Source organism: Zophobas morio, unplaced genomic scaffold, assembly GCF_036711695.1.
Source record: "Zophobas morio isolate AGI-343-1 ecotype UQ-CSIRO unplaced genomic scaffold, CSIRO_AGI_Zmor_V1 ptg000030l, whole genome shotgun sequence".
Classification (NCBI taxonomy): domain Eukaryota; kingdom Metazoa; phylum Arthropoda; class Insecta; order Coleoptera; family Tenebrionidae; genus Zophobas; species Zophobas morio.
This window is the reverse complement of record NW_026972135.1, coordinates 12,852,996-12,925,084: the sequence shown is the minus strand read 5'-3', so window position 1 is coordinate 12,925,084 and position 72,089 is coordinate 12,852,996. Positions and strand designations below refer to the sequence as shown.

The 72,089-nt window shown below is 34.0% G+C and overlaps 4 protein-coding genes and 1 pseudogene across 4 annotated transcripts in view; 4 read left to right on the top strand and 1 right to left on the bottom strand.

Moving 5' to 3' along the window:
• The window catches only part of LOC135138596 (odorant receptor 67a-like), a 1,667-nt gene extending 1,095 nt beyond the window's left edge, over positions 1-572 (top strand). Inside the window, exons 7-8 of the mRNA XM_064068572.1 lie at positions 49-207; positions 558-572. Coding sequence (XP_063924642.1) covers positions 49-207; positions 558-572 — 174 coding nt within the window. The remainder of the gene's footprint in view (positions 1-48; positions 208-557) is intronic.
• A 15,600-nt stretch (positions 573-16,172) lies between these two features.
• On the top strand, positions 16,173-19,578 carry LOC135138595 (acyl-CoA Delta-9 desaturase-like; annotated as a pseudogene).
• Positions 19,579-30,789: 11,211 nt separating this feature from the next.
• Positions 30,790-31,831, top strand: LOC135138593 (acyl-CoA Delta-9 desaturase-like). The gene is made up of 3 exons (XM_064068571.1): positions 30,790-30,886; positions 30,935-31,457; positions 31,510-31,831. Exons 1-3 carry the CDS (start codon positions 30,805-30,807, stop codon positions 31,829-31,831), a joined length of 927 nt encoding a protein of 308 aa, XP_063924641.1. The 5' UTR covers positions 30,790-30,804.
• Positions 31,832-32,592: 761 nt separating this feature from the next.
• On the bottom strand, positions 32,593-52,760 carry LOC135139009 (brain-specific homeobox protein). Its single transcript, XM_064069070.1, has 4 exons — positions 52,261-52,760; positions 45,720-45,836; positions 45,311-45,520; positions 32,593-32,755 (listed from the first exon to the last, which is right to left on the bottom strand). Exons 1-4 carry the CDS (start codon positions 52,598-52,600, stop codon positions 32,607-32,609), a joined length of 816 nt encoding a protein of 271 aa, XP_063925140.1. The 5' UTR covers positions 52,601-52,760; the 3' UTR covers positions 32,593-32,606.
• A 4,947-nt stretch (positions 52,761-57,707) lies between these two features.
• LOC135138592 (uncharacterized) lies at positions 57,708-62,708 on the top strand. The gene has a single exon (XM_064068570.1). The coding sequence runs from the start codon at positions 57,708-57,710 to the stop codon at positions 62,706-62,708; it is 5,001 nt and encodes a 1,666-aa protein (XP_063924640.1).
• The last annotated feature ends 9,381 nt before the right edge of the window (positions 62,709-72,089 follow it).

Genomic DNA, 72,089 nt, shown 5'->3' with positions numbered 1-72,089 from the left:
AAGAGATTTGAATAATATTTACACGTGCTCTATCATTGTTTTTTTTAGTCTGAAAATGTTGGCAACGCTGCTTACAATTCAAAATGGTACGACACAAACGTTTCTGAACTACGAAAATCCATCGTTCTAGTTATTTCACGTTCTCAAAAAAGAATAGTTTTTAGCGGCTTCGGGTTAGTGTTAATAAACTTGAAAACTTTTACACAGGTTAGAGATCTTTCATGTTATTTTTTTTTATATCATTCTATGATTTTAGATTTTTAAGACGGCATTGTCGTTTTATAGCTATTTGAATACTATGGTGTCATTTGAAGGCAATTGACTTATGGAAATACATGAATAGTAAGTGCTGCATCTAATTTGTATACCTTCATGTGACTACAAATGTTGTTGAATAAATTGGTGTACTTGTCACAACAGTGTTGGCGCCAAGTTCGTTGCTAAAAGGTGCTCTAATCTGGAATTTTTTAAATTAGATAGTATATGTATTAATTGACTATAAATAAAATTTGCCGAATCGTTTTAATTCCTTTTCAAATACGTTCTTTTTTCCTTAGGATCTCACCCACTAGTTCGTCTCACGTTTATGTTTAAGGGGCGTGTCTGGATGCCAATTTTAACAGTAGTCTGCACTCTCAGTGCAAAGCGGCACACCATAGAATACCCTCACTTGTAGGGCTTTCTATGCGGCGCACTAATAAAGAACGTACAAAAACACGATAAGGATTAGTCATGGGTCAGTAGGTTTCCGCGTGTGTTCGTTTCACGTCTTTGACAATGGTGAATTTTTCCAATTCAGAGCGCCTCGACATGGTAATGCTTTATGGTGTGCGTGAACATTTATATCAATCGTACAGCATCGCTGAGATCATGGTACCTTCAAGCCTCATTTTCACGATCGTGGTCGTGATAGGACCGAAAAAATACTGCAAGCTGAAGAACAAATTTTGGAACGCGTCGAAGAAAGGCCCGACATCAGCACCCCCCGACTTGCAGCTGAAGTTGGAGTTTCACAGTTTGTAGTACATCGTACATTAAAAAAAAAGACCTATATCCATACCACGTTCAAAAAGTGCAAGTTTTGGAGCCCGTCACAATTAGGCAAAAATTTTTCGCCAAACAGCTTATACACAAAAATTTCCACGTTAAAGACTTGCTTGAAATTACATGAAGAAATCGACATTTCTGGGTTAGTATTTGTCATTTTGAGTTACGTCTTATTGCTCAAAAGTTACGTTTGTTACAGATATGGAAAACGTTTTATGTTCCTGATACGCAAATCTGAATTTTATAAACCAAAAAAGGCAAAAATCGTAACAAATGAGCAAATCATCAGATTTCTTCTCGAAGCACCAGATGACTACTTTTTGCTGGAAAAGGTTATTTTAGTATTGTACTAATTTGTAATTTATTGAAAAACGCGTCAAGGTTCACTTTAAGGCAGGTAGCATGGGACAGAAGTTATTCTGCTGCCATCCTAGCTAAATTGTGTTTATAGTAGCCTGCATAGATATTGTAGCCGTCCATAGAGTCGAAATTTGCGAATAAAAATAAAATAAAACCGGTTCAAACGGAGCCGACGGTGGCTTGCAAATTCTGATGTCACTCTGGCACACGTTGCACAGAGACGTATTTAATATTAAATGTCATCTTTTCCGTTATGATATAATCTGTTTAATTTCTTAGCTCAATCTCGTCAATAAAAACGAAACTCTGTTCACTGTACACAAGTTGTGGTATGGTATATTCAACGTTGCGGAGGTAGGTGGAGCGAAAAACCTGGTCATCTTAGCAGCAAACACGGCTATAAACTAGTCCACGTGGACTGTTTGTTTCCTGTCATATTTTACTTTGCTTGAACCAATTGCGTTGCACCAAACGGCTATTACACTTGTTGAAATACATTTTCAAACTTCCATCTTTCTCTAGATGGTCGGTTTCGTAGCTGTGTGACAAATCGTTTGTCGTAGACAGAAAATAGTAAGATTACAGTGACCCTAAGATTTTGTGCAAACTGCCTTAAATACACCCCTGTATGATGCGACGTGTGCCGTAGTGACAGACCTTGCAAGCCGTCGTCGGCTCCGTTTGAGCCGGTTTTATTTTATTTTTATTCGCAAATTTCGACTCTATAGACGGCTACAATATCTATGCAGGCTACTATAACTAGGCTGTGCAAGGCATAAGAGAGCCTGTTTCATTTCATCGTAGAAAAATAAAACATTTATTAGGATTTAACATAGTGCGTGTACTGTAGATAATAATAATATTAATAATAATAATAATAAGACTCTATTGCCCAACAGATTATTATCCAATGACAGGACAATATATTATAATTAAATTAAGATACAATTCACAGAAAAGAAAAAAAATTGTACATAATTAAAGAAATAATTACACAAATTACAAAATACAGTGCAGTGCTCTCTAAATCTGAACCCCCAATATAAAATAAAAATTAAGTAATATAATATCATATTGCTTTAAACAGTATAGTTCACATCACTAAAGTTGCGTAAAATTGCACTAATACTTGAAACAAATATGTCATAACGGTCTGCTACTTGATTCATAGATTTGCACATCCTGTATACTGGTGAATTTAACCCTAAATTAGTCCTACAATGGGGTAATTTGAACGGATTTGGATTTCTACTTTCAGGCCTAGGAATGTTAAACGATAATTGACACAATAAGTCACTGCAGTCAATGGTGCCCGCTAAAAGTTTTTTCAAAAAAATTACACCAGCAGTATTACGTCTGGAGCGAAGGGACCCAATATGATATTCCGAGAGCAACAGTTGTTGTGAATATCCATTTGGGGGATACACAGCGTGAGTTCGAAAATACAAATACTTTAAAAAGCGTCGCTGTACAGATTCTAAATTGAGTGACTGATAATTGTAAAATGGCGACCATATAATCGATGCGTATTCAAATTTGGAGCGAACCAATGAATAAAATAATGACATAAGAGCTTTACGATCAGTGAATGATTTTGTATTTCGAATTAAGAAACCTAATACTTTAAGAGACGATGTAACAACATGATTCATATGGTGATTAAAACTTAGTTTCATGTCAAATATTACTCCAAGATCCCTTGCAAAGTCAGACCTATTGAGGTTTGTGTCACATATTAAGTAATCAAAATGTAGTACGTTGAGATTGCGAGAATACGAAACATTTATCTGTGTTTAATAGAAAATCATTATTATCACCCCATCTACTAACTCTGTTAAGATCTTCCTGCAATAGTCGACAATTTTCTTCACAATTAATAACTCTGTAAAGCTTTAAATCATCTGCGTATAAAAGACAGTGAGAGTTAGAGATATTAGCAGTAATATCATCTACGTAAAGAAGGAAGAGAAGTGGACCCAAGTTTGAACCCTGATTGTAAATAATTAGCAGATTTACAGTTATTATAGACAACACTCAAATTTCTGTCATGTAAGTACGAAGTAAACAAAGATAAGAGAGGAGTAGAAAAACCAAATTGATGTAGTTTATACAGAAGATTAATGTGATTTATGCGGTCAAATGCTTTTGATATATCGGTGTAAATTACATCAACCTGTAAATTATTATCTAAACAATTTGATAAATACTCTGTGATGCAAGTGAGGTTACTGATTGTTGAACGGCCACGGATAAAGCCATGCTGTTTGACTGAAAATAAGTTTTTTACGCAAGGATATATGGAACTGTAAATTACACTTTCAAAAATGTTTGCAAAATTTGAGAATATTGAGAAGGGCCTGTAATTACGTATATTCGATGATTCACCCGATTTAAGAACTGGACAAATTCTTGCAAGTTTCCAAACATCAGGAAATGTGTTAGTTTGAATACACTTGTTGAAAATAAGGTTTAGAGGCGCAAGTAGCGCATTGGAGCAGTCACTAATAAGAAATGCACAGTCCAAGCAAGCACTCATGTTGGGTTTTAATTTTTTTATAGCTGAGTAAACTTCTTCATCAGATATAGTAGTAAGATTTATAGATGACCAATTAGTTGATGTTGCAAAAGGATCAGCAGTAGAAATAGACGATGAAATGAAAACGCTGGAGAAGAAGCTTTTGAATGCTTCGACAATTTGTTTGGGGGTCGACAGATCTGTTTCATCAAACTGCATTCTACAGAGAATTCGTGTTCGCCCTTTTTTGTCATGAAAGAATTTCCAAAATTTCTTAGGATTATGTGTTAAAGAAGACTGCACCTAATTTAGATAAGATTTATAGTCTCTATTAACCAAAACTTTAACATTTCTACGAATATCGATGTACTATGTTTTAGCGAACATTTTCTTAGAGAAAAATTTCTGATAAAATTGAATATGCAGAGGCATATTTTTGTCGCAAAAATCACTTTTTGACGAAATAACACCACTATCAAAAGAACTATACTGCGAAGTGGCCGGGGTAAGGATAAAAAAACATAAAAACTGTAATCATAGCACTATACCGTTCACCAAACGGAGATCTGAACATGTCTTGTCAATTTTGGAAAAAATTCTAATACTTATAAAGACCCATAGAAACAACGTAGTCCTATTTGGTCACTACACTAAAAAAATTAATTCTGATGACATTATAACTTTTGAATTTGTAGATTTTGTGTCAACGTTTAACCTTAACGTTCTCAATTGTAAACCTACTCGTCTCAAAAATTGTCTCGACAATATCGTAAGTACATTCAACGTAAATGGAGTAAACACAATGGTCCCAGAAACTCACTTATATAACCGAACCTTATCACACTCAGACCTGCAACACAAAATGGTCTTTTCAACTTTTTCAGTGACTTTATAGACGTAGATCTCAAGTTTATTGATGATCAAAAAATGCAGACATAAATGCGAAAATGGAACAACGATAACAAAGAGGACGATAAATAATAAATCCAAAATTACCTGGTCTAACATAGACCTATGTAAAATGCGAGAACGGCTACACACGCTAGATAACCATATTTACAATGTGCCAATGAGAAATAGCAGTCTTATCGTAAAATCTATGAAGAAAAAATTCTATACTCTGAAAGACTCAGGCATGACAACTAAGCATATAAAACGATCTGATAATTTATCAAAAAGTGCCTGGAAAATAATAAATAGCCTAAATAAAATGAATGATATGCCAAAATCACGGACTACACTTAATTCTGACAACCTTTATGAATATTTTGTACAAATAGTGGAAGGTATATGTAAAAATATTAACTCAGACGCTGTGTCAACTCCCAAGAAAGCTAAAATACCAAGAAATTTGTCATTTGAGTTCCGGGAAACTACTTTCATTGAGCTGAGAGACACAATTAGATCCATAGAAAACACTGTAACACCTGAGCACTATGGCATAAACATCATACTGATCGAAAATATACAGAACCAAATAGTAATCCCTTTCACGAAACTTTTTAACCAAAGCTTGACTACGTGGACTTTGAGAAATTTTGTGGATTAAGCAACAGTGCAGTTGTGTTCCTACGATCGAATCTTCAGGATCGTCAGCAAATAACATACCTGAATGAGAATACACCTAAACCATTTTATCTGAAATATGGGGTCCCACAGGTGTCGGTTTTAGGACACCTACTCTTCAAATCTACATAAATGACTTCTCAAATTGCATACCTGATGACTTGGCATCCATTTTGCTGACGACATTACAATTGTAAATAATCATTTGTGCTTAGCTGAACTCACACGTAAAATGGACGATTCTATGAATCAGGCTAAAAATTGATTCAGGGAAAACAAACTATCTTTGAACGACACAAAAATTCTTAATATGATATTTACCCTAAGACCGTTAAATATAGTAAACCACAACGAAGACAAATTTCTGAGTATTGTCCTAGATCAAGGCCTCATGTGGGATCAACATGTGGACTATGTTTCTATTTCAGGGAATGTCAGGATTAAAATATAGGGAAAACATTAAGCCTAAATTTAAGAAATGGGGAATCCGGATTGTTCCATCAGTCTATGTAGTTATATATGATTCTAGTATATAGGGAGTTATAAATGCAATAGAGATACACCCGACCCCAAGTCATGACATTGCTCTGGAGTTCCGAACGAGAAGCGCCATAAACCATTACGGACCGAAGTTCTTCAATCAATTACCCAAAGATATAGCAACATTAGCCATCAACAAATTCAAAACAAAGATAAAAAGTATATTAACAGATGCCTCATTCTACTCATTTTATGAATTCCAAAGGTTCAATTTTCAACACTAATGTTTGGAAATTTAATTTTAAACGTATATGTTTTGTACTTGTGTATAAAGCCTTCAGGCATATTCAGTAAACTTTTTTCGAAGATTACGTGCTTAATAAAATTGGATACAGACAAACAGCCAGACGGAAACGGGGGACTACTTCTTTTGCACTGTAGGGATCATGAAAGTTCGAGAAAATATAAAAGTGGTCATTCGTCCGGTGGACTCGATTACCATACTTCCTCAGCTTACGCTCGAGAAGTAAAAACACATGAAAATACTCCTAATTGAATTGTTTTATGTTCTTGTTAAATATTGGCTAGCAAATTTTCGTGAAGAAGGCCAAACGATCAAAGTTTAACCTAGGATTGTTTAATGTGAGAAAGCTAATCAAATGCATTGTTGCCGGAAGAGCAACAATGCATTTGATTAGCTAGATTAGACAATATGAGAACATCAACGCGATTTGAGGAGTTGCATTTTACGAAATACAGGGTGATTTCGAAATATATACAATAATTTTAACCACAGCAGCACGCACCGTAGTAATGTGGAAATGTAGAAAAACAAATTAAAATTCAAATGAGGCAAAACCCCTGTGCACCACCCTCGGTGAATTGCCATTGATACACCTTTTAACAATAGGTGGAAAAACGTTGGAATAAAAACTATGTAAACACTTTCAATTTCAATTAAAAGTAAAACCGACTTCTTGTTGGTCATCATTCGTTCATTCATGCATGCATGCATTCATTCATTTATCGTTAAAGGTCAATGTGAAAAATTATTAGTTGTAGAAACAAATGGTGGTCCTGAGAAGGACCGATTTTTGGTCTGTGACTGTTGTGGTAGCTGAAAACAGCATTGCATTTACGATATTGCCGTAACAACCATTCGTAGTATATTACACGACGTGGAAAATCAGCGGGTTCCAAAGCTTGCACTTTTTTAACGTGGTATGGATGTCGGCCTAATTGTTTTAATGTACGATGCACTACATACTAGGAAACTCCAACTGCAGCTGCAAGTTGGCGGGTTCTGATGTCGGGCTCTTCTTCGACGCGTTCCAAAATTTGTTCAGCTTGTAGTATCTTTTCGGTCCCATTACGGCCACGATCGTGACGAGGAGGCTTAAAGATACCATGAACTCGGAGATGCTGTACAACGGATGTAAATGTTCACGCACACCATAAAGCATTTTCATGTCGACACGCTCTGAATTGGTAAAATTCACCACTGTCAAAGAGGGTAACCGAACACACGACGGCAACCAACTGATACATGACTGGTCCTTATCGTGTTTTTGTACGTGCAGACTTCTACTGCAATTAGCATCCAGACACGCCCCTTAAACATAAACGTGAGACGAACTAGTGGGTGAGATCCTAAGGTAAAAAGAAACGTATTTGAAAAGGATTTAAAAAGATTCGGCAAATTTTATTTATAGTCAATTAATACATATACTACCTAAATTAAAAAATACCAGATTAGAACATCTTTTAGGAGCGAACTTGGCGTCAGCACTGTTGTTACACTACAAGTATGCCAATTTATTCAAGAACATTTGCAGTCACATAAAGGTATACAAATTAATTGCAGCATTTACTATTCACGTATTTCCATAAGTCAATTGCCTTCAAATGACACCATAGTATTCAAATAGCTATAAAACGACAACGCCGTCTTAAAAATCTAAAATCATTGAATGATATAAAAAAAACAAGCAAAATCTCCAACCTGCGTAAAAGTTTTCAAGTTAATCAACACCAAGCCGAATCCACTAAAAACGATTCTTTTTTGAGAACGTGAAATGACTAGAACGATGGATTTTCGTAGTTCAGAAACGTTTGTGTCGTACCACTTTGAACTGTAAGCAGCGTTGCCAACATTTTCAGACTATAAAAACAATACTAGAGCACGTGTTATTATTATTCAAATCTCGTACAGCTTCTGACAGCAATTCTGCGTTGAAACAATAAATAACTGTTTCGACAATCTCCATCAGACAGTGGCCTAAACACTTGAGCTTATTTGGGAGCAAGAATTCTCTAAAATAAAATTAAGAACAAAGATTTTTCTATATAGTACCACAACCTACTTCTGTGACACTATAAACAACTGCATGCAAATGATGGCCGTCGAAACTATAAATTGGTTAAGAAAAATTGCATTCGTATAATGGTTAATTTCTTGGCAGTACCTAAAATACGATATTTTAAAACGTTGTCATCTTCCTACTAACTTACTCCATCAGAAAATTTTGGTGATCTACAATCTTTTTAACCTCTTTCTCAAACCCTGCCTTGTTCTCAATTGTCAGATTTTCAAACTTGTGCGCTAGTAGCTTGAACTGTACCACTATTGGGATACAAACGGAACAGAAGATGAGATCAGAACCATAAGTGCTGCCTATAATAATCGGAATGAGGTACCAATATGTCAAATTAATGTAGTGAAACCATCCTTTCGGAACATATACTCTGACCGGCAGATCACCAGTTAAAATCGGTTGCAGGAAAAAATTCATTACAACCAAAAATGTGATGACAATAAAATAGCGAACAAATTTTGTCGTCGTGGTGAGAATTTCATCGCATTCTTTACGTATATCACCACTGAATTTTTCCACTGACCAAAATTTTGTCCGCTGTTGAAGAAGTTTATGTTTCTTGAAAAATATGTTTGGGTATTTACCCAAAAGCTAAAATTTGGGGTTAGTTTAAATTTTTAAGAAAAACCTACTTACGTGAATGTACAGGAACACAGTCTGCAAATTTTCGATTGCTTCAAAAATGTTCGTGTCATAAGTTGTCGCCACACCGGTAATTGCAAGGATTAAGATAACCATGAAACATAAATAATTTATACAAAAGTACACATAGAGGAGTTTAGAGCGAGAATCTGGATGTAAACCACACACTCTTAATAACTTCAAGGAGTAGTGCGTAGGGTCCTTATTTGGACAAGTCCTGTAATTTTTTTCCCATTGTGAATTCAAATTTTAAGTTGCAAAATGACTTACATCGTACACAAAACTTGATGAAACTGGAGGAAGATATTAGAAATGTTGTCTTATATGAGGGTGTACTATTAATTAATCATAAATAAAGGTAGTTTTAAATGAGAAATGTGAAGAGAAATTATAAAGGAAGAATAATATTAAAGTAGCGTTCATTTAACATAAGAGATAATTACAAAGTTGGAAACTTAATAATTTGTGAAGGCGGTGCTAAAATGGAATTGAAAACAATTCAGGTACGTCGTAGGGAAAGGCCGATAATTCTGAAATCGATTAAAGCTAATGCTTTCGTGTTTTACTTATGGGAAAGTCTATATGTTGAGGGTTGTGGCTAATGAAATATTATTAGCAAAAATTATAGAAAAGCTAAGGGCGTTGACCTGAACAAGGAAAATATAGACTGAAAGAAAATATATGGACAATAGTGATTCCAGTTAATTAATTTTTATATTGACGCCAAGAACCGAATCCTTATTATAACTTTTATTATTGTCATTACTGTTGCTAATTACGTAATGAGCTTTGTAACTTCCAAAAGATTAAAATTTTTTTACTAGTGTTTTTCACTTTTTTTTACTCTAGTGAAAAAATGAATCACTTCGCACCCTGTCATTAGTGCGCAAATATCATGTTTTTTGACGGTTGTAGAAAAATATTTTATCTGCTAGCATGTTATATTGACAATATTGTTAATGTCAATTTGTATACCAAAACAACGTAGAGAAACCAAAGTTAAACCTTGTCAGAAGAGGAATTGTATTTCTTGTTTGAGGGCAATTCCACCGGATACAACCTCTTCGGGAGTGTGGGAAATAACATTTCATCTAGACTGTGTGGGAATCTCTTGAGCCTTTGTTATCTATTACCGGATTATCTTGGAGTTGTAGTGTCTGCAGTCATTGTCATTGGTTAATGAAACAAAGGCCACATACTCAGATGTTATGATGAATAAGGCAAATTCTGTCATAATAATTATCAAACCTAAAAGCAAGGAACAGAATGTTCAAGAAACTAAATCTGTAATTTCAAATAGCATCAACTCTGTAGAAGTGGAACTACAGATTTCTAAAGTTCAAAATAACCGAGAATGGAGGTGTTCTATTAGGATATTTCTCATGTGATGAAACGGTGGGTTTCAAAAAAGTCGCTGAGGAAAACTGACTGAAAATTACTTATGGGATCAAGGAAGTTAAGAGTAATTTACCGCTAGTTTTTACTAGGGGGTCTTACAGGAAATATTTCGCTCAATGATTTAACTGAACTTTTTTGAAGCCACTGCTGTTATCAGTTTGAAAAAATTTGAAAGAATCTCGGAGTTTTTTTTTAATTATTAAAATAATGTAATGTTTAAAAATAAAATTGGAAGAAATCTCGGGCTTCCGAGTGTTTTTTTAAGATTTGAAAAGAATCTTAACAGTTCGCTAATGTTTTGTTGTAGAACAAATTTAAAAGAAATTAGGAGGCTCCTGGTGTTGAGGTTCAAAACGGATTTGCAAGAATGTTAATAGCCTCTTTGGAAGATATTAAAAGAACCTTGATAACTCTTTTTTAAAGAATCTTGAATGTCCCTGCTGTTTTCATTTTCAGAATAGTTATTTCACAGAATCTCTTCGTTCTGAGTTTCTTTTTTAAAGAATTGAAAAGAATCTTCAGAACCCGTTGGTGTTTTGTTTTAGAATCAATTAAAATAACCTGGAAGGCTACGGGTGTTTAGACTCAAAACGAATTTGAAAATATCTTATGAAAGTCTGGTGTTTAAAAGAACCAAGGGACCCTTTTCTAAACAATCTTGGATGTTCTTGCTGTTTTCATTTTGAGATAATCTCTATTTCCGAATGTCTTTTTTTAAAGAATTGAACAGAATCTTGAGGGCCCCTGGTGTTTTATTTTTGAAGGACATTAAAATAATCTTAAGAACTCTTTTCTGAAAAGTCTTGGATGGCCTCTAAGTTATCACTTTGAAAAAACAATTAATGAATCTCTGAATAATCTTCAGAACCCATGCGTGTTTTGTTTTAAAACAAACTTAAAATCACTTTAGAAGCTATGGATGTTTAGATCCAAAACGAATTTGAAAGAATTTCATTAATCTCTAGAGATTTATTTTGGAAAGATGTTAAAAGAACCTAGGGACCCTTTTCTAAAGAGTCTTAGATGTCCCTCATATTTTCATTTTGCAAAAAATTTTAAAGAATCTCTATTACTGACTGTATTTTTTTAAAGAATTGAAAAGAATCTTGAGAACTCACTAGTGTTATGTTTTAGAACAAATTTAAAACAACCTCGGAAGCTCCCGCTGTTTAGATTCAAATCGAATTTGAAATAATCTTAGGAGCCTCTGGTGCTTTATTTTTGAAGGATATTAAACGAATCTTAGAAACTCTTTTCTAAAGTATTTTGGTTTTTGGACGTCCCTACTATTATTATTTTCAAAAAATTGAATAAATCTCTAGTTGCCAGAAGTGTTTTTTTAAGAATTAACAAGTTTTAGAACAAATTTAAAATAACCTCGCTAGCTTCGGGTGTTTTGGTTCAACACGAGTTTGAAATCTTATAAACCTCTGGTGTTTTATTTTGAAAAGGTATTAAAAGAACCTAGAGACTCTTTTATAACTTTGTATGTCCTTGCTGTTTTTATTTTGAAAGAATTTGATACTTATCTCTATTTGCGAGTATCTTTTTTTAAGGAATTGAAAATAGCCTTGTGAGAGGGTATTTTGTTTTAGAACAAATTTGAAAGAACCTTGGAAGGTCCAGGTGTTTACATCCAAAACGAATTTGAAAGAATCATAAGAGCCTCTGGTGGTTTATTTTTAAGGATATTAAAGGAATCTTGAGAACTCTTCTAAAAAAACTTAGACGCTCCCGCTGTAATATTTTGAAAAAATTTAATGAATTCCGAGTGTCCATTTTTAAAGAATTGAATAAAGTCTTCAGGTCCCTGAGTCATTTCATTTTAAAGAATATAAAAAAATCTGAGGCTCCTAGTGTGTAGATTCAAAACGAATTTCGAAGAATTTTAGAGTCTGTGGTGTTTCATTTTTGAAAGATATTAAAGGAACCTTAATGACTCTTTTCTAAAGAATCTTGGAAGGCCCTGTTACTTTCATTTTGGAGAAATTTGGACGAATCTCGGAGACCCAAGTGTTTTTATTTATAATATTAAAATCATCTTGAGGGCTCCTAGTGTTTAAAAATAAAATTCAAAGAACTCTCGTGTTTCCGAGTGTCTTTTTTAAAGACTTGAAAATAATCTTGAGTATTTAATGGTGTTTTGTTTTAGAACAAAATAAAAAAAACACCAAAGGCCCCTGCGGCTTAAATTCAGAACGAGTTTGAAAAAATGGCTTAAGGACCTCTGGCGTTTAATTTTTGAAAGATATTACAAGAAAGTTGAGGACTCTTTTCTAAAGAATCTTAGAGATCCCTGGACAATTCTTTTTGAGAATTACGGCACAGTTCGGGACAGTGCTGTAGTTTAGCATTAGCGTAACGCATCCCGCTCTTGGCATAGTGGTTGGTGGGGAGAAATACGGACTGGACATGGCGCGTTCGATTGCAAACTTGGTTTTTCGTTTTTTTTTTTTTCTCTCGCATTGTGTATTATCTATATTTATGACGTCATAGGAATTTTTATTTGGACGAAATTAGCCTACTTTTTCGAAAATACGCCCGTCTTTATTTAATAAAATATATATTCAGAACATCCCGTTCGACTGTGACTGTAACAATAATTTTAGTCCCATTTTTTGAAGCGACAAACTCATTCAAATCAAAACAATTTTTACTTAGCAAGCGTACGCTAATTTTATGTTAATCACGTCATCACAGAATTATTTATTCATCAAATTAAGAAGAAGTCCCCCTATTTTCTTGAAAATAGAAAATGCGGCCATCGATATGTTAATGATAAAATAATAATCGAAATTTACGTTCCCGTGGCGCAGGGATTGGGGGGTGCTATTGAAGCCGGTTCATCCGTTCATCGTCACAGCAAACGATGTGGAAAGAGATTATATTTTGTAAAAAAGTTCACACTGACAAAAATTGGGTTCTACAAATTACCCAAAGTTGTTTTTCTTTTTTCTTCCTAAGTAAAGTTTTAAAGCAAACTTCAGAAGCATGAAGTGATATTTATAAATTTTAGTTTAACTAATAACAGAATGCCACGAATATCAACCAAATCTCTTCAGAAAAAAATACATCTCAAAGTCGTTAAACTGATATTCGAAGAGCTTATGTAGGTATCATGGTTTCTTAACAAATTCTGTGCTAAACTCGCTTTAGATTTGAACTCCCTACTGGGTTAATCTTCTCTTTGTGTGGATGAACCAGGTATAATAATCCAACAGGTCAGGTAACGATTTGCACAACAATTTTAACAGGGTTAAAAGTAATTGCAAAAGTAATTGAATCACTGGCAAAAAGCAATTTATTGAAATTACCCATTACTTCCGATTTCTTCAAATGTCAGACGGCAGACGACAGACCTTACAGTTATTTTTTTATTTATATTATATAAACAACAAATTAACCTTAACTAGTCGTATTTGTTAAATATTGATTTGAATTTATTCCTTCCATTAAAGCAAACCTCGCACGAACAATCGTGTGTGCGGACGCTCAACTATTTCATTCACAATTCAATCACCGTAAACAATGTACGACCCCAACATTAGATAGGTGATTCAAAACCCTGAACAGGGCCACATTACGTTGTTCCCATTCCGGGTCGTCGGATGTTGCATGCTGCAAAACATACATAATAAATCACCCTTCGAACCAAGGGGAGGTTCCGATCAAACGTCCCAACCTAAATGCCACCTACAATTACATACCTCTGCTGAAACAAAGCGACTAAATTATACAAGTCTAAGAAAAATAATTCGGACGTCATAATACCACTTCACCGAGCACCGCCTCCAGAATTCTTATTTAACATTTTATTTAAGAACGTCAATAATTAAAGACAGTTCGTTTTATAGCACTTCCACACGATTTCATTTTAGTTGAAACGAAAATGTTAGACAAATGGCAACGGTTAACTTTGTATCCTCTAAAGTGGATATATTTAGGGGGGTTACACCCAAATAACGAATCCAAAATCGCTATTGTACACTTCTCGGCTAATTTTTCAATTTTTGTGCTAATTGTAGTGCTGGCGTTTATAGAAATTTTGATTTCGTACAAAGAAAACATTTATTTTACTATTGAAAGCATTTTGACGATTGTGTTATATTTGCACGTGCGTTTTGAAAAACAATAGTAACTAGTTTTAAATTTAACCGGTTGTAGATTATGAGCAAGTACTCGATTCTGTATATGCACAAATCCACTCTGAAGATTCTTCTGAAGCAAAGATCAAAATTTTGGAAAATCGAAGATTTTGAAGGGGACATCCGGCAAGACTGCGAACAGAGGATGAAATCGGCACTCATGGTCACAAAGTGTTACTTGGGTTACAGTTTATCAGTTGTTGCGAGTTTTTTGATCCAGCCTATTGTAACAGGACAACTCCCGGTGTTCATTTATGAACCCGAAGGCTGGTACTATTTCTTATTTTTCAGCTTCTTCCTGATAACACCAGCGATTATGGCAAGCATTTGGGGTGTTGATACAATTTTTTACTCAGTGTCAGCACCTGTAAGTATTCAATTGAAACTATTGGCTCACAAGTTTGAAACTACGAAATTCGACAATCCTGATGGAGAGATAGAAAAAACTTTAGCGAGTTTGGTGGATTATCATAACTTTCTAATTTCGTATGTATTTATTTGTACGATTCAACGAAATAGTGATAAATTTTAGGTATTGTCATCAAATCAACAAAATGTCGAGTGGGATTTTTCTAACCCAATTTTTAGTGGCTATCGCGACGTCTTGTATGCAACTTTTTATAGCCTCTCAACCGTGAGAATCAGCGAAATTAGAAATCTATAGTGAAATTGTACCAAAATTTTTAGGGAGTTTGGTCTAATGAACAAAATTAAATGTTTGTTGTATTTTACCATGCAAATCATAGAAACCGCTATATACTGCTATACAACCGAGATAATTTCAGAAAGCGTAAGTACAGTAGCAAGATGACATTCCACTGTCTTCTAGTCCATAGATGTGGGAAATGCTGCCTACAGATCATCGTGGTACGAGACATCAGACAACAAAATTAGAACAGACATCGTCTTGATCATTAACAGATCACAAAAGAAAGTCGTCTTCAGTGGCTTGGGCCTAGTTTGGATAAACATGGAAACCTTCACTCGAGTAGACACAAAAATTGTAATCTTCCCAAAACTACTGCAATTTGTTTCAGATTTTCAAAACGGCCCTCTCATTTTACACATATCTGAACACAATGGTTTACACCGACTAGTATCCACGTGGTTTGAATTGTATTAAACAACAATCATTGTTTTAAATTTGTATAAGTAAAAGCTTTTGCGTTAAATTGCTTGCAACTCATGAATTTTTACCGTGGTCAACCATGTGGAAGTGAAATTTGCAAAATATAAATGTTGATAGATGAAAGTTGGCTGGGAAGTTGGTGTTTCCTCACATAAAAGAGAGATTGTGTGGAGAAATGTACTTCTGTTTACTCTGTATCATGCAATGGTTTTGAATGGAATTTATTATTTTTTCATTTTTCAAATGAGTTGGAAAACTGTAATTTTGGGTAAGTTTTCAAAAAGATGAGTGAAAATTGCAAATTCTAGTTGCAAGTTATTTAATATAAAAGAATGTACACATTTGTATGTTTGTAAAAAGAAATAATAATATTATACATACAATATTACTTTATATTATTTTTGATAAATTGGGACCCATTTTTTTTTAAATGAACTGTATAATTTTGTGGTTTTCTTAACATCTGTTTAAAGGAACGGTGTCTTTCAGCTGCAACCATTTCAAATATTAGTCCCATGTCGAAAGTTTACTATACGGAAGTAATTTATAATGATAATGCGATGCCACTGATGCAACTTTTAAACAGTAGGTGAAAAAGTTCGAATAAAAACGATGTAAACACTTTCAGTTTCAATTGAAAGTAGTAATAGTAACCTTTGCTGGTTATCATCGTTCATTCATTTATTCATTCATCGTTAAAGGTCAATGCGATGGTCCTGAGAAGGACTTAGTTTTGGTAATGCTTTATGGTGATCGATTTTTTATTCTGGCGGATGTTCAGTCATTGCCACAACGATTCCACATTGTTTATTAAAACGAACATAAGGGCAACTTAGAATGTTACTACCTTTTTACAATAACTGTTGAAAGTGTTGTCCTTGACTAGCAAATAGAGGTCGCAATTCTCTTTCTTGCTCCAATTCGTCCAATTCCAAAACAATTTGTGCAGTTTCTATGGTACCTCTAACAGATTTCAATTTTAGCTTCATTTTTCTTTCTTCCAAGGATATCAACTTGAGTATGGACAACCTTTCTTTCTTCATTCTAGTTGCCATGTCCACCATTGCATTAAGACGGCTTGGGTGACTTGCAAGTCCTATTATAATTTCATTGACTCCTTTGTAAAAAGGAATTTTGCGATGGTGATATTTATCAAATTTATCACTAAAAATGTTATACTCTTCCGAACAGAAATAGACGACCTCGCAACTAGGGCATTTGACTAATCTTTTTTCTTCACTTTGTAAACAGCGATAACATAAATATTGTGTTTTTTTTGACATCTGTATCAACTTCCGGTAGAATAAAATTGGCGTTACGAAGAACTAGAAATTATTTTCGTTGATTTCTTCTTCCAAAATGACATATTCGAATGGGCTCGAGACCACAGAGTCCACCACAAATTTAGCGACACAAATTCAGACCCATACAATGCCAAAAGAGGCTTCTTCTTTGCCCATATGTGTTGGCTCATTGAAAAAAAAAAAAGAAAACCCTGTTGTCATCAATAAAGGTAAAACTCTTGACTTCAGCGATTTGACGGCGGACCATTCGTAATGTTCCAATGAATATCTGCTTTCCAACTAAAAAAGTTATACACCGAGGTAATGTAAATAATAAAACACTAAACTGGTTTAACTCCGATTTAAAGAACATGCGTAACACATTAAAAATCTTATATGACTTAAGTAAACACAACTTTATTGAGAAAAAGTATATACTTCATTTAGAAAGCATTATCGACGAGAAATTTCAAAAGCAAAAAAAAAGCAAATGACATCTTTATTAGTAGATCTACGAATAAATCAAAAGCCATTTGGAATGTCATTAATGCCAATAAAAATAGTACTTGTAATAAAACAGATGTATTCATAAAGCCAGATCATTTTAATAGTTATTTTGTGAAGTCTAGATTCATTTGGAATGAATGCTGTTATTGCCAAAACATTGCTAAATGTCATTATTGTACCATTAACAAAAATAATAAATCAATGCATCAAAGAAAATAACTTCCCGGATATTCTTAAGACCTCTAGAGTCGTTCCAATTTTTAAAAAAGGAGACCCCCAAGAATTAGCAAATTATAGACCGATATCTATTGTTCCGGTATTTTCAAAAATCGTAGAGATCCTACTTAAAGATCAGTTAAATAATTATTTCGAAGATTCTAAAATATTTTACGATAACCAATACGGGTTTAGAAACAACAGACCTACAACATTAGCGGTAACATCTCTATCTTGTGAGATATTAGCTGGCTTTGAATCAAAAAGTTACACTGCAATGTTGAGTTTCGACCTAACAAAAGCTTTTGATTGTTTCGACCATTATATCCTATTAGAGAAACTTAAAAGCTACAATGTAAATGATAACAGCTGTACTTTAATTAGGTCATACTTGTCAAACAGACATCAATATTTAAATTTGTGGGGTGCCACAAGGATCAGTTTTAGGGCCTATACTATTCATTATATACATCAGCAATCTTCCCAAAGCCCTCAAATCTGGCAAAGCTACATTATTTGCAGATGATACGTCGATTGTATGTATTAAAAGACACGTGTATATCAAATCTTGATCGGTCATCCGCAGAAAACGTAGAACAGATTAAAGATTGGTTCTCGTCGAATAAATTAACGTCCAACGAATGCAAAATGCAAAAATTAATTTTTGCGCTTAGACCACACAATAAAGACAATAATTCGTTACTATTTCTTGGTATGCAACTGGATTCATGTATGACATGGGAAAATCACATTGAGTTTTTACTAAAAAGATTGGCAACACGACTTTTTGCACTTCGTAGACTAAATGAGGTGGCTTCTGCTAGGGTTGTGATAACTGCTTACTATGCTACAATTCATAACGTGATCTCTTATGGTATTCTGGCATGGGGGCACTCGGTACATAATAAAAAAATTTTTGCATTCCAACGTAAATGTATTAGAGTTATCGCGGGTTAAAATATCAGGAAGATTGCCGAGAACACTTTAAAAAACTTCATATTTTAGTATTTACGTATTCCAGTGTCTTGTTTACACTTACCTTAATCTATCAGACTACTCCTCTCGGGATCATAGATACATCACCAGACATAAGCTCCAAATTAATTTTTTAAGAGTTAATAAATCTAGAAATAGTGTTTATTATCATTGTATCAAATTTTATAATGCGTTGCCTAATGAGGTAAAATGTCAAAATTTCAATAATTATAAAAAATGTATTAAAAAATATCTTATGGAAAATGCCTTCTACAGTTTTGAGGAATTTTTGTCAATGTCAATGACTTAATATACATATTTTTTTATTTTTTTATTATACTTATCTTCTATTCTGACAAATGTAAGAAATGTATTTTTTTAAGCATGAATAAAATTATTATTAATATTATTATTATTAAAGAAAGTACTACCTAATTCTGGCGCCTGTTATTTTGTTTATTATACCCGTAATGGTACCGGTGATATTTTGGAACGAGAAAATGTAGGTATGCGTCGTGGTGTGCCACTATAGTGAGGTATATGGTTAGTTGACATTGCACTTGGTTGGTAAATAGTGCTGCACACATGTGGGGAATGAAGCCATACGACAGGTACTCTAATTTGCAACTGGTACGTAATGACTTAATGAGGTAACTGTGTTTTTTGGTTCCAGATATATCAAGCCTGTAGAAAACAGTTGGGTGTCGCTTTGTACGTTCGGAGAAGGATGGCACAATTATTATCATACGTTGCCGTGGGATTACAAGGCAGCTGAACTGGACAAGTACCTATAGTGGAAATGGAACGACAGCTTTCATAGATTTAATGGCCAAAATTGGTTGGGCTTCTCAAGCCAGTTTCCGGACATATGATTAAGAGACGGGTGATACGAACGGGGATAGGTGTTAATAATTTGAAAGATTACCACAAAAATAATTAATTTTTATAATTTGTAATATAGTTTTATGTTAGTGTCATTATTTATTTGTTAACACGAGTGTATTAAAAAAAAATGTTTAATTTTTAATTCACACATCCGTGGACCAATTGATTATAGCAAAAATAAACGTCAGTATTAAACAAAGATTAGTAAAAAAAATAAATGACCTACTAAAATGATCATGTAAATACAACAAAGAAAATCATATAATAGGCGACATCTACACGTGGACGCTGGAAACGCGTAATTGGCGTAGGAAAGATACTTTTAATACCACCAATCAATAGATGTCACCCTGTGGAATAATCCATGCAGTTCTCGGCATTTCTTAATTCTTTAGGGATTCTTTACGAAGTGGTTAATTAAACCAAAAAAAGCTTAACAACAAACAATTTATTTTGATTTGTTTACAAAATAATATGACGGCTAGTGCATAACATTTCCAGTAGGTATTGTCGATTATTTTATTACAATTTAGAATTGACAGGAATAACAAAATACATAGGTATTCCAATCAAGGAAAAACCAGTAACAACGCTTAACTTTCTAGTTATAATTTCAAAAGACGAAACTTAAATTTTAAGGATTGATGAATAATACTTAAATAAAAAGATTATTTTAAAAACAGTGTAAGGTTGGTAACAAAATGGATGTCTTAAATGTCGATTATCCCTCAAATACGAATTTATTATTCGTTCCGAGGTAATTAGCATATAGGTCGGTCGATGGTTTGAAATAACCCAAATATAATTAATGTAGACAGTAAACAGTAAACAAGGAAATAAAATTAGGACATGGGTAGACAATGTGTGTTTGACCTCATACCTAATAACTACGATAATCATCCATCCGCTTTGTTGTAATTTGCAGGAAGTTTTGTTATATATTTTTGTGTGTCTTATTTTATAGATACATTACTTTTGAAGTAATGAGTAATTGTAATGAATTAGTTTCCAAAGAATGCAATTAGCAGTTGCAACGCATTACTTTTGAGAATAATTGAATTACTTTTTGCAATTACTTTTAATTCAAAAGTATTGTTTTGTTTTTCTGTACGAACCGTTTACCTGATCTGTTGGGATTGTTAGGTATACCTACCTAGTTCGTCCCCACAAAGAGAAAATTAACCCACTAGGAAGTTAAAATCTAAATCGAGTTTAGCACTGAATTTTTTAGGTAACCATGATACATGAGCTCTTCAAATTGCTGCTGCAGATGTTTTTAAGACAAAAGTTAAGTCAAATTTTTCAAACTGCAAAAAGTAATTGTTAAAGTAATGAATGACTTTTTAAAAGTAACTGTTCCAATCACTGAATTGTTTTATAAGAACGTTATATTTTTGCGGTCATATTTCAGATGTCACATTGCTACTTTCGTTGTCTTGGAAATAGAACAAGTATTACATGCGTCCATTTTTCGGTAGGTTGGTCCAACAATATTTTGAGATGAGAAATATACCGGGTGTCTGGGAAATGGTGTCTTAACACTTCAGTAGGTCACGTAACAATGAGGACAATAACCATAACAACAAGTAGTCATCAATGGTTGTGCATTATTATTAATAAAACAAGCTCGTATTTTTCATTAATAAATAATAAACCAAAAAAAAAAAACATTTAATAAGACACCAGGGGCTAGTAGCTAATAAAATAACACTGATTTTGGCAAATGACATACCCTTTAAGAAAAGAGAGAGTGGGTGGGCGCGGTTAGTACCTGCTAAGATAAAACTGATTTTGGCAAATGACATACCATCTAACAAAACAGAAGGTGGGTGGGCGGGGCTAGTAGCTGCCAAGATAAGACTGATTTTGGCAAATGGGATACCCTCTAACATACCTAAAACTGACTTTAACAAATTACATACCCTCTAACAAAAGAGAGGGTGGACGGGGCTAGTAGCTACTAAGATAAGACTGATTCAAAATTCAAAATGAAAAAAGCGGTAACAGTCGTTGCTCAGCAACTCTAATGACATTTCACATTGACTTAAATGGCAGCTTTTTAGATACCGGAATGCCCGATATTGTCTTCATATTATCCGTTCACGATCTTTATATAGTAGGGTTGGCCATGAAAATCTAGTGAGTTTGTTGGTATTCGATGCAGAAGAATAAAAATTCCCTGAACTTTATTCGTTAGGTTATGTTTAATTAAGTTAAAGGTTAAAAAATATGGCAGAAATATAAACATTGTTGCCGATACTTTCAGTTTTCAGTAGCAATGACCAAGTTAACGGTATCCATTTCTTAGAAAGCATAAAACTTTACGCTATTTAAAACAGTTATTCGGCTTTTTCTAAATGTTCATTTCATACTAGCTGACCCGGTGAACTTCGTTTCACCTACAATTTAATTTTGAATCTGCAAAACCGAATGCTTTGAAAACTTGCAGATGTTTTAAACATATGATAAGCATAATAATTTTTTATTCAAAATATATTTACTTATCCCCTCCAAAAAATTAATGACGTCAGCCCAAAATTTGCCAAATGAATCCTATCTAAAAAGTCCAAAATAGGATGAGTCTATACTTGTGATTTATTATTCCATTCATATTTTTTAGATTTGCTTATATAGGGTGACTCAAAAAAATTAATGAATGGGTGAATTAATTTTATTGATTTAATCAGGAACTGCAAAACCGAATGCTCTGAAATCTTGGAGATGTTTTAATGTTATCATAAGCATGGTAATTTTTTGATTAAAATATATTTGTTCATTCCCCCTAAAAAATTGATGACGTCACCTGAAAATTTTGCTGAATAAATCCTATCTGACATGTGCAAAATATGATGAGTTTTTCCTTGTGATTTATCACTGCGTTAATATTTTTTTAGTTTTGCTTAAACGGGGTGTCCCAAAACAATTAATCACTGGGTCAATTTATTTTATTGACTAAATCAAGAATTGCAAAACTGAATATTTTGAAATATTGCAGACGTTTTGAAGTTACTGTGAGCATGTTAGCTTTTTAATCAAAATGTATCTGTTTATCAAGCCCAAAAACTTGATGACATCATCTCAAAATTTTGCAGAATAAATCCTATCTAAGATGTGTAAAATATCATCAGTATATATTCGTAATTTAACATTGCATTCATATTTTTACTTCCCGAGCGTAAGCAAAGGAAGTATTGTAATCGAGTCCGTCGGCCGACTCTCTACTTTTACCTTTTCTCGTTCTTTGATGATCCCTAGAAGACGAAGAAATAGGTCTCCCATTTCCGTCTGTCTGTCCGTCCGTCCGTCTGTCTGCCATCCCGGATTTTTATTAGACAGATAATCTCCGAAAGTACTGGACCGATTGTTGTGAAATTTTGTAGTTATACTTATTAGGTATATCATGTAGATGGTAAAACGCTAACAAAAATTTGTCTAATCATCCCCACCACTAATGCGATGACGTCACTTCAAAATTGTACATAGTAAATCGGTTTTAAATTGTATAAAATAACATAGTCCTACACATGTGGTTTACGACTCCGAATTGAGTTTTTACCCGAAACGTCCAGATTTTTGGAAAAAAAATCAAAATTATAAAACAACATTTTCAATTTAATTTTGAATCTGCTAACCTGAATGTTATGAAATGTTGCAGATGTTTTAAGGCTATAAAGAGCATTATAAATCTTTAGTCAAAATGTATTTGGTTATCCCCTCCAAAAACTTGATGACGTCAGTTCAAAAGTTTGCCTAATAAAGCCTATCTAAAATGTACAAAATATGAAGAGTCTATAATTGTGATTTAGCATTCTATTAATATTTTTTGGATCTGCTTATAAAGGTTGACCCCAAAAAAATTAATGAATGCGTAAATTTGTTTTATTGATTTACTCAGGAACTACAAAACCGAATGCTTTGAAATCTTGATGATTCTTTAAAGTTGTCATTAGCATGGTAAATTTTTGATCAAAATGTATTTGCTCATCCCCCCTAAAAAAATTATGACGTCACCACAAAATTTCGCTGAATAAATCCTATCTAAAATGTACAAAATATGATGAGTCTCTTCTTGTGATTTATCAGTCCATTCATATTTTTTGGATTTGCATATACAGGGTAACCCAAAAAATTAATGAATGCGTAAATATATTTTATTGATTTAATCAGGAACTACAGAACCGAATGTTTTGAAATCTTGCAAATGTTTTAAGGTTATAAAGAGCATAATAAAGTTTTAGTCAAAATATATGTGGTTATCTTCTCCAAAAAACTGATGACGTCAGCTCAAAAGTTTGCCGAATAAATCCTATCTAGAATATACAAAATATGATAAGTCTGTACTTGTAATTTATCATTCCATTCACAATTTTTGAAATTTCAGATACCGAGTGACTCAAAAAAATAATGAATGCGTAAATTTATTTTATTGGTTTACTCAGGAGCTACAAAACCGAATGCTTTGAAATCCACTGCGAAAAAAAAAACATAATAGACATACAGTCGTCACGTTTCCGACAGTGAGTGAGTAAACTGTTTAGACCATTTTTTTAGATTTGCTTTTACAGTGACTTAAAAAAATTTATGGATCAGTCAATTTATTTTATTGAATAACTCAAGAGTTGCAGAAATGAATACTTTGAGATCTTGCAGACGTTTTAAAGTTATTGTAAGCATGGTAAATTGTTAATCATTAAAAATTGATGGGACGGCTCACTCGATTTTCGCAGATATTTTGGAGATACAATACAGTTATTTTTAGTATTAGTTACACTGCACCAATCCAAGGTGATATACGTGTTGATTGTAAATGTTGATTTGGTCATCACAAAATTGTGTGACGAAAAGACGCAACTTGAAAATGCTGAATATATTACATTATACTTTTGATGCGAAGGAAGTTCTATCGAAAAAACGTTCGAACAGTTGTTTGACAATGGTTGGTATAAATAAAACTGAGTAGATGCTCATAATCGAAATACGAAGCATCTACTCGAATATCAAATCCAAATGTTTCTAGTGTTTCTAGATGATGCTAATACTTCAATAGGTACCAGTTGATGCTCAAGTAGCATCTCGATACAACAAAAAAGGAAAACAGTGACAGTGTTCAACCATCAAGGCAAAAATCGAGTCACCAAAATATAAGTTAGTATGGGGTAGACACCTTGAGATGGGAATCTCTATGGCCAGTGTTAGAAAGAACGCACTGCACAATTTATGTATAAATAAAAGTTAATTACCTGAAAAGTTTTCGATATTCCCGCTCCTAATGTGTTTTTCAAACTGAAGGCACCTTTTGACGACGTTCCACGTTCATGAAAGTCGCCATGTTTAGTCAAAATTCACTCTTACAACGATCCCTACTCGTTTTCTAAGCTGCTTTACAGACAGCTCAGTCATTTGCCACGCCGATGCTCATTTTTAGATTAAATGCTCACAAAACGCGTAGATGTTCAATTTGTTTCCGGGGAGAAACAATATTTCCAAGTAGGTACTCACTACATAGAGTAGATGCTCAGGTATATAAGAGTAATAATAAAGTAGGTACTTCGTACTTCGAATATGAGTATCTACTCAGTTTTATTCATACCACCCAATGTCTCGCTTCAATGTTTGATTATATTGATTATGAGCACAACGCTGACCAACTTCCATATCCGAATTACCCATGAAATAAATCATTGCGGTTTGCACCTGAGGTAGTTCGTCGCACATTTGATTGACTTCGTGGACCTTTCTCAGCTTGTCGTCTTCTCGGCATTTTAATGAACTTCATAAAACGACACAGAATTATTTTCACAGTCAATCAAATCTGTAAATTTTGTCTTGAGAATTTTAAAATACTGAGAACTTCAAATCAAATCCTCGAATAACGCTAAAGTTTGAGGTTTTGTCGAAACCAACAAAGTGAACATAGGTAAATAGAATGGCAGATCAAAGTTAATAAGAAACTTTCGCAATGCGTAACTGAATTCACTTTAACGAACATTTTTCTTGAAATAAACGACGTTTTTTGTTACGAAAAAACAAACAACGACTTGAAATGCAATAATACTTTTCACAATCGCACGGAAGAAATAGTTTTGTGTGACATGTCAGTCAGGCGACAGGTCCGTCAGGAATGGCCAACTATTTAAATTCATTCGAAGTGGCGATTCCCGTGCAAAATTTTTATTTTTTTTTTTTTATCTTTTAGCCGTCTTATTTTTTATAAATATTCTTATATATAAACCTTCTCCTGACGATAAGGAACACGTAAAAAAAAGAATCGTCCAATTCGGTGCGGCCGTTCTGAAGTTATGGGCGTACATACATTTCGGCGATTCATTTTTATTAATATAGAAGAAGAAGATAGAAGATTGATGTAGGGAACAAACACTAAAATTTCACTTAAGCATTGTTTTTATATGAATGGGGGTTCTACATACGACTATTGTCGCATGCCACATTTAGCACCTCATCTTTAATTCTCAATCATCAGTTCGTTCTGCTCGCCCACTCTTCTTAGAAATAGAAATTTCGACCTCTCTGAACAGCCTATTTCCATATCTTCCAACTTCCTTTTTCAGTTTTATAAGATTACTAAAAGGGTTGGTAAAAGACAACAACCTTGCTCTAGTGCTTTGATTGGTTTAGTTCTTCTGAAACATTTTTCCGGCCTTAAATTGAATGATTTATCTATATAGCTATTACTAATGGTTAGGTAAGTGCTCTTTATTTGCTTTTACTAAGTACTTACAAACGCTTATTAATAAGAACGTTACTATACGCCTTCTCCAGGTCCATGAAGAGTTACAAAAAAAAAATGAAAATGCTTAAAATTTGGTGCAAAGTATCAACGTGGTTGATCTAACTAAAATTATACTTATTTTGTTGTACGTCAGGTAGTTTTTCACTACCTTGGTAAATTTAGAACGAAAGATGCGTAAAAATATCACCCCCGACAAGCTACAATTCACTCCATTCCCATTATTTCGCTATGAAAATCTGTATCATCACAGTCATTTTCAAATTCAGATTCTGAATCAAATTCACCTACCGAAATAATGGAAGGAGGTATAGGTTCGTACGAAAGATTTCCTATATTTTTTTCCCAATCTGCCAAAATAAGTTTTTCACAATGTTTACAAAAATTTTGCCACATGCTTGGAGTATATTTAGAAAGCGCCTCAAGCCATAAATTCTCCACACTATTTTTGAATGAAGGTTGAGAATTTATATGCCTGTTGTAATAGTTCTTACAAAATCGCCACGCCATTTCAATTGGATTATATTGGCAATGCTACGAAGGTAATCCAAGAACTTCATGGTCACTTTCTCTTAATGTCTCGTCTACCAAATATCTTTTTTTTCTATTGTTTCTGAAGGGTTTAATTAAATCCCGCAACTGTTTCTTCGAAAATTTTTTATAAAATTCAACACTATGTTTAAAGAGCCATTCCTGCAGTTCACATTTTTTACTGGAAAAACTGGATGGTTTATCCAACTGAACCGAATGATACGGTGCATTGTCTAAAACCACCACACATTTTTGGTTCAACTTTGCCAAAGCAGGAATGAGCTGATTAACCACCCAATTTTGAAAAATTGTCCAGTCCATCGTTTTATGATAGTCTCTATCGTTATTTTTTGAATTAAAAAAAATGTTACAACCATCCAAGAACCCCGTTGAACAACCCGCGTGGAGAATAGTAAACCTTGATACTTCACCTTTAATTTTGGTGGGATTGCTTTTTAGATCAGTATCATGTACCCAGGGACGAATGGACGAACCATTTTGATAGATCCATGTTTCATCCAAATACACGAAAATCAAATTTTCACAAGAATTTAGAAACCTTAAATATGTTCTCAGTAATTTTGGCTGCAACGAAATGTTTTTGTTCACATAGAATTTTGCGACCATTTACTTCCCTGTGTTTATAACCCATTGACTTAAGAATTTTGTATAATGTGGTTCGCCCCCCTTTAAATTCCAACTGTTTCCTAGAATATGCCAAAATAGTACTACAGTGAAATATTCGTGTTTTTTTTCATTAAGTTGCCAACTTTGTCGTTGCAGGTCTTTCGGAAACATAATTTGTAAATAAATCCGTTGGTTTTCGCTTACCAGATAGTGCTGTTTTTAAATTTTGTTCCCCTGTTGATAAAATTTTCGCCACAGTTGATGTTCCCACCTATGAGAAAAAAAATTCAAAAATATTTTGCAGCGTATTTTTACATTACAGAAAATACCTTATGTTCGAGACCCTTTCTTCGAAAGAAAGATCGGACCTGTCTTTTCGAAACTGCAAAAAACATCTTCTTATTGAAATTTTTTGTTGCAGTAAAACTATTTTAGGCATTTTCTTTTTAAATAATGTCGCAATGATCTGTGAATCTTTCACAATGACAATTTATCTATGCTGACAAAATTAAAACATTTGTTTGCTTGATTACAAAATTGCGTCTAATAATTCTGATCTAATAAATGAAGTAGAAAAGTGGCAAACCAGCTCAAAGCAAATATCAATCATACTACTGACAGACAAAAAACTAAATCATCAAATCAGTTTATCGAACTTAAAGAAAGAATATCAAAGCCTACTTTACTATATATAAAGATCGTGAATGGATACTATATGGAAAAGCTTTCGAAAATACTAATTTCGGAATTTTAAAATAGACAATTAAACATCCAGACGGCCGAAGGAAACGGGAAATCAGACATTCGACAAAATACACCTATAATAAGACTTCACTGAGCTCGGGAAGTCAAAACGTGCAACTAGAGAAAAGTACAAAATTTATTTATTGTTTTACAGAACTTGTAATTATATTTGCATGTAATATACTTACTTATATATACATTATTGAAAAAAAAAGAACAAAAATTAATAACATCAGCCAATTTGAAACCCAGTTTTTCATGCTGGTGTATTTAGCACGAGTATCTATAACATTTAATATGCAAAAACCATGCCAGTTAGACTTTGACCAGGGGAGTAGGTATCATTTGCGTTCCGGTAGAGGAGCATTAAAAACACTATATTTTCATATGTAATACAATAAGTAGTCAAGGTAATACGAATAATGCGTGGTATTACGAAATGAGCGTTACACTTGGACTTAATTACCACAAGCGCGTAATACGTAATAACACGGCAAAAATATTCCACTTAATTATGAATGGTATTCAAAGGACTATTCCTTGAATAAACCTCTTCTTGAATTCGAATTATGTATAAAATTTAATTTTAGGAAATTTAAATTTTTTATGGTAAGACGTACATATGGTATATGTTCAAAATAAAATAATGTAAACGGTTAAAGTACAAGTGAAGAAGCATGCTATGCGTGTATTTTTTTCGTTTCCGTCTGTCTGTCTGCCGTCTGTCCGCGTCTGTGTCCACTTTCAATAAACCACAGCACCGATTTTTGTCAAATTTTGTATGCACATTAGGAACAACGTGTAGATGATAAAATAAAAATTTGTCTGCTCATCCTCATCAACAATGCGATAGCGTTGTCCCCAAAATTTACAATAATAAATGTTATTTAAATTTTATAAAGTAACCTACTTCTCTAGTTGTAACTTGTGAATCCATGTTGACTTTTTACTCTAGCCATCCAGATTTTTGTAAAAAAAAATCAAAATTGTACAACAACAAGTTACAATGTAACTTTGAAATTGTTTAACCGAATGTACTCAAATCTGGCAAACGTGTCAAGGTTATTGGAAAGATGCAAATCGTTAACCGAAATTTAGCTCTTTACGACCCCTATGAAAACTGAAGACCTCATTTCAAAAGTGTCCTTGTAAAAATGTTGATGACGTCATCACAAAAGTTTGTAAAGGAGAAACACATTTGAAACGTAGGTATATACATATATACCTTAATTTTAATTTACAGAGTTTCTTAAAAAAATAAATAAATAAAATTCGCAGATTCAAATTTTGTAATTTTTTTCAAAAAAACTGGATAATTTGCTGTACTTAAGGGCCGAAGGAAGTTCTGTCCAAATAATAATCTTCGATAAATTTTTTATTGATTAAATTAAGAATAGTTCACCATATTTTTTCGAAAATTTGAGAATACTGTAGTGTCATCCTAGCCTATACTTAATAGTAATAAAAGAAGAATTTTTTAGTATGTGTGGCTTGTGTATTCGTATATACAAGGTGTTAGGGAAAGGTACATAGAAGAAAATTGCTAGTTCTTCACGAACTGATCTGAGAAACCTATTTTGTATTATTTATAAGGGAAAAATTATCCTTTATCCAACCTTTTTAGACCCTACTGGTGGATAAATATGTTATTTTAGTGAATTCTAACACAAAAAAGCCATAAACAGTAATTACAAAAATAACGGTGCTAAAGAACATAATTGACAATTTAAAGATCAAAATTTTCTGAGATATCTCTTGCCTAATTGCCAGTATTTGGAAGATGAAAGTGGGATAGCCTTTTGGGAAACGCACTGCAATCCAAGTGACAGTATGTCTCCAGAAATTGAAAAAAAATTCTATATCAGCTCAGAATCTACCTGTTTAGTTTACTTTTAATTTTAAGAACAATAACAGAATAAATAAAAAGTCGAAAAGTATGGAAACTGGTGAAGACCCATTGAAAAATATATACAATACAACACGAAAGCAACATGAATAAAATTAACGAATTAAATCAATTTATATGTTTATATAATCGGGCTCTTATATCGAGATTTCCCCTGATCTCAGCTGCAGCATTCTCAATCTCATTTATCAGCTCTTAAACTGTATTCAGATTTTTGGAAAAAAAACAAAATTGTATAATATAATTTTGCAACTTAATTCTGAAACTGTAAAAGCGAAGGCTCTGAAATTTTGGAAACGTTTTACGGTTATGATATCCAGTAAGACAAAATGACGACAAATGTAGCAAAAATAATTTTTGGTAACATATTTAATTTAGTACGTACCATTTGCCCCTGGTAAAAATTCCTCACTTAATTTCCTCTTTCCTTCTTCAACCACAAACTCACAAACTCTTCTTAAAGTACACGTGCCAGAGGCACACACATTTTGATCTTTGATAAAACTGTGTCTATTGTTTTCCGGCGGAAGACGTGAACAAAATTATTCAAATTTGTCGGGTCACTTATTTGAGTACTTCAATTGTGTAAAATTGTACCTCATTACAATTGTTAAACAGAAAAAGTATAAAAGAAAACGACACCTATCTTCACCACACACCCTGAACGAAGTCCTACCATGTCTACAAACTATCAGTTAGAGATTGTTTGGAAAAATGTGTTTCTCATGGTTGTGTACCATCTTCTGGCACTCCACGGTTTCTACTACATGGTTTCATTTCGCGCATTCGTAGCAACCACGATCTGGGGTAAGTACCAACAAGGACGTAAATAAGTAACTACAACCTAGATTCCAGCAACTATCGTGGGTGAAACTTCCAACCTGGGTGTGATTCCGGGAGCCCACCGTCTCTGGACCCACCGCACCTATAAAGCTAAACTCCCCTTACGCATTTTTTTGATGCTTTGTAATTGCATTGCTAACCAGAATTCGATATACGTGTGGGCTAGAGATCACCGTGTCCACCATAAATTCACAGACACTCACGCTGACCCACATAATATAAACCGGGGCTTCTTTTTTGCCCACATGGGGTGGTTGCTGTGTCGAAAACACCCAGACGTGATCAAAAAAGGCAAAACTGTTGATATGAGTGATCTAGAGAATGAAGACGTAGTGGTGTTTCAAAGAAAGTACTTTAGATATTTAACTTTCATCCTTTCGATTTTTATTCCTACTGTAGTACCGTGGTACTTTTGGGGCGAGCACCTTTATGTGTCTTTCTGTTTGGCCACCATGTTTCGGTATGTCGTCAGTCTTCATGCAACCTGGTTGGTGAACAGCGTGGCGCATTTATGGGGCACCAAACCCTACGATGGGTAAGTACCATTTGTGTCCAAAGAGTAGTACCAAACGAATAATAAATTTTAGGAGGATCAAACCTGTGGAAAATATTATAGTGTCGTATATAACACACGGGGAAGGTTGGCATAATTATCATCACACATTTCCGTGGGACTACAAGGCAGCTGAGTTAGATACTTACCGTGGAAATACACACACTGCATTTATCGACCTTATGGCTAAATTAGGGTTAGCCTATGATCTTAAAGTAGCACCAAAAAGTATGATACAAAAATGTAAATCAAAGAACGAATCTCGAAGCCAAGATTTTCTCCAAGGTATCAAGGAAAAAGAGAAACAACTTATCTTTGTGGAAAATGGTGCTACAAGGCAGGAAATTTTGCGATGAACCGAATTTCATTTTGTATTCTTTCCTACATATGCAAGTATTCATCTAAAATTTTTAGTGTATTTATTATTTAATATGGAAATATAAGTTTTAGAATATTAAAACTGAGAAATGTCTGTAAAATTAATTATCCTCAAACTGAACAAAAGTTATGCACACTCCGGCAAACTTCTGCCATCAAAACAACGCTAAACCCACCTTCGGAAAAAATTTAATAAACGAGTCGGTGTTTTCAAAGGTGCAAACAAGAGCCGAACGCAGCTCCTATTATTAAATCTCTTCATTTCTTTCATTTATCTGATCGTCGCAATAAAAACGCCATTGTTGTCCTTAATAATAAAGTGATTTCATAATAAACTTACCCGTGAGACACCCTTTTATTAACCTTCCGAAGGGGTGTGAAGCGTGAGGGATGCTCAGCTTGTATCTGCGCCTCTTGTTGTGATGGAAGGGTTGGGGAAGTAATAAAGGTTCAACTAATGTTTTTATTAACAAGTATTCAAGATAATATGTACACGATACACACATCTACAGGGTAGATCTGTCTCTACGATTCTGCTGTGTTTAATTTAACCCTGTTTTACCTTGATAAATTAGCTCAGACTAGTTGTCAGTTCGAAAGCGCTTTGAACTTCTTAGAAAAAAGAAACGAAATTTTGACTTTAGAAGAACAAATGTGGTAATAAGAGTGTAGTTTGCGTGTGTTTTTCGAACTTCCAAAATACATATCTAAATATTTACAAATCAAAAGACTATTGTGACGTAGGGTGTTTTTCTAAGCGCCCTTATACGAATAACCCAAATTTTTTGTGTCTCCTACAATGTCGATGTCACTCTCACAGTCACTCAAATCCGAATTAGTCAAGGATTTTCCTGTCCCGCCCATCTGCATGTCTTGTGTTCTTGAGTAATCGATGTTAATTTCTGCAAACACCAACACTTAATATCGTGCATAAAAAAAAATCTGTTTTTTGATAGCGCTGCACAAATTCGAACGACAACGATACATTAAGTGATATCTTGTCTTCCTTATCATATCGATTAAATTCATTGCGTATTCCACCCTCGTAGATGAGGCTGCACCTTTAAAGTTGTTCCCCAGACTGTACACCATCTTAAACATCAATTAAGGCAAGTTCAGAGCCTAATGAACTAAATTACGACATAAGATGGCGGGTGAGATCCTGAGATCGTGCCCACTTAAGAAACAAAATTATATAATAAAGTTTCCGAAGGAATGGAGCGAGAGTTTCACGTTCCCGCAAAACCGGAAGAGGCTTGATGAAAGTTTTACGTAAATAGAACGTAGAAAGTTCGTTATTTAGAAAATTAAAAAATGTCATGATTTTTAGTTCCCGAGCGTAAGCTACGGAAGTATAGTAATCGACTCCATCGGACGAATTGTCACTTTCATGTTTTCTCGAGGTTTCATGACCTCTGCACTACGAAAAATATAATCTCCCGTTTCCGTATTTCTGTTTGTCAGTACCCATTTTTATTAGACACGTAACCTCCGAAACTGCTGGACCGATTGTTGTCAAATTTTGTATTATGTATCATATAGATGGTTAAATCCTAGACAAAATTTGGCTAATCATCCCCACCAACAATTTGATGACGTTATCCCAATGAACCGTATTTTAAAATGAGTTGAACGTTATACAAAAATATACTCTTCCTTTCTCGAAAATGTGAAGAATACGCACGTCTTTATATAATAATGATAAAATAAAAATTATAATACTCGGACCATTTGTTCGATTGTGGTTTAATTAATAATTTTAGTCCTGTTTTGAGAAGACAACCTCATTCAAATCAAACTAATTTCTAGGTGACATTCTTTCGATGTATAAACACAAATAAACAATTGAGCGTCTGATTGGTATTACCTAGTGCTGAAGGACAAGGGGTGTTATCTATACCTCTGGTTTTTACTATACAGCGGCTATCACCAAACCAAAATCGTAAAATCAAATTTATATATTTTTTTAAAGAGCTGGATTAGACCGATTTTTTATTGATCGAATTAAGAACCTTATTTTTTAGATTTGCTTATACAGAGTCACTCAAAAAAATTAATGTGTAAACAGTGCTAAATCTTTTCATAATTTTGCTGCAGTAAATGTCGCATGGATGTTAAGGGATCTGCTTCATTATATGTCTTAACATTTCCAATATTTCCTGGAGTTCTCTTATCTTTCGACCTGACATTTCTCCTGTTTCTTTGTAGAGATGAGCTTTCTCGGAACTCAGTCACAGATCGTTCCCGCAATTAATTTCAATTTACCTTCTTTTTTAATTTAGATATTATTTCTCCAGGAAGCAACAAGCAAGAAAACAAAAGTAAAGTTAGAAGGGACGTTTCAAGTGACAAGTCAAAATCAAAGTATCTTAGTTTTTGCCTTTTTGGGTGTCTATTTTAGTCATAAAGCTCATCATTATCCCATTTGGTTTAGCTCAGAAATTATTGAAGCAATACGTCTGAAAAATTTTTACCACAACAAATTTCGCATACACAAACCACAACATTTTTATGACCTATTCAAAATCTATCGTACCAAGTGTAAATCTTTGATCCACCGCAGCCAGTGTTGGACAGTATCTAGATACTTGTATCTAAATAAAGTATCTAGATACATTTTTGGGTATCTAGTATCTGTATCTAGATAAAATCGAATATAAGCACAAAATATCTGTATCTACATACAAAATTAATGGCGCAGATACAAATACATTTTTTTATTTCACTTTTTTTTTCAGTAGTTATTAGTTGAGTTATACTAGTAGTAATTTTTGATACTTCATGTTGGTGATTTTGGTCACATAAACAAAAATAGAGGTAAGAGGTCCACTAATAGTGTTCTGTCACGGAAATTTTCATATTTTAAATACCATCATTTCCTACATTGTAGCCTTCAGTACTTATCCATCTTTAAATATAATCCTGAGGGGTAATAAATCTAAGCCATAGTAAGATGGTATTTTAAAAACCATAAGCCACAATTCACTATTCACTGCGTTTTACGCTTGTCGGGGCAATGCATTTTATCTGTGTACCTGAGCAACTCGGGTCCGGCAGGCCCACTGATTGTACTTGTGTTATTAAATAAGAGTAATTTTAATAGTAAGAATATTTGTTTAAGGTATGTTATTATTTTTAGAAAATAATAATTGCGTGTTACATAATGATTATTTTTTTCAATTAGCACAAATTAGTTCTGTAATCGACTAATTGAATGTTCAATACATACATTTCTCTCGCATAAATCGCATGTTTGTTACTGTTTTATACCTTTATTTTTCAGACAAATGTAGCATCTTTTCCTGTTGCCACATGTGTCATTTTTTCACTTTTTCATTGTTGGACATAACGCGAGGCGGGCTTGGCAGGTCCGTTTTGCCCTAGAATGTGCCGATTATGTTTAAGTGTAAATCTTGGGCAATAAAATTAATATTTTTACAACCCTCGGTACAATAATTTATCGTGATACATTCTCAGAAATCTTGAAACGAGATTAAAATAAAACGAGTTTCAACAAAAATCTGAAAATTTAAAGTTGCACTCTGGTGATTCCGGCCTGCCAGGCAGCCTTTGATCCTATAAGGGGTTTAAATACCTTTCTAAGAAATTGTACTTATTTTGCCTTAAACGGAACCAGGAATTCTTCCTAAAATGTATATACCTGCCGCACCGGGATAAAAACATCGTAAGCCGATATTCAAGAATAATAATTTATGACAGGTTGCGGACAACAGACCTTTAGCACAGAATAATCATTTCCCGTATTCTTTTGAAATATTAATTTTAATGCTGTAGATAATTATTAGATATACTCAAACACAATTTGGACACTGTAGTATGGGAATAAAAACAAAAAAAAAATCTTTTTAAGCGTACGTAATAAATATTTGCAGGAAAAAAGAAAAGATTTTTCAGTCTTGAATAACTATGCTACAGTAAAACGTTTATTTTTTAAATTTAATACCACAATCCCTTCTTCTGCACCTGTGGAACGGGTGTTTAGTAACCGAAACCAAATTTTGACACCAAGAAGAAATAATTTAGGTGACAATACGTTCGAAATGTTGTTAATTTTAAAAAATTCATTAAACAATACATAGAAAAATACATAAACATATTTTCAGTTATTTTATCGCCAAAGCTTCAAAAAGTATATGTTTTCTTGTATCTGTATCTAGATACATTTCGAAAAAATCGTAAACAATCTGTATCTAGATGCTTTTATCTTCCATATATCTATATCTTTATCTAAGATATTTTTAAAAGTATTTCTCCCCCACACTGACCGCATGTTAACTACTTGAATGAGGTTCAATCTTCTATCTTCTCAGACCCCAAAAAATGTTGGTCCTTTGTGCAAGCAAAAAACGGAAAGTCCAGGCACACATGAAGTTTTCGGATAAAGACATTGATACACCTTTGGAGATTGTGAATGCCTTTAGTACATTTTTTGAAAGTGTATACACTAATTCAGATTCATCGTACTCTGAATTAACAAGTCTGAAAAACCCAAACATATCTGTTCTGAAGATACGCTAAAACGATCCAAAGACTCACTGACCGCTGGCATAGACAACGTGCTTAGCTTTCTCCTAAGAGATTGTGCCCGTATTTTTGTTACACCTCTACATCGTATTTTCAATCTTATTATCAAAACATCATCTTTCCCCGCTATCTGGAAAGAAGCTATGGTTACACCTATATTGAAGAAAGGTGACTCTCACTTGTTTGAAAATTACGGGCAAATCAGCATTCTATGTAATTTTTCAAAAATGTTTGAATCAGTTATCTACAAACATATTTACTTTTCCGTCAAGAGCTTTATTACACCATTTCAGCATGGCTTCGTTGAGATGAGATCCACTGTAACCAATCTATCGTGTTTCAGGCAGCATGTTACAGAAGCTTTGGACCAAAATATACAAGTAGATGTGATTTACACAGATTTCAAGAAGGCTTTCGACCAAATTGATCACCATATACTGCTGGAGAAACTAAATTCATTTGGATTCTCAAACTCGCTGCTACTACTTTTCAGATCCTACTTATTCAATAGAAAAATCTTTGTACGATATCGAAACTTTGTCTCTAGGCCGTTTTGCCCTACCTCCGGAGTATGTTAAGCATGTCATTTCAGAGAAGACTCGATTACTAATTATGTTGCTCGTCTGATATTTATATTTCTATATTCATATCGGCCTTAGAAAGAATATGCAGAAGAATAGATTGGTCCAGCAAAGGTACGAATATCGACAGGAAATATTTAACTCATGCTGTAATCAACATAATTAAAACAAAAGCAATGGCAAAGATACAAACAAACAAACAAGTAGACGTCAGCACACGCCTCGAAGGACAAAGATCAGGGTTAATCTAAAGTTATAAATATCTAGGTCAGATGAGAACAACAATAAAGGACAACATGAATATTAAAATTCATCAGCTTTTCCTGGGTAGCTTTTGACATGCCAGAACGCATGTTTGCATGCGAAATACCGAACAGTTTGAAGGAAAAACTGTATGATCAATGTAAGGATATTGCCGATGCTCATGAAGGGGCTAAAATGAGGTGGAATTAGGTTAGATTGCGAACAAAATACTCATACGAGGGAGGAACCCAAATTATCAGACAAAGAAACTCACCAAAACCACTGCACTAAATATTTTATAAAATTGTGTTTGAAACGTGGAAAAATAAATGATATTTGTACTAGGGATAAAATAGAAACAAAAGCACCGGAGCAAGCTGGAGAAATTAAGCTTTATTGTCACAGCAGCAGTGGATAAATAGAAAAGAAGTTGATTCAATGAGAAATACAAGCTTCAGATTAAGAAGAAATGAGAAACAATAAAAAACACCTCGAAACTGAAAAACAGGAAGATTATGAGAAATAGACCAAAAACAACACCAAAGTATACAAATAGAATAGAAAGTGGAACAGAAAGTCACCAACATACGGACGGAGAGGTGAAGAAATATAGGGCCAAAAAAAAAACGCACCTACTCTGGAAGAATTAGAAGAGATAATGATAAATTAAAAGAAATAAAGTGGCAGAGAAAGGAAGCTAAGAATAAATATGTACAGGAAGGATGTAAGTAAGAAGGATAATATCTAATAGTACAAGGTGTGTTTGAAATATCTGTGCAAAAACAGTGAGCTGTATAGTGAGGATAAGATGTCTGAAAAGGTCTTCTGATATTAAAATTATATGTGGGGATAAACACCAGGTATAAATACTTAATGTACTTTTATAAATCTTGACAATAATGAAGCCACAAAAAATTTGTCCAGATAGAAGAAAAGCTTGCACATTTTTATATAAATAATCATGAGCAGTGTTACAACTTTAAGAAATCTCTATTGTCAATACATTGGGTGAATATTGTAAATCTGTCAATGCTAATTCCGATCTTCAGGTTTCTGAAATACTACAAACAATCGAAAGTGCTTTACTTTTTAAATCATATTTCAGAGGATGATATCTCGAGTCCGTCGGCTGACTCTCTACTTTTACGTTTTCTCGACCTTTCATGACCCCTAGAATACGAAGAAATAGGTCTGTCTGTCCGTCTGTCTGTCTGCCGTCCTGGATTTTTATTAGAAAGATAATCTCCGAAAGTACTAAGCCGATTGTTGTCAAATTTTGTATTTGCATTAGGAATATCATGATATAGATGGTAAAACGCTAACCAAAATTTGTCTAGTCATCATCACTTTTAAACAATTTTGCGAGCTTCCTAAACTTATCTCAATTTAATCACATTTTTAATATCCTTAATCGTACTCTTGATCTTATTTTTAGTAATTCAACAGTTCTTGTTTGTAAATCAGACAACCCTTTAGTTGATGAAGATCGTTACCATCCAGTATTGGAAATTCAGTGTCAAATTGAGGTAAAACCAGGGAATAATTTCCAGATGAACCCGAACTCTAGACAGTTCGTCTTATATAAAACATTTGAAGCTTCAGTTCCTATTTTTAAATTTAAAAGTAGTAATCGTCGATACCCATGTTGGTTCAACCAAGAATTAATTAACTGTATTTGTCAAAAAAAATCATTTTGATAGACAATTTAAGCAATACAAAACCCAGTACTTCCTTAATAAATTCAAATTTTTCAGATCATTGTGCAAAGTTCTAACTATTAATGCTCATAAATACTATATTGATAATATTCAAGCCCAAATTTCTAACGATCCGAAAAAGTTTTGGTCCTATGTACAAAATAATAGAAGCCGCTCGAGGATCCCAAATTCTATGAAGTATGAAAACTCCGAATTGACCTCACCAGTTGATATCGTCAATGGCTTTAGCACCTTCTTCAGCAGCGTATACATCGCATCAAATTCCAATAGTCCATTTCAATTCACGGGTCAAGAAATTTCGAATTTAATTGTAGCAGTCTCACATATATCTGAAGACGAAATTCTCCATGTTCTAAAAACCTTTAAGGGTTCTTTCACGTCCGGTACTGATATGATACCAAGTTTCCTACTAAAAGATTGTGCCTACGTGTTCGCCAAACCTCTATTTTACATCTTCAATCTAATATTGACATCATCTGTTTTTTCTGATGTTTGGAAGAGAGCATCAATTACACCAATTTTTAAGAAGGGAGATATAACTTGTATAGAAAATTATAGACCTATCTGCTTATTGTGCAACTTTGCCAAAGATTTTGAGTCCGTTTTATACAAAAGAATTTATTCAAGCATAAAGTGTTACATAACTCCTCTTCAGCATGGCTTTGTCGAAAAAAGATCACCAACTTGGCTTCTTTTAGCCAATATGCATCCGAAGCAATTGACAATAAAAATCAAATTGATGTCGTCTATACCGATTTTAGTAAAGCCTTTGATCAGATTGATCACTATATCTTATTAAAAAAGCTTGAATGCTTTGGCTTTACTAAACCCTTATCATCTTTAATGGAATCGTACCTTATTGGAAGAAATTTGAGTGTTAAATGTAATAATTTCGTATCTAATTCCTTCTCGCCTACGTTAGGAGTGCCACAAGGGTCATATTTAGGTCCGCTACTATTCTTAATCTTTATTAACGACGGAATTGATGTTATAGCAAGTAATAAGTTACTTTTTGCAGACGATTTGAAACTTTGCCTCGAAGTAAAATCGCTAAATGATTGCGTAAAACTGCAAAATGATGTAAATATTTTCTCCAACTGGGGTTACAACAACCGGCTGTGTCTAAATAAAGAAAAATGTTACATTGTTACTTACTCCAGAAAAGAAATTAACATTATTTACAATTATAGTGTAGAAGGCAAACACTTAGTTAGATTAGATCGCTTTAAAGACCTTGGTGTAATTTTCGACAATAAGTTTTATTTTACACATCATATATCGGACTGTATTTCAAAATGTTATAAAATGTATGGTTTTGTTTTCCGCAACTGTTGTGATTTTGCGAACGCAAGTTCATTGATTCTGTTATTTAATTCACTTATTAGGTCTCGACTGGAATATTGTGCATTAATCTGGTTTCCTATTTATGGTGTCCACATACAACAAATTGAAGCTGTTCAGAGAACATTTTTAAAGTTCGTCTGTTATTTAATCGATAATACTTATCTACCTAGAGGTTGTGATCTTCCTACTTTATTACGCAGGTTCAATTGTAATTTGTTAAATACTAGGCGCGTAATATTGACAATAAAATTTTTATACAATGTACTCAATAACCGTATTGACTGTCCATATTTGCTAAACAAAATTCGTTTCTTAATACCACGCATAAACTCCAGGCATACGTTAACGCTTTACCCGCCTTATTGTAGAACAAATATTTTAAGCAGATCGCCGTTGACCTTAATGTGCAATCACTTTAATTTGATCAGTAAAGTATGCGATGTAAATTTTGATTGTCTAAACCATATATGTAGAATTTTGTTAGATAGGTTAGAAAATTAAGCAGTTATTTGGAGTTATATAATGTTTGTTTATTTTTAAATCATTTTCTTTAATTTTTTCTTTTTTGCTGCACTAATGCTTAGGGAATAGGGTTGTTTATTGTTTTTCATTTAAATGTTTCCTGTAATTGATGGGTGTTTCTACCCATTGGAAACAAACACATTATTATTATTATTATTATTGTGATGACGTCACTTCAAAATTGTATTTTTATTGATCAAATTAAGAACGAGTCACCCCATTTTCCCGAAAATGTGAAAATACAAACGTATTTATTTAATAAGAACTATAGTAATGATATTCAGAACATTTTGTCGGTTGTAGCTAACTATTCAATAGTTTTGATGCTTTGTTTTGGGAGGACGAATTCATTGAAATCAAACTAATCTCGACGTGACATTCTTTCGATGTGTAAACAAATACTTTCAAGTTGTTTTTCTCATCGAGGATAACCTAAAGACGTACAGTAATGGAGTCCGTCCGGCAATTTGGGACTTTTGATATTTTCTCGATATTTCATAACCCCTAGACAAGGTTGTAGTTAGGGGAGGGGCTAGGGGATGCTGAGCCTCCCCTACAAATTAACTTAATCTGCATAATACAAATAAATCAATAAAAATAAATAAAATAAATATTCGAGTTTTATATAATAATAATAATTGTTCTATTTTTTCTGCTTGCCCACCCCTTGTCTTAGTTCCCTTATCTTTCGTACTTCTTTCATCCAGTCCAATCATCTTCCATCCTCGTTTAGCACTCCTTCCCTACTTTCCTCCGATTCTCTCAATCCTTCACATCCTTCCATCATATGCTCTATTGTTTCTCCCTCTCTCTAACATATCCTACACCTTCTGTCAGTTTCATCTATCCAAAAATTATTCTCTTTCTCTTCATTTCCACACCTAAATCTCCTTTATACCTACTCTTCTTCCTGTGTACTTTGATATTTCATTCTTTAGGGTAAATGTGTACAAGAGTACGCACTTAGTGTAAAACTGTCAACAACTTTTTAATTTTTTTGGATAGACAAATTTTATGGTATGGGTTCGTTATATACATGTTTAGAGATCAGATATATTTAATTGTACGTCCCAAGACCACTATATTTTAAGAGTAATTTCAATTTTTGTCAAGATGTGTAAATGCGCACTCTTAGACAGTTCATTCCACAAGAGTGCGCATTACATTTTATGAAAAAATATTTATTTCTAAGGTGAAAATAAATGGGAATAAGTGACTACAGACTACACATAAAACGGGAGACCTATTCATTCCTACTCAAGGGGTCTTGAAAAGTCGAGAAAACGTAAAAATAGAGAGTCGGTCGACGGACTCGATTACAACACACTCAGAAAGTAAAAATAAAAAAAAAAATCACCATAACCACCTCCACACAACTTGAGAAGCAGTACAAAGTAGTAGAGTTAAATAATTCATTATCGTATGATATGTATCTCCAAGACTATTAGATTACGTATTGCAAGCAATGCGCACTCTTATAGAATACCTCGCTGCGCACTCTTGTACATTTGTACATAACCTAATGTTTTCAAAGTTAAAAGCTTTTGATGGATAGAAAGTATAAAACTGTTAGTGTATAACGAGACCTTAAAAGTTACAGCTAATGAAAATTATTACTGTAAAATAAAACAACTGGTACGTACCTTACAAAAAACTAAAACTATGAGCGGTAAAAATTACATCCACACAACGTGTGAACATAAAATCGTCAGTACGACCAAACTATAAACTATATTCAGGTCACTTTTGCACCTTTATCTCAAGTTTTGCATTCAATTCTGAATGGTATAACTTCATCTTACTCAGATGGCCCTAATAAGCAGAAATCATCAGTGCGTACTCTTATACATATTCGCACTCTTGTACACATTTACCCTACTATTTTTCTATACTCTGCATTATATCTAGACTTCGATATTTTCGATCTACGTTCTTGCATATCTATATCCTTACCTCGTACACTCAGTTCTTCTTTCACACTCCTTCCCATTTCTCTCATTCTCTCTATTTCTTCACATGCATATCCCTTTCTTTCAAAATACTTGTCTCTTTCGTTCCAAATATCTTTTCCCCCTTCCTTTCTTATTTCTTTTCAACATTCTTGCAATATTCTACAATCACCTCTCTCACTAAACTTCTTTTCAAATCCAGCCGCCCTTTTACCCGCTTCCACTCTCATTTTCTCCCTTTTTATTTCTTCTCTCACTATATACCCCGGCGTAGACTTTTCCAATCCCAATGTCCATTTTAAGTATTTTTCTTGCACTCTCTCTATTTCTTCATATTCCCTCCATCCGCAAATCTCAGCTCCGTACACTTTTGATCAAACTATCAAACATCTTCTCTTATAATCATGTCCAAATTTTCTCTCTCCTATTCCCCATACTATTCCTATCACTTTGTTCGCTTTTCGGATCATTTCTTGAATATGCGCTCTATCTGAGTTATTGCTCTTTAATGTATATCGCAAAATCAAATCTTTTAATTTTTCGAAAGAGCTGGATTTGTCCAGTTGTACTTCATGGGCGAGAGAAGGTCTGTCGAAGTAATATTAGATCAATTTTTTTCTATATTTTCACATTAGTACGGAACGTGATCCCGTGGTTACAGTTATTGTATATATTTCGAAATCACCCTGTATATCAAAATCATATTCACCATGAGTCTGTTCAGAGATCATTTTTAAAATACATACTTAGAATAGATGGAGTTTATCCTTTACAAAGGTTTGACCACTCATTATTATTCAGATTCAATTTCTTGTCTCTTCAGACTAGAGGCATTACTATATCTGTAAAATTCTTGGTTAATCTAGTTCATACTAATGTCGATTGTAATTGTCAACCAGAGAAACTTAATTTCCTTGTACTTCGTTATAATTCACGTCAACTATTTTTATTTTATTGTCAAGTAAATAAAACTATTTTGCTGAGAAATTTCCTGTTAATTATATATGTATAAAAAATGTATAGTAGACGCTTTTGACTGCCTAGTTTTGATTTTCGGTAGTTACGTAATTTGAGTTTATGTTTCCCGTTGCATTAATTCATTTCTTACAATTGGGTGTAGAAACCCGTTGGAAATAAAAACATCAATATTATTATTAATTTTTTTTTTATTTTCTGAGTATACTCGTCACGACCCGTTACCGATTTTTTTTTGTACATCTATTTCAAAGACACCCTGTATAAAATCCCAATGTTCAAGAAACGATTATACACCCGATATATGTATAAATAGAATCTAATGGGAAGGGACATTTATTGACATTAAAACCCACTTTCAATCTTACGTTCATATAAGTAAGAAATTTCTTGAGAGATTTAAATTCATACTGTAATTACAATAGCAAACTTCAAATTATTTTTACACCGTATGCGTCCATTGAGGAATTAATTTAGTCTATAAACATAACACTTTTTCTACAATACGATGAAATATAAACGTATGGGTAGAACAGCTGCATTAGCTCCTGATGGCCCTAAACGGAACGAAACCACGGTTTTAACACAATAAATTTGTGCAAACCACACTGTGTTTTTGAAACTCCTAAGTTTATTGGTTTGCGAGATTTTGAATTAAATTTTAGTTAAAACCTTGGGTCTATAATGCTTGGGTCTATAATGCTATTCTCTTTTTAACTTTCGTATGACATCCGAGGTGAAAATTTTCAATAAAACAAATCGTGCTAACTACTTATTTGAAATATTGCCTTTTAATTTTATACCAAACACACTTCTCTTTAATTGCACGATTTATTCCCAACCATATTGTTAGATCTTTACGCCTAAAGTAAGTTTAATTTTCCCTAATTGGCGTCTAACCTTACGTCATCAACATCCTTTCTTCCGTCCCGACAATATAATACGGTTTTAATGATGTCCCGTAGGAATCAACATCCAGCGACGTCCGTCACATTAATCGGCTTGTAACATTCGCATTTTCCGATAATTTCGTGAAATATGAACCCGAGGATGAAATGTTTCTCTCAGTTTCCCCACCCTCTCGTTCCACGTAGAAACCGCCTCCTCGGAAAAATTCATAGGCGCTCTAACAAGTTTAAAAAGGTTCAATTTAAACTCGTTTCAAACTAGAGTCGGTGTCCTTTCAACTGACGAATTACTAAATTAAAGTCGTAATTTGATATTTACACTCTTTTCAACGACGGGACTGTACAGAAGACGCCATCTTAATGCAAATTACTTTGCTAACTTGATTAATTAGCGTTTAAGATGGTGGATGGTCCCTTGAGGTCGGTCAATTCTTACCTGAGGCAGTTCTAACTTTGCGCCAAACTTGCCAGAAAAATGTGCAAAGTCATCCGCGACGAACTTGCCTCGTTTCTAAAGCACAACGGATAATTTGCCATATTGAATAACAAAATAATAATAGTAATAAAGAAATTTTCATTCGTAAAAAGGTGCAGCCCATGTCGTTGTTTGTTGAATAAAAGACCCGATTTTGTTTATTTTAGAAATAATAGTTTCAGTATAAAAATGCTTACCTGAACGTTGAGATTTGTCTGCCGTCGCGATGCTCCCATTGGACGCCGCCGCTTTTTCTTCTTGTAATTTTCGCATTTGTTTCTTGTGTTTCATTCGTCGGTTTTGAAACCATGTTTTCACTTGGGTTTCGCTAAGGCTTAGAGCGCTAGCCAGTTCTACTCGCTCAGGGGTGGAGAGATAACGTTGTGCTGAAAATCGTTTTTCCAAACCTGAAACAAAAATACAACGTTGTCGATAACAAAACGTCACCTCTGTAACTCAAACATGGTATTATCCCCTCAACACCGAAAATTTCAAAAATTCAGAAATTTGCTCATGTTCGTGTTTGAAGTAGAATGAGTGAATGTGTAGGAGGTTATTTATTATGAGAAAAATTATTTCAGTTAGACAAACTTGTTTAAAAATTACCAGTTAGTTGAGGATCACTAAAGACAGTACGTGCTTTCCGGCGACGACAGTGTTTCAAGGCATTGAGGGATATTTCGCTGGCTGAACTTCCAAAAAGCGCGTGGTGGAATGGAAGACCTGAAAGAAAGTTTATTGTCAGTAAAATGCAAACAGTATTTTCATGACAAAAAAAGTAGAAAACAGTGCTTGTGTTTTAAGTGTCATTTTTCTTACTAGTATTTCTCACATTTCTGTCAAAGATGCGGGTAACTAAGTAGTTTCGGACACTCATTTTGTGAAAAAGAAATAATTCTTTGAAATTTTAAAAACTTAGAATTGCTAAACTAAAGTAGCAATTCCTTTTCAAACGATAGCCCTTCACACATATCCAATATTTTTTTGGAAAATAAAACAATGTAGAATTTTGTTATTTCATGACCCTAGTGTACGAAAAATAGGCCTCCCGTTTCCGTCCGACTGGCTGTCTGTCTGTCTGTCTGTCTGTCGTCTGTTCGGATTTTTATTAAACAGACAATCTCAACAAAATTTGGCTAATCATCCCCTCCAAAGTCGTCTCCAAAATCTGCATTAGTACCTAAATATTATTTAAATTATAATTATTAATATTACGATATGTATAACCATAAATGGCGAAATCAGATAGCTTACACGTTCGAGTACTCAGAAGCTGAATTTTAAATATCTTCGTGACCGACCAATTTCCATTCTAAAGCACGAGGAACATCTTATTTTAATGTTTGCAATAATTCTATGTTAACACTGTAGATCGGAACCCAGACAGAGTAATCAACATGAAATTTAATCAAAGTTTGAATTATTGTGGCTTCTTAATATATTAACTTAACCTCTAAAACTTTTTTTTTCACTTTCAGAATAACCTAAAAACCAACCCACTTTTACTAAAACAATACGAGTGTTCATACAAATTAAGTAAATTTGGTGCCTGATTCAAAAATTTTATATTCTAAATGACAAAAATTCAACTACTCCAAAATTAGAAAAAATAGTCAAAATTTTTAAACTTTTGAAACCCCATAAATCCCCTAAAATGTTAATAATTTATCTCATAAAGTCAGCTTATCTTAAAGTTTTCGACCGAATTTTGACGGGGTTTAGCAAAAATTGAGTTTCTAGAAAAGCTGCCTAAAAATCCTGAAAAAAATCTGCTGAATTCAAAAAACATATCTTGCCTGTCCCGGAACAAGATTCAAGTGAAATTCCGTAAAATTGGCTTTGAAAATGAAATTTTTCGGAAATCTCAAACTGAAATTTTTCTTTTAACTATCCCAGAAAAATGTTTTGATTTTTTGAAGGAATATAGCCAAAAATCACTTCTACAAGTTGAAATCAACAAGAAGATGGTTTTAAGTAATGGAAAAACGATTAAAAAATTCTACAGGTTGAAAAAAGTGACTTACTGAAAAGCTTCCTACCATGACAATGTGTGGGTATTTTTTTTAAATTTAGGTTTTTGAAAAGTTGCCTGAACGTCCTCAAAAAATTCTAGGAAATACATTTTGACTTGATTTTAAGTTGATTCGAAAAACATAACTTTGGTGGTTCTGAATCATGATTTTCGATAAACTCGGTTTAGAGTTATTTTTTTAAATATAAAAAAAAATTGTAGTCCTTTGTTTGTTTCCGTTTTCTTTAGCTCTAATCGAAATAAACGCACGCGATCGCGGAGGCGGAGCTACGGGACCACACCTTCGAATCGAAAGCTCTCCTTGCCATTTTCATGTGAATGTTAATCTGCAATACCGGATTTCCAAGTGAATCAGGATATCTAGTTGGCTGCGTCTTTGCGGGGATGGAAATAGGTCTTAAAATATGAGTGCGAGTTGTACCTAGGTGTTTGTTTCATTCAGTCTACACAAAGAGAACAACAAAGATATTTGTTGTTCAATTAGGAAAAATTGGCTTATTTAAAAATTCAGATCCGGACTGCAATTTGCACAAAATTTTTAGTCACTTTGCCTTAATACACGGGAAACAAATTTAACAAATATGTATACAGGGTGATTAAATTTGCAAATTGTCAGTTTTCTCATATTTTTCACGTAGAATACCTCTATTTTCTTACAGGGTACGTTATTTGCCAAAACCAGTCTTATTTTTGCAAGTATTAGCCCCCCCCACCCACCCTCTATTTTCTTCAGAATTTATGTAGTTTGCCGAAATCAGTCTTATCTTAGCAGGAACTACATATAATTAAATTTTATAAAATAAGATGCTCCTAAACTGTGCCTTATGAATCCGTGTTGACTCTTTTCCTTAGACATCCAATTTTTTGGAAAAAAATCAAAATTACATAACAACATTTTGCAATTTAATTTTGAAACTGCAAAACCGAATGCTCTAAGATCCTGTAAATGTTTTAAGGTAACATTGAAATTGCGAAACTGAACTCTCCGAAATTTTCCAAATGTTTTATGACTACTTATAGGAAACATGATAAATCGTCAATCAAAATTTTTTCGTTTATGGCCTCCCCAAAAATGATGACGAATAAATGCTCTTTAAATTTTATAAAATAACGTACTCCTGCGTGTGTGACTCATGAATCCGGGTTGAGTTTTTACCTTTGGCATCCATATTTTTGGAAAAAAAATCAAAATTTTATAACATTTTACAATTTAACTTTAATATTGCAAAAACCGAATGCTGTAAAATATTGCAAATATTTTAAGCTTAAAGTTAATCAAAATTTGTCCGTTGTCTCACAGTTTCGCCAAATAAGACTTCTCCAAATTTATAAATGTTTTTGAGAAAAAACTGAGTGCGGCTAATTTCATTTTTTTTTAAATCTCTGCTGCTTATACTCGAATTGTGCTAATAGTCGAACTATAAACAAAAACAGTCAAAAGTGTCCAAGTTAAGCATCATCCACCAAGAAATTGAAAATATATAATTTTTTAAAAATATCTAATTTTTTTTTATAATTTGACATTTATGGGTGCTCAAAAAATGGAGTACTAATTCAACGGTACTTTATTAAGTTCGGGAAAAATCGTCAAAAAATTCGTCAATTTGACATTCATTTACAAAAACAAAATATTGATTTAGATAGATAGATCAATCATCCTTTTATTACATTATAAAATTAAGAAAACAATTGGAATAATTTTGAATAATGAAAGTGCCATCAATTTCATCTACTCGACATAAAGTAGTGAATTAAAATAAGGTGAAGTTTTAAAAAAATCAACTAAATTTTGAGCGTGTCAGACCAACTCTAGAGCCATTTTTTGAACACCCTGTATCTTTCTAGAAAATTTTTAGTTAGTAAAAAAAATCTAAAGGCTCATTTTCTGGAGAAAATAATTCGTAACTATGTGGTTCTAAACTAAACTTCTGTGTATTGCGTATCATAACATAATTCTCTAACTTTCTGCTTAATAAGATTTCGCAGACATGTACGTCAGGCAACAATGACCGCTGACCTAGGCCTTGAAGTAGATTCATACATTTCTAACTAGTTAGTTTTTATTTAACTCGGAGGTTAATTTATACCGTATTTAAGATATTTCTTTTTGCTTAGTTTAGACATAACAGTAGCAATAAAGCGGTTATTATTTTTATTATTAATACTGACACTGCTTTCGATTTGTCCCTCCATTTGGTTCAGAATAAAATAAAAAAAATATATTTGAAAATGTATTTGAGAAAGTCAACTTGTTTAACATTATAAGACCCTAACATTGTTATAGCAAAAAATTGTTTTTTGAAAATTACTGAAAAGTTGCAAAGAATATCCAAAAAATAATGGATGTATGAATTATCATTATCACATAATGACATTAAAATGTCAATAATAGAATTCTAGAGCTTAGATACTTACTACATAAATTGTACTGTAAAAATTTTACATGTAAAATTATGTACATTGATTGTCTCCACACCCAAAGACAATTTAAAAATTTTCCACAGCGAAAAAAAGTTCAAAATTAAATGCCCTTGATAACTAAAGATTAATTGATGTAGATCCGCTATCCATAGAAGCACTTTTTATAATAATAATAGTAATATATCCTTATTTAATAAAAGGAAAAAACAAATTCAACAACAAAAAAATCATGTAAATACATAGGTATATTGTAAAAATTAAACTCACTAATTTTATTGTTACCTTCACAATTACCCAAAAGACGAAGATCTGTTCTGACAATTTTTCAACCTAGCCTGACGAAATAAAGTATTTTGACAATGAAATAAAGAAATTAAATTAGAAAAATTAAATGTTAGTTTGTTGTTTCCGTCTGTCTGTCTGTCTGTCTGTCTGACGTCTGTATCAATTTTTATTAGACACAAACTTTGGGTCGATTATTGTAAAATTTTGTACCTATATTAGGAACAATGGTTAGGTGGTTAAATGCTAACCAAAATTTGCTTAATCATCCCCGCCAACAACTTGATGACGTCATTACAATATAATAAAATGTTACCACCAATATTTTTCTTTTGACTGGACTGGAAGATATTAAAGAAATGTGAATTAGAATATAACTTAGTTGACACTAATCTTGTTACCGTAAAATGTCGTATTTTACTTTTCTATGGTCAGTATTGACTAAGTGATTTTTCCAAACAGGGATTTCAGTTTAGAGTTTTTCTAAAATGTTTGAACAAAAAGGAGAAGAGTATTTTCCTTCCCCTTCACCAGAAATTACGGAACTAGCAAGTAAAACGACATTAGAAAATATGTAATGAAGAAATTTAAGAAATACCTGTAAAAGGGAAAAACCTAACTTAATAATTAGATTTATTACCAAAAAAGATTAGTTAGTTTTACTGATTTATTTCGCATCTTTATTCTCCAAACAAAATAAATCGTATACGGTGTGATCTTAGAAATATTCCATGATCAAAGATGTGTTACACATAAAGCTCACCGTTGATATATCAAAAGACGCATGTGTTTTGAAATGCATATACCATTATCCCTCAAGAAATAGCCATCAAAAATTTACAGGACACTGTTTCCGAAGAAGTTCGACCATAATATTGTAGATACCGGAGACGAGATTTGATGGCGTTAAAACGTCGTGGAGACAAGCAATAAGATAGACAAAGCAAATACAAATTTTAAATCAACATCAACTTTTGATATGAATTCAAAAAATACTTTTCGGAATAGTACAAAAAATTAATTTTGAGTCCGCGTTTTCACACAGAATTTTCCTCGCCCTTGAAAAATCCCACCTTAACTTGACACTTTGGCTGTTTATGGTTCAAAAGAATTCGATTAATAGCACGTTCAGATTACAAACAGCAGGGATTAAAAGAAAATGAAATTTGTTTAATTTTTCAAAACACAAAATTTGGAAAAATTTTAGCATGACGAACAAATTTTGATTAACGATTTACCACGTTTGCAATACCCTTAAAATATTTGCAAGATTTCACAGCTTCGGTTTTTGCAATCTCAAAACTAAATTGTAAAATGTTGTTATACAATTTTGATTTTTTTTCCAACAAAATGAATTCCAAGGGTAAAACAAATAAATTGTAAATAATGATCTATCGTGTTTCCCATAACCTTACAATGTTTGCAAAATTTCAGAGCTTTCGGATTTGCAATTTCAAAGTTAAATTTTAAAATACAATTTTGAATTTTTTTCCAAAAATCTGGATGTCTAGAGTAAAAACTCAACACAGAATCATAAACGACATGTTCAGGGATATCTTATTTTATAAAATTTAAATAATATATTTTTTAATCTCAATTTCGGAGGTGACGTCATTTTATGGATATTTCTAACACACATTTAAAACTTCCCAACAATCGGTCAAGTAGTTTCGGATATTAACTGTCTAATAAAAATCCATACAGACGACAGACAGACAGACAGACGGAAAGGCGAGACCTATCTATTTTTGCGTACTCCAGGAGTCATGAAATGTCGAGAAAATGTAAAACTACCCAGTCGTCCAATGGATTCAATTACAATACTTCCTTAGCTCACGCTCAGGAACTAAAAATGTAAATTTCTTGTGGCTTGCAGAAAGTTGAGAAAATTTGATATTAGTCTTTTCAGTGAATTGACTAGTAGGTATAATTCAAATTCTGAAAATTTTCTGGAAGGACAGCTACTGTCACTGTCGAATAAAAAATATGTTGAAACTCAAAAAAGATATACTTAGGTATACCATAGTGCTTTATCACGTATCTAGTAGGTGAAATAGACAGACCTCTGTAAAGGATTTTTAAAATAATAACTTTATTTTTATTGCCAAGTCTTTTTTGAGGAATATGTAATATTTTTCAACAAATATTATCATTGCTGTATCAATAAAATACATATTGTGTGCTACAACTACAGATGAGAAAGGTTAATTTTTACAGTGTGTAAAATTGTTTGCATTATTTTTTCATGTTTTTTATTTATTGTAAATGAATTCTTAATAATGATATTGCTTTTATAATTACACCAACATTTACATGAAATTACCATTTACGATTTATTTTCAAGGGTTTCCCGCTTTTTAAATTATTATTTCCTAAACCAGTAGACAAAATAATCTAAACAACACAACCTACCTTGTGCCAAAAAGTATGGGTCCGTCACAGTTTTGTAAGGCGTCCCAAGGTAAGCCCCCAAGGCACCCATGACCTGTATATACCCATTATCAGGTCCTTGAAACGCTTGCACACAACTATTTTGCACCGGTTGAAAGTACCCATAAGCACTTTTTTCAACTCTTTTATCAGCAATCTTCGGCTGTTGAAACACTTTGTCGTCTTTCACTCTAAACCCATCTTCTGCATCGTTTTGTTCCTCTTCCGCCTTCTGCCTGTACAAAATATCTTCAATCAAAAACGACGTCCTGTTCTGCTGGTGCTGCGACTCGAAGTCCTTCCCTCTGAAGTTGTTCATCATCGGAATTTGCAAAAATATTCCAACGGCTTCAAATAATCTGCATAATTTTCAACTACGGTTTTGGTGTTGTAAGGCGTAATAAATCAGTGAACTCCACTTAACTCCTTCGCCATAAGCAAATTGAAATTCACTCAACTTAGTAAACAGTTGAAACTTCACATCAGAGAGATTACTTTATCAAAATTAAATATCGCGCTCCATCCGGGGCCGCAAACAATTGCAATCTGTGCCGATCAGAGCTGCCCTCCATCAAAACAGTTCCGCCTTCGCAGCAGCGCCGTTTTCAACCCTTAATGCCCGGAAATCAGTTTTGAGCCGAAACCACCCTTATAGTTATACCGAGGATAATACGATGTGATGAGATTGATTGGAGCTAATTGTGTTCTGCTCTAAGTTAATTACGGTGCTATTGCTATTGTAGGGGCGGGGGAAGCGAGGGGGGCCGATTTAGGTGGCGGATTTCACGCAAGTGGGAGGTTAGGGGGCGAATGAATGCTTCGTTTACCTGTTTTGTGATACACGTTTATCCGACTCAAAGTAGAATAATTGTTTCTTCGTTATTACAACATATACTTACGTACATTTATTGAAATATGTACGGTTTCTTGTTTTGAGTCTTTTGTCTAATAGGAGCTGGAATTCGAAGATTTGTATAGAAAAATTCACCTGGAGACTTGCAGGTATACTTCGTTTACCGAACAGATGGAGTTGTAGAAATACGTAATCTTTTAAAATCGAATTTGGCGACCGTTTTCACACAACAACAGACACTGTTTCAATCAAAATTATTTATTATGAATAAATTATAAAACAAAAAATTGTAGTTAGTTCTCGGAATAATAGAACTATGTTAATAAAGTGATTTTAGCCGGTGTTCCTAATCATTAAATCACCGGTATGATACTATTAGAATTTCAAAGAATGTGTATTCCAAAACAAGTTTTCAAGATAGCTCTAAATTTAGCCTGTAGTAATTATGAAAAAGCTTGTTCACAGAACTTTGTTCAAAGAGACGACACAGAAGAAATTATTAACTTTGAGAGAGTTGGATACCCGGCCGAAGTCGACAAAACTGAATAATCGACATTGATTCTGATGAAGTGGATGATTTATATATGAATACAAGATATTTTACATTTCCCATGATGCACTTTTACACTTTACTAATATATACCTAAATGTAATGTGCATGAGGTTAATTCCGTTTTTCCTTCTTTTCTTTAAAAGGGAATAAAATTTGAATTGTTTCTCTGTAAACAACAAAGTTTTTATTGAACAACTTAATCTAATTATTATTAATCCTACCTGTAAACAACAAAGAAACAACATTCAATGTTATTAACTATTCATAATCTTTTACATTATTACATGAAATCTGGCTTGCTTCGTCACTCATTGCCACATGCAATAATTAATCATACCATTCAGAGATCTAACTTACCGACCTAATTGGTCGTTAGATTCAATAAGAGTAAGGATACTTAATCCTTATCCTTACATCTCCCCCCCTAAGATACAAATTTTGGTACAAAAGTTTTGGTACAAATTATAATACATAAGCAAAAGCAATTAATAGCTAAGTGCCTGTGGTGGTTCCATCCTTTCAAGTACTTGGAGTAGGAATGAGTTTGGAGATATGAAACAAATTTGATTCTGATTTTCTATGCGTGGTATCTATTTCGTATACAGAATTTGATATTTTCCTTAGGATTTTGTAAGGTCCAATTCTTAATACATCTATTTTTTTTTTCGGTTCAGTCGGTTACCATTTTCAACATATACTAGTTCTCCGACCTTGAAGTTATAATCTATCCTATATTTTTGTCATACAGTTTTTTATTGTAGTCATGATTTATTTTACTGTTTTCAAAGGCAATTGCTCTATCGTTCTCTAGATCATTACTATCTTTCTTTTTTTCAATTCCTCTGGTATTACTGATGTATCTTTACTTAGTAACAAATATTTTGAACTAAACCCTGTTACTGTATGCTCAGTTTCATTGTATTTATTTACACAGTTATGTGCTATGCTTGTCCATGCACATTTGTTCTTTTTTTCTTCATTTATTACACATCTAGTTTTATTTACTAAAATTTGATTGAGTCTTTCATTCAAACCATTCGAGAATGGTGCGTTAACTGCTGTAAAGATCATTGTGATATTTTTTTCTTCTAGGAAATTTTTAAAATCTTTAGAATTTATGCCTGGGTATTGGTCAGTTAGAAGTATTTCGATGTTATGGTTTCTTAGCACATTTTCTGTCAGTTTAATGAAATCCTTCGCACTTTGTGTCTTTGAAGTTACTATGTATGCAAATCTAGTAAAATGATCTACTAGAAGGTGTAAGTAATTTTAGTGGATCGTGAACCACCGAATCCCCCGATTGTATCTATGAAAACCACTTCAAACGACTTTTTTGCAGGACCGAGATGTGGCATTAGACCAATTTTGCTATGTCTTCTTGATTTATTTTGTATCCAAATTTCGCAATGTTTGCAAGCTTTTTCGATATTTTTTGATATATCTTCTGCCGTATAGTAAGGTAGTATTTTGTTTTGCATTTGTTTTATGCCTATGTGTCAAAATTCCTTATGGATATTTTTTATAAGTTGTTTACAAAACTCTTCTGATAATACAATTTTCTTCTTCTTCCTTTCTTTGCTATAATCTATATTATCTTCAAATATTAGATTATTTTTATTATTTGTTAAATTTTCGTTACTCTCTTGGTCTTATATCATATCCTCTATTTTTATTAGATTGACAATTTTTAATTTATCTTCTTCGTCTTCTTGAGGCTCCAAAACTGGGTTTCTGCTTAAGGAGTCTGCTTCCAAGTTATCTCTGCCTGGGAAATATATTATTTTCATGTCATATTGTGATAAGTAGAACGTGAGATCCCCTAATTCTTCGTCCGTTCTAGCTTTAATATTCATTTTTTCTAATGGCTTATGATCCAAAAACACTTTGAAGTGTTTTCCTATGAGCAAGTGTTGCCAATACTGTGCTGCTTCTTTTATTGCTAGGCATTCTAGGTAAATAGCTTCCTTTCTTTTCTGAGATTCATTAAGTTTCTTGGAGAAGTATGCTACTGGTTTTTCTATTTCCGAATTATTATTTAGTTGTGGTTGTTTCATCACAGCTGCTGTACCTTGTAAACTTGCATCTGTGTAAATGTGTATTGGTAATTCCGGATCAAAAATAGCTAAGACCGGCTGCTGGCAGAGGAAATTCTTCATATATTCAAGAGCTTTTTGACATTCTGTAGACCGCAGGTGAATTTTTGACCTTTTCTTAATAACATATGTAGTGGTTCCAGAATAATAGAAATTTTCGGTACATATTCATTATAAAAATTTATCTTCCCCAAGAATTGTCGAACATTTTGCTGATTTCTTGGAACCGGAAAATTTCGTATTGAAATCAAATTATCCTTTAGGGGAGAAATTGAATTGTATCTTATTACATGTCCTAAATATTGTACGGAATCCAAGGCAAAGGTACATTTAGAAAGTTTTAATCGGAAACCTTCATTCATTATTGCTTCTAGTAATTGCGACAAATGATTAATGTGTTCTTCGAAGGTTTTTGAAAAAATCAGTATGTCGTCTATATAGTTGACTGCAAAATCTGATAATTTATGTTTTCTTATTATGTTACTTAATATTCTTTGAAATATAGCTGATAACGTTTTTAGTCCAAATGGTAGACAGGTCCATTGAAAGTGACCTTCTTGGGTTACAAATCCAGTTTTTCGTCTGTCTTCTACCCTTAAAGGAATGGACCAAAACGCTGAGTTTATGTCAAGTTTCGAAAAGTATCTGCACTTTCTTGTTTTTATTACTAGATCTTCGATTATTCAGGTCTCTGAAATCTATACATAATCTTGATTTTTTGTTTTCATCTTTTTTATAAGCTAATGTTCCTGGGGCTGCAAAAGGGCTGTATGATTCTTCGATTAAATCTCTCTTGAGTAGTTTAGAAATTTGTTCCTCTATATTTCCTTTTTGTCTACAATTGTGCATCTATATGGTCTCTTACTGAAATATTTATCTACTATGAGATCTATTCTGGCTTCGTAATCTTTACTGTCCCTATATCGTATTTGTCTTTTGCAAATATATTTTTATATTTCTCTATAAGATTTTTTATCATTTTTTCTTCATGATGGTTCAATAGATTTGTCAAGATTTCAAAGTTTTCTTGATCTACATGTTCATTGATGTTTATTTGATATCTTTCTTGTTTTTCTTCGAAATCATTAGTTTTCTGTTTTATTTTCAGTTTTTCATTTTGTATCAGTTTGAATTTTTTTATACAATCTAATCCAACTAGAAAGTCATGTTTAAAATTTTCATTATTTATTGTGAATACATCTATCTTTTCTTCTATATTTAATATTTTTACTTTTAATGTTGTCATTCCATCTGATTTATATACACACCATTAATTGTCTTCAAGTTAATCTTTTGCATCGTGTTGTGTTCAGTCTACCTGAACAAGGGTTTGGGCGTATACAAGTCGTCCACCCTACCCCACCCGTATTAGGGTACTTCGACCGAATTTTGTGGCGATTCACGTCTAACCCGTCGACGAGGCCGCCTCGACATCGGTACGCCTCCGAAGCCGGCATTTCATATTTGTGCGAAGTTAAATAAATTATTGTATAAGCTCCGATCGAGTTTTGATTTCGCGCTACATTTTGGTCCTTCGAGCCGGATTTCGGAGTAATAAATCGAAAGTGCCAGTGTTAGTCAAAATAAGTGCCTTCGTCGCCCGTGAATCAACTCTACGACTAGTGCACCTTAAGCATCGTGGACTTCACCACGTCAGCACTACGCCTAGGGCATCCTTAAGTACGTGGACTTCCCGACGTCAACCGTCGTCTCCACATCGTGAACATCCTCATCAACACTACGGCTGGGGCATCTTAAGCATCGTGGACTTCACCACGTCAACCGACAGCTCCACCGTGGACATCGTCATCAGCTTCACGACCAGGGCATCTCCAGGCGCCGTTGACGACATCATCAGCTTCACAAAATACGTAAACCCTTTCCTTATTTATTAGCTTGAGATATTGTTTGTCGAACGTCATAGGTAACAATGTCGATGGAAGAATTGTCTGCGTTAAACAAATCACGGGGAGCTGTTAAGCGCAAATTAACGCTCACCCAAAATGCGGTTGCGGAATTTAACAAAGGCTCCGACAAATCTTTAGCGGAAATTGAGGACCGTTTGCGTAGGCTTGAACCTCTTTACGATGAATTTATCAATATTCAATGTCAAATAGAAGAATTAGAAACGTCTCTCAATCTGCCTTCTAGCACAGAGCAAGCCACGGCGTTTTCCAAAGATTATTACAGCGTCTTTCGCGAATTGCGTAATTTAGAAGGTAAATGCCGGTCCACGTCTACCCCGCATTCAAGTTCGATCAATCAGCGGCCCATTTCAAATGGGAACCAATGCATTCCGGTGAAGCTACCAGAATTAGCATTGCCAACATTTGATGGTTCATATGCCGAGTGGACTTCTTTCCGTGACACTTTTTCAGCTTTGGTAGATGATAACGCGAATTTATCAGACGTTCACAAATTTCATTACTTAAAATCGTGCCTAAAGGGTAAGGCAGTTAAGGTAATTGAATCGCTCAAGGTCACGGCGGATAATTATGCATCAGCTTGGACGATCTTGCAAAACCGTTTCGATAACAAAAGACTGATAGTTCAGGACCACGTTTACGGTATCTTAAACTTTCCGAATATCAACAAGGCTTCACACACTGAATTGCGTAAATTATTAGACACTATGTGTAGCCATTTAGAAGCACTCGCGGTGCACCAAATCACTCCGGAGAGATTTTGCGACATTATTTTAATTTCAATTATTTCCGAGAAATTGGATTACACTTCGAAAAGGGAATGGCAAAGTAAATTAACGTCAGAGTTACCAACATGGGATGAACTGAAACATTTCTTAGAAAAACGCTCCGAAATGCTCGAAACATTGGGCCTTATGTCCGGTAAGGCGTCAAATAATTACGAAAATAATTTAAAGAGAGTACCCAATAAAATAGTAGCAAGCGTGTCAACGGGTAAAAAGACGAACGTAAATATTAACAGATCATTTAGTTGCCCTCATTGTTCGGAAAACCATTACTTATATCATTGTCCGACATTTCTAAATTTGTCCACATCCGACAGACTAAATTTCGTACAGGCAAGGAATTCGTGTGTTAATTGCTTTCGTGATCATGATTTGTCCAATTGTAAATCCGAGAATCGATGTAGAATTTGCAACCAGAACCATAACACCCTCTTGCATCAGAATCAGCCGGAATCAAATCCGTTGTCGTATGACGATATTGATCAACAACCCGCCGTATTCAAACTAAATACCAGCCAATCACATTTCAGTGGGATTATATTGCCTACAGCTCAGGTACAAATATGTGACAACTTGGGTAGAAAACATATCGTCAGGGCACTTTTAGACAGTGGCTCTGAATTAAATTTCATTTCCGAACGTCTCGCAAGGTTGTTAAAACTTAAGTCACAACCAATTGTTATGTCAATTTCTGGCGTTAATCACTGCACAACAAATGCGTCAAAACGAACTAATGCCCAAATTTTCTCCAATTGCACAACGTTCCATTTTAACTTATCCTGCGTTATTATACATAAGATATCAGAATGTTTACCATCAAATTCGTTTTCAACAGCTAACCTGAAATTTCCTAATCACATTGAGTTGGCAGATCCCAGCTTTCATGTAAAAGGTGAAATCGACCTATTAATTGGGGCTCAATTGTTCTTTGAATTACTGGAACCAAACCAGGTGTATTTAAATGAAAACTTTCTCTTGCAAGAAACGAAACTCGGGTACGTTGTAGTTAATTCCGTTTCAAGCACCCCAAGTGTCGTAAATCGCGGCACTTGTCATTATATTCAACCCACCCTCGAACAGCTCGTCGGTAAATTTTGGGAACTAGATAATTTTCAGAATTCGATTGTTCAAACAGCTGACGAGGTTTTGTGTGAAAGGATTTTTATGGAGGGTCATAAACGTTTGCGAGACGGGAGGTACTCGGTCCCTTTACCATTTCAACAAAATGCGGATCTAGGTACGTCCAAGAGTAGGGCCATTAAAAGATTGAAATCTTTGGAATCCAAGTTCCGCAAGGACAGGGATTTCAAAGACGGTTATTCAAGGGTAATTTCTGACTACTTACAGCAAGGTCATGCCGAGCAGGTACCTGAAGACCAAATTGAAAACCCTCAAACTTTTTATTTACCCCATCACGGTGTCACAAAGGAAAGCAGTAATACGACCAAATTACGAGTTGTTTTTGACGCTTCCGCAAAGTCATCTAATCATAAGAGTTTAAACGACGTGTTACTGATTGGACCAAACATCCAATCGAATTTATATTCAATTTTGCTACGGTTTAGACAACATAAAATCGCGGTCACAGCAGACATTTCACAAATGTACAGACAGATTCTGGTACACCCGGAACATCACGATTACCAACGATTCTTATGGCGATTCGAAGAAAATGCACCAATTGAGACATACAGGCTTAAAACGGTCACTTTCGGTGTTGCGCCAGCGCCATTTTTAGCTATCAGAACGTTGCATCAACTATCACTTGATGAAAAACATAATTTTCCGAATGCATACGATCAAATTAGAAATAACATGTACGTGGATGATCTAATCACCGGCGCTAATACCGTTGAGGAGGTGTTGAACATAAAAACAGAAATATCACAGTGCTTGCAAAAGGGCGGATTTCAACTTCGAAAGTGGGCTTCGAATAATCCATCATTATTGCCAAATACGTCTGCTCACTCCGCGGAAATTAATTTAGATAAGGAGGGCCTATCTAAGACACTCGGAGTTATTTGGAACTGCATTTCTGATCACATTAAATATAGTATCAATTTAACAAGCATTAAGACAGCAGCATCAAAAAGGAGTGTATTATCAACAATTGCGCAACTGTTTGATCCCTTAGGCTTAGTTGCCCCAGTTGTGGTTACTGCCAAAATTATTCTTCAGCAACTGTGGACGTTGAAGTTAGACTGGGACGATAGGTTACCGGCCAATTTAGAAGAGCGGTGGAATAGTTTTTTATATTCACTGGCTGACTTAAATAAAATAATAATTCCTCGCTGCGTGATACCGGTTGAAGACGCCGCTCACATACAATTACACGGGTTTTGCGACGCCTCCCAATTAGCTTACGGGGCTTGTATTTATATTAGGTCCTACAACGAACGTGGTGAAATTCACGTTCAGTTACTTACGGCTAAATCTCGAATAGCTCCATTGAAAACTCAGACACTACCCAGATTGGAATTATGTGGTGCAGTTTTGTTAGCAGAGTTATCAGAGCAAGTTAAGCACAGTCTAAGTTGTCAGATTCAAGGTGAATTTTACTACACCGACTCAACTATTGTTTTAAGCTGGCTAGCGGCTACACCAAATACTTGGACAACATTTGTTGCCAACCGTGTTTCTAGAATTCAATCGCTGACTAAGATTGAAACCTGGAAACACGTATCGTCAATTTCCAATCCTGCGGATGTTATCTCTCGCGGTTGCAGTCCCGAGCAATTAATGAAAAACTCATTATGGTTAAGTGGTCCAACATTTTTGTGGCAACCTACTACTAACCACTCAAGTAGCTTAAAAAATTATGTAAATCCGTCAGAAACGGAAGAACGACGTAAGGTCGTTTGCACAAAGGTCACAAAATCTGAGTCCAAATGCGATTTACTATCACGGTATTCTTCGTTCTCCAAATTAGTTAATGTTATTGCTTGGTGCTTACGATTTCATAATAACGTCAAATCTAGTCAAAAACTAACAGGATCGTTGTCTGCCTACGAACTGCGAAACAGTCGAATGATTATTATTCGTTTAGTTCAGCGGGAATCATTCTTCAATGAATTTGATAACCTCAGCAATTATAAATCATTACCCAAGTCAAGTCCTTTGATCAAACTTAATCCATTTCTAGACGAAAACGCACTTATCCGCGTAGGTGGAAGATTGGTGAATGCAAACATTTTTTATGATAAAAAATTTCCCATTGTCCTTCCGAAGGATCATTACATAACACACTTGATTATAGAATGCGAGCATTTACGACAACTACACGCGGGTCCCCAAGCCACTTTAACAGCTGTCAGGCAAACATATTGGCCCTTAGGCGGTCGTAGTACCATCAGAAAGGTTTTACATAAATGCGCTCGTTGTCGACGAGCAAATCCTATTTTCTATCAAGAGATCATGGCCAATCTACCTGAAGCTAGGGTTAATCTTGTGCGTCCCTTTCTTACCTGCGGTGTTGATTATGCTGGGCCCATGTTAATTAGAGAGGGAAGGGGTCGCGGAAAGAGGTCCATTAAAGCGTACGTTTGTCTGTTTATTTGCCTATCTACCAAAGCGATTCACCTGGAATTGGTCACTGATTGCACTTCGTCAGCGTTCATAGGGGCCTTCAAGAGGTTTATATCTCGCAGAGGTAAACCGTCGACCATTTATTCAGATAACGCAACAACGTTTAAGGGTAGCAACCGGGAATTACGTTTCATCCATCAGGACATCATAAAATCAGAGTCTTTTCGAAAATTTATCGGAGATTGTGCGGGGGACAATATTGAATGGCGTTTCATACCTCCTCGATCGCCACATGTCGGTGGCATTTGGGAGGCTGGTATCAAGTCTATGAAATTTCACCTGAAGAGAGTTGTCGGTCAATCATTGTTCACCTATGAAGAGATGTACACTTATCTCACGTTGATAGAGGCTTGCCTGAATTCCCGTCCTATTACCCCATTATCCTCGAGTCCTGACGATTTAACGGCCATAACACCAGGTCATTTTTTAATCGGATCTGCTTTAACAGCTCCAGCTGAACATGACCTGAGTACCGTCAACATTCATCGTCTGGATCAGTGGCAAAAGATCCAGCAACTGCGCCATCATTTTTGGAAGAGGTGGTCCCGAGAGTACCTCCTGGAGTTACAGCAGCGTTCCAAATGGGCTACGTCAGCGCGGCCAGCTGCCGTGGGTGACATCGTTATCATCCACTAGGACCATGTACCTCCGCTATGTTGGACTTTAGGTCGCATCGAAATCACGCATCCAGGGCGTGATGGCAGGGTGCGAACGGTGTCAGTGCGAACCAAAAACGGTATAATTCAACGATCAGTGCATAAACTATGCCCTTTGCTAAGTTGAACCAATCATTATTGTAAATATATTATATCATTATTGTAAATATATTATATCATAGGATCTTAAGCATGTATTGTGTATATCTTAAGTCATTTATGTAACTTTATTGTTCTTTTTTTTTTAATTATATTGTACTTTGAAGTTAACGCTTCAACGGGGGGACTATGTTCAGTCTACCTGAACAAGGGTTTGGGCGTATACAAGTCGTCCACCCTACCCCACCCGTATTAGGGTACTTCGACCGAATTTTGTGGCGATTCACGTCTAACCCGTCGACGAGGCCGCCTCGACATCGGTACGCCTCCGAAGCCGGCATTTCATATTTGTGCGAAGTTAAATAAATTATTGTATAAGCTCCGATCGAGTTTTGATTTCGCGCTACATGTTGCCCTTTTTTGGTTTCAAACGTATTAGTTTTGAATTTATCAATGAGACATTTGAGCCTGCGTCATAAATAGCAGATACTTCTAAGATGTCGTTAAGTTTTACCTTGACACTAATTAATGGTGGAACTATTAGTTTTTTGGATCATTATTACTCACTTCTACTTCTAATATAGAATTGTTTAATTGTTTTGTAGGGAATTAGTAGGTACTTAATAAACTATATCGTTACTTTAAATTAATTTTACATCAGCGACCACAAACGTAAAACTTCTTAAACACTCGTTATAATCCACGAAAACGTAAAAAGTATGTTCTTACTTCCGTACTTCAGTTAGATCAAATTAAAATTTTAAATCCACGCTTAAAATTAACAGCTTGGTAAACCCCTTAAATCATTCAAACTTTTTTCCCACTCTTTCCAACTCCTGTTCACCTTCGCAAATATCCCCCTATCACCCCCATTAAAGGTGCGTTAAACCTGAGATTACGTCGCCATGACAACGTCGAATCGGGGCGTAGTTGGAGCAACCAATCGCGCGCTTTCACAGCCAACTACGTGACGTTGGTGTCCAATAGAGACCTGAACTGTATTACAGCACTGATCCGGCATATTCAGGGCGAAATTGGGCATTTAACAGACAATATGCGGTGTATTATCGGAAGGCAGTTTCGAGCGAACGCGTAAACGACGACCGGAAATTTATACAGGGGGCGAAGGGAGGTGGAGAGAGTCAAGGATTTGCCGTGTGGAGATCGAGCGGAAAACTGCGTTGTTTGGATGCTTTTTCGTTGATTTATTTGTTTACTCATAAGCGCCTTATTCATATTTTATTAATTTGAGAATATGTTCGAAGGCGGATTGGGATGTTTATGGATGGTGTGGAGGAAAAATTGCAGTTCGTATTGTACAATATACCTATCAGCACATTTTATTAAATATATAATTTCGTAATTAATTAAATTGATTTTGAGTTGATGAAGTCATCTAAAACGCCTGATAAGTAAATTTTATTTAATCTTATCAGATAATATATTTGTACCTACAGCGTGTTTCACGGCTGACAATGAGCCCGACGGAATTGGGAATGCAACCTAGAATACACGATCTCCACAGGATTCGTAGATGTAGGTATTTGCTATTTATGGAAAACCCAATTCGATACTAAATTAGATTGAAGTCTATAAATAAAATTAAATAATAAGCATTGTTGACCTAAATGACATAATATTGTAGCAATACGCAGGAACAGGTAACAAGGAATTAATCTGGGACACAAACGCATGACTTTAATGTTTACCATATTTTCAGCGCGAAATGTTATAATACAGGCTGGTTCCGAAATATATACAATAATTGTAACCACGGCATCACGTACCGTAGTAATGTGTAAATACATATATAAAAAATTGGTCTAAAGAATTTAGACAGTACTTCTCTCCCTGTCGGAAACGTGACGACGGCATGCCTATTATGTTTTTTTTTTCTCATTACTTTTTAGAAGCAGAGCATTTTAAAAAATTTTTGCGATGACGTCATCAGCATTTTTGCAAGGACATCTATATCAGTTTGGATAGATGTAGTGTAATAGTAAAAACACAATAAGGCTAGGCGGTTGAAACTTACGCGCTGCGTATGGACTACGGCAGACCAGTGGCTCGCAACCGATGTTTACGCATCCCGAGTAAAATTATAGTAGAAACGTTTCTCTTGTAAACAATAAAATTTTACAATGTCATTACGAGGGGTTGGCTAAGCTGTTCACTCACTGAGTGTCCCACCGTCTTGGCATGCGCCGCTATTGTTCAACCAGAAGAAGGGTAGCTAAGAACCGCTCGGGTTACTGATCTTCCACTTGTCCGATTTTCAAATTACAATTTATGATGGATATGAACCGCTGTGAAGTTAACTGGCTTAAACCATCATAAAATTTTATTGTATACAACAGGAACGTTGTCACTGTATGAGAAAACTAACGTTAACTAAACGTCAGTTGATGGTTTTAAAATCCCTATCCACGACTTAATAATAATAATATTAATAATATTTTTAATAATTTTTAAGTGTCGGTCTCGCTGAAAATAAAACTATTTCTGTAAATTATTAAAAATGATGCACAATTTGAAACCAAGAATGCACCGACCGCACTTCAGACGGGTTGATAGGATGTATAAATTTTGACCGCCCAGTTTTATTTATAAACAACGTAAAACGCATCTGTGCGTGATGTTCGACGTCCCGCATGCTGTTGAATGCGCCAAGGTCATCAAAAAAGGTTATGACTGCAACAAATTTATTTACAGCACATTATCAACGGGAATACATTACATCGGAAGAATGTCACGTCGACATTTGTTTGTTTGAATGAGTTTATCGCCCCAAAACAGATGACTAAAATTATTCATAAGCTTCCATTGAACAAAATATTCTGAATGTTTCCATAAAATGGGGTAGTTCGTTTTTTATTGGATCAATAATAAATTGACTGATTCATTAATTTTTTTGAGTCACCGTTTAAGCAAATCTAAAATATGCATGCAATAATGATCAAAAGTCTGTTCATATTTTGCATATTTGGGAAATAATTTATTCGGCAAAATTTTGAGATGCCTTAATCAATTTTTTGGGGTTGATAACCAGATACATTTTCATTAAAAAGTTACCATGCTTACAATAACTGGAAAACGTCACGATTTCAAAGTATTCAGTTTTACAATTCTTGATTTAATCAATAAAATAAATTGAATCAGTCATTAATTTTTTTCATACACCCCGTATATAAGCAAATCTAAAAAATATTTATGCAGTGATAAATCACAATTATAGATCTCATCATACTTTGCACAATGCACATAATAAGCAAGAAATTCTGATTTAATTTTTTCTGTACATACTTAATTCAGGTTAATATTTTATGATGTTTATCTAATAAAGCCATGATTACACGTCTCATATATTTCTGGAAAAAACGATAATATTTGCATCAAAATTGTAAACATCAAAAATTACTTCAGTGAAGCAAAATAATTTTAAATAATACCCCCGCCCGCCCACCCTCTCTTTTCTTAGAAAGTATGTCATATGCCAAAATCAGTTTAACCTTAGAAGGCACTAGCCCCGCCCACCCGCCCTCTCTGTTCTTAGAGAATATCTCATTTGCCAAAATCAGTCTTATGTTAACAGATATTAGCCCCACCCACCCACCCTGTTTTTTCTTAGAAAGTATGTTATTTGCCAAAATCAGTTTAATCTTGGCAGATACTAGCCCCGCCCACCCACCCTCTCTTTTCTTACAGGTTATCTCATTTGCCAAAATCAGTTTTATTTTAGAAGGTAATGATGATTAACTCTAACCCTATCTCAATTGTGATGATTATTTTAATCCTTAGAAACTTAAAACACATTTAAAACGGTAAATTTTTGTACGGAAATATGAATTTTCCAATTAGGCTCCGCCTCTAGGTCTGCCAACCAATGAAGACGTCATTACTATTTAAATCAGGGCGGGTATTGGTGGGGCTGAATCTTTGGCTTTAATTTTTTCTTAACACATATACAATTGTATGTATACAAATTTCATTCGAGATACACCCACATAAAACTTTATGACAGATAATTAGTGAAACCCCTGCACAATGGCAACAGTAATTTATTGCTTTTAACACCCAATGCGACCAGATATCGGCACGTTCCGGCCGAATTTTTCAGGGCCGTACTCTGTTAAAAAAAATAAGGTGAAATAATAGTTAAATTGTATTAGTTAAATAATATTTATAAGATTATAAGTCGCTATAACGACCAACAAGTAAGACGTGAAATCAGTTATTGGAATGAAGACTAATTCAAATCTACCCAAAGTACTTTGGGAATTTGAGTAAACAATTTCATTACCGAAAGCACGTAAAACTTTGAACTCAACCCAAATACGGCTCTGTATAAAATGACCTGTCAAGCCCTTTTCATAATTTATGGTTGCGGTTTCAGGAGCACCGCTTTTTGAGTGATTGGTGCCATAAAAATTTATGTGGGTGTATCTCGAATGCGGTTACTATACATAGTATTCTTTGAATAACACGATACTCAAACAAATGTCTTACATGGTAGTTTCTTGTAGAGAAATAGTAAGAATTTTGCATTTAAATTTAAAAAAAAATCTCGACAATTAATAAAAATAAACACAATTGAAACAGGGCGGATGGGCGGGGCTTATATTTTACCTTATTTTTCTTAGTATAGATAGCCATTTTTTCATGACAAAAAAACTGAAAACAAGTTTAAAATTGTAAATTCTTGTAGACAAATATGGATCTTGCACTTAAGCCCCCCCCTCGATTTGACGACAAATGAAAAATGCATCACAATCGAAAATTGAGAACGAGGCGGGTATGGGTGGGGCCTAATCTTTGGCTTTACTTTTTTCTTAATATACGGAGTATTTTTTGAACAACACGATACTCAAAAATATCTTTTTAATTTCTGGTAGAGAAATAAGAATTTTGCAGTTAAGCTCTGTCCCGTTGGCTCATGACGAATAAAAAAATTATCACAATTGAAATAGGGCGGGTGGAGGGGGCTTATATTTTACCTTCTTTTCTTAATATACATAGCCAACTTTTCATAACAAGAAACTTAAAACATGGTTAAAATGGTTTTGGCAAGGAAACAATCGATATTTTGTTATACAAATTTTCCATTTTAAACATGTTTTAAAAAAGAAAAATTTTGGGATGGCGTGATCAATTTTTTAGGGGGGGATGAGCAAATATATTTTGATCAAACATTTACCATGCCTATGATAACTTTAAAACATCTCCAAGATTTCAAAGCATTTGGTTTAGCAGTTCCTGATTAAATCAATAAAATAAATCTACGCATTCATTAATTATTTTAAGTCACCCTGTATATGCAAATCCAAAAAATATGAATGGAATGATAAATAAATAACAAGTACTGTCTCATCATACTTTGCACATTTTAGATATTATTGTTATTCGGCAAACTTTTCAGGTGACGTCATCAATTTTTTGGACGAGGCAAGTAAATATATTTTGAATAAAAACTTATCATGCTTATCATAACTGTAAACCATCTGCAAAATTTCAAAGCATTCGGTTTTGCAGATTTCAAATTAAATGTCAAAATGTTGTTTCCTAATTTTGATTTTTTTTCCAAAAATCTGGACGTTTCGGGTAAAATCTCAATTCGAAGTCATAAACTACATGTGTAAGACTATGTTATTTGATACAATTTAAAATCCATTTACTATGTACAGTTTTGAAGTGAAGTCATCACATTAGTGGTGGGGATGATTAGACAAATTTTGGTTAGCGTTTTACCATCTACATGATCTACCTACTATAAATACAAAAGTTGACAACAATCGGCCCAGTACAGATTTTTATTAGACAGAGATTATTCTATGTAATAAAAATCCGTGTCGGCAGACAGACGGACAGACAAACGGACAAGCGGACAGACGGACAGACGGACAGACGAACAGACGGACAGACGAACAGACAGACAGAGGGACAGACGGACAGACAGACGGAAACGGAAGACCTATTTCTTCGTCCTCTAGGGGTCATGAAAGGTCGAGAAAATGCAAAAGTAGAGAGTCAGCCGACGGATTCGATTACAATACTTCCTTTGCTTACGCTCGGGAAGTAAAAAAGGGTAAAATGTAAGTCCTTGTAGTTATAATACCTAATTGATTTTTGAGACGCATAGCATCTTCTTGATTTAAACGTCGAAAAATATCTTTAATATTGCATAATTACTGACAGAAAGCTACAGTGTAGAAAATTATGGCAGCTATTTAAAATATGAAGGTTTCGCTGAACAGGTGATTAATTGGCTTAATGTTAGTGGACCTCATTATCTCTATGAAAATTAGATTGTCGTAGAATTAGTGCTGTCAACCAGTAAAAATGTCCCCCCTACTTTAGGGGATTTTCCTTCAAGTTGGCTATTACATAATTTCTCGTGCTAGACTCATTTTGTGAATATTATGACTAAAAACAAATAGTTACCACTTAGAAACTTGAACCTTACACAGTGTAATAAATCTTCTTGTGAGCTATTCCCCATTTTTTCTATTGCACACAATTCGAAATCACCCTGTATAACTCCTTATTATTTAACAGCTTATTTTTTTTTTTCAGTTATAAGTATTCAAGCAATAAGAATTTAACAAAAATAACAAAATGCCTAATATTTCGCTTTAGAAAAAACTTCTTCAGATATTATCATGTTCTAAATCACTTTGCTAAATATATTTTCCAATTATACGTTGTATTAAGTTTTCTATCAATTTACAGTGTCATCGTCTGCTTTGTTGCAATAACGACTCGATTAGCAAATGGGGTATATAATAGAACATGTTTTAAAGGTTAATCGTTCAGTGGCCACCGCATGATATCGTGTTAAATGTCAACAAATGTCAGCTCGTTCACTCTTTACGGTTTGTTGTTACGACCTCTAATGTTGCCAACCAAAAAAAAACTTCGGACATAAATATTTCTGCTCTAGTATTTGGAGAAACACAATCAGAGCGAAAGCTCGATTTTGATAATAACTTGAAACGTTTGAACTTATATTTCATCTAATGACATTAATTTTAAAACTTTTAAACTTAAAATTTTTCAATAACAAAATTTAATTGTCAAATAAGTTTTATTAAAAAATCCTATTTCATCTGTTGGCAATCTGCGCATTTGTCTTTGAACAGAAAACATTTTCATTAACCGGCTTAAAAAACACAAATCCGGATCAAAAAGTCACATAATTCAATTCGTCTCATATTATCTGTCCCTACTAAAGGACTCGTATGTTCACATTCAATAATCCGCGTCCTTCTAATCAGAGTAAATCTAATAAAACCAACGCCGTAAACTATGGGGCACCGACGTGTCATAGAAACGTAATAAAATCAGTGTCTGAAGGCACGGCATGAATGGATGTAACCCTAGTAACCTGATAGGCGAACAATCGACGTCCGTCAAGGGTGGCTTGATTTTACAATCCCCAATTAGGAGGCGTACGGAAGCGATTAGGCTGCCGGAACGGCATGTAATCACGATAATAATATTTGCTCTCTCTGTATACGTACGCGTGTGGGTGGAAGTCTAATAAATACGAAAGGGATGCGGGAGTGTATTTGTTATTCGATTACACAGACCATTTGATGGAAAAATTTGATTAGTTTTGGTCAACATGTATTAAATGAGTGCTTTGATTCTGGAAAGTAGTGTCTACAGTGGGAAATGTAGTGTTTAGCTGGAGAATACCAGAGAAGTGACATTTTGGGAATTGGGAGAAAAAGACCCTTATTAATAGAGGTAGCATCATCTGATAGCCCACTAATAAAATTCTTAATTGCAATGCAGTTTTTGGTATAAAATACAACTGCATTTAATAATGTACACTTTTGATCGCTTAAAACAATTTTAAGTTTTGAAAACGTGCGTTCCACATCACAAGAAGTGATGGGTGCAAAATTAAATATTGAACAATCTACGTTTTCATTTATGTATGTATAATAATAATAATAATAATAAGGATTTGTTTCCAACAGACTACATTGTCTATGGTGGAAACTTAATACACTAACATTATTAAAATTGTTTCTAAAAGAACCTAACAAAATAGAAAAATATAAATGAAAAGGGAAAGCAAATTAGATCACAGCAAACCTTAAATCGTATTAAAGTTGTAACAAATAGCAGTTAGTTTTGTTTTATATTTTGCGTTACTAAAATTATCATAAAATATGTCTACATTATGATTTATTAAACAATTACACAATATCAAACATCTCATAAGCGGGCTATTGAAATGATGGAATGTACTAGGCATCTGATAATAAAATGTTGTAGGCGTACGACAGTTTACACGGGGGCAGATAAACTGAATATTTTCTAATATTGATGGACAGAAAATTTTGCCACTTATTAGTTTTTGCATAAAGGTTACACAGGCTACATTTCTCCGCGCATAGAGGAAACATTCGTCAACTATACCTATTATATAAAGCTTCTGTTGCACAGTGTTGAGGCGGATATGAACCATACATCTTAAAATAAATAAATTTACAAAATTTTCGCAACACATTTTCAATAAGATTAATATAAATTTTATAATGTGGTGCCCAAACTACACAACAATACTCAAGCTTACTTCGAACTAACGCATAAAACAAAAGTTTAAAACTAAATATATCTTTAAAATCCGCTCCATTTCTAAATATAAAACCTAAATTTTTAAGAGAACTGTTTACGATATGTTCGATGTGCGGTACAAAAGACAACGCGGAATCAAATATTACACTTAGATCCTTAAATTCATTACACACTTGTAGCGGCAAGCCATTTATGTTATAATAAAAGTTCAATTTATCTACCTCTCTTGTTACTCTCATAATTTTGCACTTGTCAATGTTAACATCAAATTTATTATTATGACACCAAGTAATGAAACTATCTAAACTCGATTGCAACTTCAGACAATCATGAACAGACTTTATTATATTTACTATCTTTAGATCATCTGCATAAATAAAACATTTTGTTTGAAGATTCGTTACGACATCATTAAAAAATATGGTAAAAAGCAGAGGACCTAAATTGGAGCCTTGTGCCATCCCAATATTTACAACTATTTCAAAAGACTTACATCCACCATACTCAACATATTGTTTTCTCCCTATAATCATTGACCTCAATAATAACAACAAATCATTACAAAATCCAAACATTTCAAGTTTTTTTATAAGCACACAATGATTCATCCTATCAAACGCTTTTGTCAAATCGATATATATCACATCTACTTGGAAGTTATTATCTAAAGCTGATG

Coding starts and splice junctions, on each gene's coding strand:
- LOC135138593 (XM_064068571.1), top strand. CDS start 30,805: ATGGTTGTGTACCATCTTCTGGCACTCCACGGTTTCTACTACATGGTT. Junction 30,887..30,934: donor CGTAGCAACCACGATCTGGG/GTAAGTACCAAC, acceptor CCTAGATTCCAG/CAACTATCGTGGGTGAAACT. Junction 31,458..31,509: donor GGCACCAAACCCTACGATGG/GTAAGTACCATT, acceptor AATAAATTTTAG/GAGGATCAAACCTGTGGAAA.
- LOC135139009 (XM_064069070.1), bottom strand. CDS start 52,600: ATGATGAACAACTTCAGAGGGAAGGACTTCGAGTCGCAGCACCAGCAG. Junction 45,837..52,260: donor CCCATACTTTTTGGCACAAG/GTAGGTTGTGTT, acceptor ACTTTCTTTCAG/GTCTTCCATTCCACCACGCG. Junction 45,521..45,719: donor TAGTGATCCTCAACTAACTG/GTAATTTTTAAA, acceptor TTTTTGTTTCAG/GTTTGGAAAAACGATTTTCA.
- LOC135138592 (XM_064068570.1), top strand. CDS start 57,708: ATGTCGATGGAAGAATTGTCTGCGTTAAACAAATCACGGGGAGCTGTT.